This window comes from Pleurodeles waltl, chromosome 2_2 (genome assembly GCF_031143425.1).
Source record: "Pleurodeles waltl isolate 20211129_DDA chromosome 2_2, aPleWal1.hap1.20221129, whole genome shotgun sequence".
NCBI classification, from domain to species: Eukaryota; Metazoa; Chordata; class Amphibia; order Caudata; family Salamandridae; genus Pleurodeles; species Pleurodeles waltl.
The window spans coordinates 503,865,207-503,937,295 of record NC_090439.1 but is presented as its reverse complement, the minus strand read 5'-3'; the positions used below and the strand labels follow the sequence as shown (position 1 = coordinate 503,937,295).

The window sequence follows — 72,089 nt, the reverse complement described above, 5'->3', positions numbered from 1 at the left end:
GGCACACCAGCCGTTGAACAAACAATGACAGATGCTTTGGTAAAGAATAACTTTCAAGAGGGCAATGAACTTTCATGTTGTGAGGTTTGAACCCAGCCAGTGTTTTTTCCTTCATGCAGGGCACAGTGAAATCAAGCTCGTCTGCTCATGCCAGTAAGGGCATCATTCGGGCAATCTCTCCCTAAAACAAGCACAGCCCTAATGGACATTCCAGTTAACCAGTAAGAAAGGGTTCATAGTGGCATGAACTGCAGCAGACGGGTTTTTGGTCATAACTAAACTGCATTGACGTGAATTCCAGATGATTCTAGTACCACCTTGGAGCCTGATACTGGTGTCTCATGGAGTCTTTTGGCATGAGTATGTGTATTCTAGGCCAGAAGAAATGCCCTTGCTTTTTTAAACGTGCAACAATTCTATGGTCCAAAAACACACCTCACATCAGGGCTACGCAGAAATCTTTTGGGTGGATTATCTGGAATCTACTCAGTAGTCGAAGTGTATTAAAAAAGTATGGGAACTGTGATCCAAAATCCAATGGGGCGGGTCAGTGAGCAGGGGGGTGGGATTAAAGGCGTGGTTAAAAGAAAAAAGAAAATATTCTGTAAATATTTTGCAGGTCTTTGTGTGTAAACAGAAAGAAATGAATGCTGGTTGGTACAGTGGGAAATAGTGACTTGTGAGTTTTTAGTAATACAGGTCCTCAGCCTGTGACAGAAAGCACTGTGAATATGTCCGGAATTGCGCACAGTATTTATACAATAGGCTGCCACTGAGTGCTCCAAAAAATATAGGTTTAAAATAAAAAAGTGTTTCCAAAATGTAGGTTTGAGTAATATGCAGACTGTACCTGGTGCAAAATATTTTCTAACTATTCCTTAAAAGCACGAACTCCACAGCTCATCAGGCCACCTTACAATACCTCCCAGAAAGAATGCTCTTCAAGTGACTGTATCAATTAAAACCAATACCAGCTCCCAGGCAGACTTTACATTTGCGGATTAACTTGAGGCGCACATTTAAATGTCCTTCAGGCAGCAGACATCCTGGGAAGAAGATCTGATTCTTGTTCGGCTATCTGTCCCTCCCTCATCTTCACAGCACAGGAGACTCCCTCCCCTTCCACGTCAGCGGAGGCATCTCATATGTCAGAATTAACTGTCCCGAGTGGTACAGCTGCTTTTTAACATAGAGCAGTGGAACTGTTTTGGTCATATTTAAACAGTGCGGCACGTCCTGCCTCTCAAGTCTCAACCTCTTTGTCCTCTGAATCTACCACAACAGAAAGTGCCCTTCATTGATTCATGGGCTATAATTTTGGTTTAAACGTAAGCAGCGGGCCTTAGAGTGGGCTCGGGACGCTCAAAAGCATTTGCGAGTATAGTTATTTTGTGTGCTTTGGTGCAGCGTGATATCTTGACATATTGTAAAAAGCCTCCCTTATCTTTATGTACCAGCTGCTTACAGGCATAACCTCGCACATTTGTGCATTTTTCCACGTGTTCTTCTTCAGTACAATGGCATGCAGCTGCATCGTTAATGCAAGATTCATAACTTGAAAACAACAAGGGGTGATGCATGGTATTATAGCAAGGATGTCATGAGCCCTGGTGCAAGTAATGAAAATGGCCCCTGTGGCTGCCTTTGGGGTAATAAATAAAGCTAATATCAAGGTCGAATGGGCGCCTTGGGGCTCCGCCCCCCGGTGCCACTGCACCTGCTGCACCAACGGTATCTCCACCCACGGTGACGGAACGTTTGCTCAAAGTCTCAGCCACTGGCAATCGCCGCCGTGGGCCACATTCCTTTCCCCACTGCGTCACTCAGTACAGACACCAAAGACAGACAAATCAGTCTTGGTTCCGCTCCATTAGGAACAATCCGGGTCAAACTGCTGGGCCACGAACCCGCCATAAGCGGGAACAGAAACTACCCTTATGCAACATACAGTACTTGTGTTTATTTTGCGACCTAGTCCAGTGTAAATTACTCTTTTTTTCTGCTACCTGGTCCAGTGTACATCAGGTCAAAGGAAACTGCAACCTGACCTGACACAAAATGGCAACCTTCCTAGTTCTCGTGCAAAAGGTTAGCCCTTCTATCCCGCGCTCAAGGATCTGTCTGGTGCGTAGTCCAATTGATGTCTTATCCGGAGCATCTTACGTAAACACCAGCGTCTGCCACCGCCATGCTCCTCTGAATGCCAAGGGTTGTTTTTAGTGTCTCGTGGCCTCTTCGTGTCAGAGTTCTGGAGAAGCCAGAGACCTGGATCGGGGCTGGGGGAAGTGGGAAGCCCAGGTGATGCCACGAGAGATAGTGGGCCGTTCAAAGGAAGCCTGCGAGAGGTCAGAAATGAGGGGTCTGCAGGAAAACAAACACGGCCGTAAGAAAGGGTCAGGGCAAAGTCAAGCGGTGTCCAGAGATAGCTACACGTCACATACAGAAATAACGGTGTGTGCAGGGAAAGTACAAACAAGGGCAAACTCTACATAAGTAGTCAAAGGAGAGGAGCGGCCTACACCGACTCCACCTGAGTGCCACGGGGATCAAGGCAAGAGGCACAGCTGTAATAAAGATACATATGTAATGAACCACCGTGTCGCTGTCCGAAAATGATACTGGCTTCTGACTATGGCTTTTTGTTTATTTTTGCAGTGGCTGGACCTCGCTCCACTCACTGCCAACATATTGTCCATCCATCATAAAACGTGCCCCGAAGTGCTGCAGGGTAACGTGCAGTGCTGCACAGGATAACAAACCAAGTTCATACTTGGAGAAGGCCGTGTGAACTTCAACCAATTACGAGGCTACAGCCGTATATGTAGTAGAGTCAACAGCAGCAGTGACGCAGCAAGGGTGCCATGGGCCCTAATGCGAAAAAGAGGAATGTTCCCCCAGATATAATTGGGGGGCAGTGGGCTCTCTCACACCTGAGCCCAGGTGTCACTGCATCTGCTGCACTGTTGATAGAGGTGAGCAAAGATAGCCCCACTGGCAGACCGACCACAGACTTTCACATGTTAACTGGCTTTCCGTCTTGTCTTTAAATTAAAGAAGCAGCCAGAACCCCATAAGGGTAAACATTACTGTAGAAGGAAGCTAGTAAGGGGGGGGAGCCGTTTTAAGTTTCACCAGCGGATATAGATCTTTCAAGGGGTTAAGAGGGGCACATTGTTGACCCTCATAAATGAGGCAAGGCTGACCTTAGATAAGGCTACTTTTGAGAGGCGAAGAAGAACGCCTTTTTTTTAAGTGAAGTGCAGATATTAGACGGCATATGAGGCGCTGTAGGAGTTTGATTGTGAGCAGTGTTTAATTTGTTGTTGTTTCCGGTGCTGAGCATCGGGACTTATTTTTGAGGTCCGGGGCTTATTCTTCTGCCTCAAGCATTTGCTGAGATATGGGAAAGACAGAAGAAGGGGAAAACGTCAAAGCGTCACACAGGGAGAAAGTAGAAAGCTGCAAGAGTGAGCTGAAGGGGCAGGGAGTGGCTGTAAATGGACTGAAGAGGCCCAAGATGGTTTCAGGATTAGCTGCCTCAGTACTCCGTGCTCGCACGTTTAATTGCAGCAGCCGCATGTTTGAGAGGAGGGCTTTGGGCACCGCCACATTTTTATTTACAAACTAAGCACTGATTGTGAGTGAACTGGTGATGACTATTCCATCAAAGGAATTGATATATTGCAGAGGTGCAGTCACACTTCTGAAGTTACGAATGCCACATCCCTCCATAGGAAATCATATTTTGCCTCCTTTAATAACTTTGACAATCCTTGACCAATTCGCACCAGGGCGCAGATTTATGGTGGCCTTGCGCCATTCCACTACATTAGCTTCATTTGTTTGATGCTAATGTGGCGTTGGAAGGGCAAAAGCGCAGTGCCATATTTACAACCCCTTGTGCCTTGTGTATTTTAAATATGGTGCACACATGGTGGCGTTAGGTGGGTGCTGAGGGGCACAAGAAAGGTGGCGCTGCACTAGGTGCAGAGCCACTTTTCATAAATCTGGGCCCAAATTTGGTAGAAACAACATTAATAATTCATGCCTTGAAAAAAACAAATTTGGTACAGATTGGTTAAATTGTTTGAAAGTTGTAAGGGAAGTCTAAAAACTTGCCATTGTAAGGTCTGGCCTTAGCCAACACCTTCTGGTTTTACAAAAAATATATATAGTATACTTACTTATAGGGGCGTTCAGCCAGCCCTATGAATCCATTGGTCTGCTATTAGATCTTTCTCATTTTAATTAGGCTCACTACAGCATAGAGCAATGAGTCGGCTCCCTTCACCAATTGGCTAACTTCACTGTGAGTGCGAGCATTCTCTTCTTTCACAAGGCACACATTCACACACAACATAGTTCCCTTCACTTCCAGGACTTACTATGCCAATGTGGGCTTTCTGAAACCAAATAGATGATTTTGCTCTTAGTCAATTTTGTTTTTTTAGATTGACGAGGGTGAAGCAGTTTCTCCAACAATAAAGTTTTGCAAAACAAATGACAAGATAAAACGAGCATTGGCAAAGCCAACATGCTGGCAGCCTACACCAGACTTATTGGCTTTGCTTATGCTTGTTCCATTTAAGATAGGTCTTCCCAAGGCAAACCATGAAGAAGTCTGAGACTGCTAGAACAAAGTGCATTTTTTAGGTTTGTAGTATTTTTGTCCCACAAAAGAAGTATAATGCAAAAGAGTGTCTTCTGTGCATGCAGTAGTGCTGTATGTGGCAATCTCAGGATCAAAAAATGGAGAACGCATTGCAAATATCAAAACAAAAATGTGTCTGCTTCTCTTAGGCACATGCACAGTATACCCTGCCCCCCTTCCTTATGTCCACAAACATAAGGAGAAAGAAAGACAGCACAGTTTGAAGTCAATGCGATATTATGCATAAATGGGCAGGCCATAGCATACTCCCCTAAAGCAGGTCTCTTCTTGGCCTGCAATATAGGGCTGAAAAAGTGATTCCCAGCTCCCTTGCCTGGCCAGGACCAGTAGGGGTTCACATACAACTTTGGCTATCATGCTTCTGGAGTACAAAGGAGAAATCCCTATAACTTACCACTACCTTTACAAAAGACTGGGTAGTACAGTTTTTCCATCTCCAACCCTGCATAAGGCATAGGGAAGTGTGAACTGAGGCCCCACTGTCCTTCCTGGGCCGAAGGTAGACACTCAATTGTTTAGCTGCACAATGGCATCTAACCATTCCCCCTGTACAATTGCACCTTCCGTGTCTTCCTGCAAGTTAAAGAGGGTGTTGGTATTGTTAGCTCACCTGGTCCTTAATAAGTAAACTTACAAGGGGACACGCATAGGTCGATGAACCTTTTGATTCGCATGGAGTATCCTAGCTATGATGTGACCAATGTTTCTTAATAATCACTACACAATATTCAATAATCATTAGACTAGTCATCAATCAACAATTAATAATCATCACACCATGACTTTTCAGTCATGAGTAACCACAACTCAGTAAACCTTTAGTAATTTTATTCCCTATTAGTTACAATACTAAACCAAGAGATTAGTTCAAGCTTTATTCAAATTCAACAATTCTGTATTAAATCATTAGAAGGCGCCAAACCCATAACCTAATCAGAACTTGCATCAGAGTACATTCTAAAGCATTAGCACAGATTAACAAATGAATCCAAGGCAATAAGCCAACATGTGTCATTAAGTTCAGCAAATCAGTCCGTCGACCATTTGTCTCTGTCACCTGTCAATCGTCATAGAAGGGAAACCCTTATCTGATCCAAATTAGCATCAGCACGTGGAGCTTCATGCAAAAACAGTTTAGAACATGAATTTGGAAAAACATCTCAGAGAAAACTATTAGAGAGAGCAGTTGGTACCTAGAAAGGAAAGGCTCAAAAATATAATTCAGTCGCATTGTCATATCTTCCTATCCTCGGTATGAATCACAACAAAGTCAATCTTTGTCTTCAGGTCATCAGTCGTTCAGCATCACATCAGGCTCTCAAGAGCATGAGCCCAATGACAGCATCTTGAATCTCTTCTTCTCAATATCGCATCAATTTCGGAATAAGGTTTCTTCCCCTAATATCTGCACCTAACATCTCCACTCTCTTCCCTCTGTCACATTGTTATATTAATGTCACCCAGACTGTCCCCCAATTCCTAATTGGTCAATTAATCACACAATTTTCATCTAACCAATACATTTCTTAATTCAAATCTCTGAATTCTAATATTACAAAGTTCTCAGATTGTTGATTGGTTCACTGTATGATGTTCTCATCATCCGGCTCGTCAGGTATTGAAAATGTTGCATCTTCTTTCCAGTCAGTGTCTCTATTGTTCGAGTCCTGGGAAAGTACACTCAGAACGCTTTACACACTTTTTACTACATTTCCAATTTCATCATCTCCTGTCAGTCTGTTCATGCAAAGGTTTCAGCGAAGCAAATTTTACTAAACAATGAGTGGTTCACGGTCATTCAGCTCGTCAGCATCTTCAATTAATGATAGAAATACAGCTTCTGCATAAGACTGGTAAGACTAGGCCACGACTTTGGCTAAGTTAAGCTCTACAATATAATGCAAAACATGAGTTATATCTCTCAATACGACATACTATTACATTATTTTAGTACATTTTTCAATATTTCCCATATGTTAATTACTCTTTTAATATTATACATGAAATGTGGTGGATACTCCTCGAGGTCACAATTCCAAATGTGTGCATTATTTTTCTACGTTAATCATTTTGTACACTTTTCATTATTCAGAATACATAAATTAGCAGTATTATCCCAATTATTTCCTTCATTAATCAGTTTTCAGGGTGTTTCCTACACCACCTTGTGTAAGGGTATTTACTAGCCCCTCCCTCATTGTCCAAGTATGGGAGAATATTTGCGCTCCCCCTGCCTTGCCTAAGGACAAAAGAAAAGTAAACAAATAAATAAAAAACAAGTACTCACAAAGCCATCCCTTTTGTAGACTTCTTGCAGGATTGGCAAACTGAAATACTTTTTGTGATGAAATGCATAATTAGCAAAAGAAAGTAACAGAAAAACAGCCTGGTGATATGTGTCATGGTTCTATGGCAGCCCAGCATGATGATGTATGTTCATGAGGGCGTCACCACACATGAGCACATATGGCATGTCACCACCCCCATTTTGTTTAATTTTTTTTATATGTTAACTGTATCAAGATGCCAGAAGCCACCTGAAGTGGTAAATAACAAAATGCATTCAAAGGTACACAAAAGAACTTTGGGAAAATGGAACGGCCCAGCAACAAATGGCAAGCGCTGGGCCAATCAAAAAAATGGAACAAAGTGTTGAAGGGCCTGCAACAAGAAAGGCAGAGAAAGTAATGTAGTAGAGGGGGATGGGAGTGGGTGGGGGAGAATAACACAGCTGGAGGAAACATGCAGGGTGATCAGAATTCCTCCCAGTTGGGTAATGGAATAGAAGAAGGGTAAAAATACACCCCCCTCACCTCTTGGGTAAGCTTATAGGAGGAGGGCTCAAATAAAAATAATAAACAGGAAAGGAGACATGATGCCTTTGGGCATGGTGAGAGAGGACTTTTGGCCTTTAATCCAACGTGTTTGGAAAGGGGCACTAAAATACACTCATCCTACCTTTTGAAAGATGAGAAGGATATCTGCTACTCACACACACACCAAACACACACTAATGTGCGCACACACACACTCACACCAACACATGTACACCAACACATGCACACCACACGCAAACCACACACACCATATATATATTTAATTTAGATGCTACTTCAATTGGTGTTTTGAACAAGTGCTCTATGTGGAGGATTAGTGGATCCTTGGTCTCATTAAAAAACAAGCATATGCAAGCGGTCTTGCATTTGTGAAAGTTAGAGCTCTTGGCATTGAAAATAACAATGTTTTTTACTATTGTTTTCTGTATGCAGTGGAGTAATGATATTCGCATAGCACTATTGGGATACGTATGACCTTGCGGCACTGGAGACCAGAAAATTGGAAATAGGTTATTAGGGAGGGGAGACAAGAGTAATATGCTGGCTGAAAAAAAAAGTAACAACATCCTGGAATATGCAAACACTCACAAGGAATGCAAGTTTAAGTAAAGCATGTGAAATGTAAGCAGGAACATATGGTTACTTTAATACTTTTACACTTATTATTAAAAAATCAATGAGTGTTTTGCCTGAGAAGTTAAGCCCATGACTATAGGGCCCAGAAGGGACCTGTTTCAATGTCCATTGCTTATATCCTTACAAAACATAAGTTTCATGGTTTAAAAATACCACATCCCTGAACACAGAGCAGCGGTACACATTTTATGAACTGTAATATGGGAAAACAGCTGATAAGGATCATGTTAATCATTTCCCACTCTACGCATCAACCAGGTATTGCAGTACCTCCAGGAATGGTGCACTTCCCCACCTGTGAAAAACAATGGGGGTTATTCACAGGCCCCTTGCGCCACAAGTGCGTCACTTTTATTATGGGGTAAAGTGTTATGCCAGCAGTGCAAGGGGCTTGCAAATAAGCCACAATGCTGCTGAAAGAGAGAGGAGAAAACTAAAGTAGAGCTTCACTGGCAAACTCTGTAAAGTGGCGCTAATGTGTGTGGTTGTGAATAAAACCAATCTGCCCGCTTTTCGACCACTTTGCCTTTGTTTTTGTTTTTTTCGTATTTTGAATATAAAAACGTCAGAAAAAGATGGCATTTGCATCCAGGGTGTTTTTTTCATTTTTGGATCCATTTCTCAGGGGAACAAATAAAGGAAAGGGGAGGAAAGAGAGGGTAAGAGACATCTGTTGAAGTCAGGGTTTTCAGCAAGTGAGGAGGAGTGAGACAGAGACAGAAAGAGAGAGAGAGAGAGAAAAAGAAGAAGAGTAAAAATGGGGGGCAGCTACCAGTGGCAGAGGAGAAGTGAACACTGTAGGGAGGTGGGAAGTGGGAGCTGAGTGTGATGAAGGGAAGGACGAGTTGTGGTGTTCATCATATTCAGAAGGGGGCCCTACACCGTGGTGAGACAGATAAATCCATGTGATTGGTTGTTTTTATTGCAGGTGGACCAAAGACGAGCTGAGGAGCAAACGTAAATGACGTAACCATTTTTTACTGTACGCATCAACCAGATATTGCAGTACCTCCAGGAACGTTCCACTTCCCCAACCAGGGAAAACAATGTTGTTCAAAGAAAGACAAGAAAACAAAAGTAGCGCTTCACTGGCAAACAGTGTAAAGTGTCGCTAAAGTGTGTGGTTGTGTCTTTGCGACCACTCTGTCTTGCTTTATATTCTTTTTTTTCATATTTTGAACATTTTCTTTGCTCTCTGTCCCGAGGCTGCACTTTGGAATAGAAAAATGTAGAAAAAGATAATATTTGCAATCAAAGTGTTTCTTACTTTTTAGGATCCATTTTACAGGGGAAAAAATAAAGGAAAGGAGAGGAAAGAGAGGATAAGAGCCGTGCATTGAAGTCATAATTTTCAGCAAGCGAGGAGGATTGATGCCATCAGCTAAGCACAGAATCGCATGCCGTGTTGATACACGAGACGAGGAGCAAACCTAAAAGGGTGCGCAGGAAGGAACATAAATAAAACAAGCAGTGTTGTGGGAGGGGTGAGAGAGTGTGGGGGAGGCAGCAGAGGGAGATTAGGTGATGGCACTGCAAATTAAGCGTTAATTTATATTAAATTAAAAAGAAAAAAAATCAGAGACCTTGGAGGGGTGCTGGGGGTGGGCAAGCAGTGTTGTAGGAGGAGTAAGGAGGTGGGGGGAGATGGCACAGGGAGATTAAGTGACAGCAGTGTAAATGAAGTGGTAATTTCTATGAAATTAAAAGAAAACACAAGCAGAGACCTCTGGAGGGTGCTGGGGGTGGGCAAGTATTGTTGTGGGAGTGGTGAGGGTGTTGGGGGGCGGGGCACAGGGAGATTAAGTGACGGCAAGTGACTGTACTAGTGATCAGGGAGAAGATGGCCAACAAAACACAAACACAGCTCCTAAACTAAACAAGCTGCTGGGTATTGCACTGAGCACCAAAGAGGGGAGTGTGAAGCCCGGCCCCTGCACGGCCCCCACACACAAGGCACTGCCTCCTTCTGTGGGATGACCAAAAGGAACCATTAGTGAAATCGCCATGGGAGGGTACGAGACACACAAAGGAGAGACAATTACGTGTAATACACAAATAAAATGAGAGAGGGCACAGGGAGAGCAGGCTGCCATGAGCAGGAAACAACCTGCAATGGTGAAAATGAAAGTGGGCACGTCATTAAATGGCCCAAAACCTGCAATGCAAATGCCGACCGAAACATCAGTCACAGCACATGGAGAGCAGGCTGCCACGAGCAGGAATCAACCTGCAATGGTAAAAATGAAAGCGAGTGCATCGTCAAAAGGAGCACGTCCCCCCAAAGTAAACAATAATCAACCCCGCCATGTAAACAAACGATTAAGACAGCATGGAGGAGGGAAGAAAGTCTTGGAATGCAAAACAAATGTGACCAGATAAGATTTACACCCCTGTTTACAGCACAGCTCGGAAAGACGAGCACTCATCTCCAGTGCTCCAGATGAAAGATCAAAGCAGTCCATGGACACATATTAAAATGGTGAACAGAGTATTTAGATAGTAGTTGGTCCGATCTCCTGGGAGGAGACAAAAAAGAAAAAAGTTGGGACAAAGAGTAAGATTACCCAGTAGCAAGCAAGGATTTTTAAAGGACACTGGCATACACAAATCACAATGACTGGGTGGAGCTGAACCTCACAGTCCATCTACAACTTGTTTCCGGTCCAGGGAGAACCTGGCCTGGCAGTTCGGGCAGGACTGTTCCCATGAGGAACAGGGTCAAGACTGATTTGCATATGGCTGGGTTCAAACTGGGGTGGCATGGTGAGCAAAATAATGGATGGATTAAACCCAGATCTGTGACTGGGGGAGAATGTTTGATTGGTTCCGCATTCCGTCCATCCAGTTACGCTATGCCACAGCGTTTGTGTTTTGCTTTGCTTTTGCTACACTAAGTGCGCCGGGTATACCCAGACGTGGGTCCCGGGCTCACTGTGCCACTGGATTCAAGCTAGCCTGGCTGATGAGGGGTGAAACCCCGAAACCAGTACCTGGATGCTTGTTTCCGGTGCAGGGAGAACCTGGCCTGGCAGTTCGGGCTGGACTGTTCCCATGAGGAACAGTGTCAAGACTGATTTGCATATGGCTGGGTTGAAACTGGGGTGGCATGGTGAGCAAAATAATGGATGGATTAAACCCAGATCTGTGACTGGGGGAGAATGTTTGATTGGTTCCGCATTCCGTCCATCCAGTTACGCTATCCCACAGCGTTTGTGTTTTGCTTTACTTAAGCTATAGTGTAAGCACAGTGTAGGTTCGACCTAAAAGGGGTAGGATTCCAGCCTTTTCTAATACAACCTCCCCTCGGGTGGGCCAGGGTCCGGGGGCTGGCATAATTGTGATTTTTGGAGAGAGGGTATACGGCCCCCTCCCCGAGCCAGTATAAGACCCCAGGGACCCATCCCCAGGGCCTCTTTCATTATTATTTTTGGGAGAGGAGCCCATCTCCTAGGCCTGAGGTAATGATTTTAGGGAGGGGGTTGTGCGCTACCCCTTCCTGAGCATCTGTATGGTCCCTGGGAGTCCAGACCCATGGGTTGAAGCAATACATTTTGGGAAGCGGCATGTGGTTCTGAACCCCGCTCCCCTGTAAAGCAATGGAGACGTCATACCCCAGGGCCCAAAGACAGACAATGTCCTGGGGACTGTCTTGTCCTCTATCCGAAAGACAATGGGTAGGAAATATAAAACGAATTCCCTGCCTGTACTCTCCCAGGCTGGGATCACAGCTTTGCTCCTGCCCACAGGAGCAGAAGTAGAAGTTGCTCCCCCCACACAGGAGCAAAATAAAAGAGCCAGCTCCTGCCAACACCCAGGGTAGGTGTTGATTGGGGAACTGGCGAGGGGAGTGGGAGCTTTTGGCATCCACCCACAGCCACCAACATTAAAATGTTGTGGGATGTCCCAGGTGGGACCTGGGCACCCGGGTGTTTTTTCTAGAAAGAAATGTGAAAATTGTGGCCAGTTCCCGCGCAGCCCTACTGACTGGGGCTCCTCCTGCAGCCCCCAACAAAAAAAGCAGTGAGTGACCCTGGTGGGACCAGGACACCCCAAAAAAATAAAAGAAAAAAAACTAATTGGGGAAAGAAAAATAAATAAGTGGCTGGATCCTCTCATTTATTATTCACTGCTCTTGGGAAGGAGCGCTCCATAATGGCCTTTATGGGCTTTCTTACATATATTTCGCAGCATGGTGGTGCCCCAACCTGGGCAGAGGCCCCACCAGCATAGCCCCAGCAGAAACCCCCCAGAAATACTTACAAAAATTAACCCTATGTTTCATGGGACCTATAGAACATGACCCCAGGAAAATGTGATCATATTTTTAAGCATTCCTAGAGCTCATGCTTTTTCCTCTTTAGCTTGGGAATTCAAGGACGCCCTCTGATCTTCTGGCTTTATTATGTGGCTTCAGCAGTGTAAAGAAAGACTCTTACACCCGGTTGATGTAGTTTTAATTACAAATGTGTTGAGTACTTTCAGCCGAAAAGACGATAATGGTAGGAAACTCCTTTATTCTTTAAATGATTTGAAGATTACAAGTACACTCCGAAAATATGAAGCCCCGACCGCATACAATGCCGCCGTCCTTCGTCCGTCTCCTCCCATTCAACCGTCACCGAATCCCACACTCATACACAAACATTCCCCCTCAACATCCTGCCCTTCCCCGGCTTGCGCTACCAGCGCGAGCCATAACATTCACAATACAACACATCTTCCCCCTTACACAATATTTCTTTTCTATAACAATAGTATAAGGAACATACACTACTATATCTCTATCGCTACGTGAAAAGATACGAATACAATATCCTAACATTCTATGAAGCTTAAATCTACAACGTAATATCTACTAAATAAATCCTACGAATATTTTATAAATACCTAAATGTTATACGTTTCCTATAAATTCATAATTTAGTTCCTGAATCCTTACAGTGACTCAGTTGCATACATAGTCATTGAGTTTTCCCGGTTTTATAATCCTCCTGCCACATCTGCTAATATTGTTCCTCACACTTGTCATGTCACCATTCCGTGCATTGTCACCTTTAGCCATCGTTTCGGTTCTGTGATCCACAATTGCAGGACTAACACTGCTTCTTCCGCCCAGCGCAGTCTGTGCAACATGGGCACTTTGCAAACTTTTTTTATTCCCTGTATCGTCATGCATAAGCCAGTCAGTTCCAATCGATTTTTCTCCACCTGAACCTTTGTATGGGGAAACTCTGCTTAAGTGCCATATTTTCCCGTTTTCAAGTTGTACAGCATTACACAAAATTTTTGTGACCTTCAAAGGAGGATAGAACCTTCCCTTCTCACATTTTTTAAAATCTGGAACCTTCACCCTAACTAAATCACCCACCTGTATACTTACACTTTTGCAATTCTGTTTTGCATCATAAAATTCCTTCGAATGGATTTGCGCCTTCTCAATATTTTTCCTAACACTCTCACTTGTCCAGCAGCTTTCCCTACCATCAATCATCCAACCAACATTATCTTTCCTCAGTGGAACCCTTCCTCTCATAATCTCAAATGGACTGTGACCTGTAGAGCTACACGGTGTAGTTCTGTATGACCAAACTGTTTTCCAAACTTCCTTTTCCCAATCTAACTTTGCGCATACAGCCAATTGTATACTATTTTTTAACACTCTGTTGAACCATTCCACAGCACCATTGCCAGCTGGATGATAGTTGGATGTCGTATTGTGTTTAATGCCACACCTCATTAAGAAAGCTTTAAATTTGTCAGATGTGAATTGTACCCCATTGTCAGTGATAATGGTCTTGGGTAGACCCTCTCTCAAAAAAACATTATCCAAAAATTCTACAATGGCCCCAGAATCCACCTTGGACACTATTCCGATTTCAGGCCATTTAGAAAAATGATCAAACATTACCACAATATATCTATAACCGTCTTCCACTTGTATTGGTCCAGTAATGTCCAGACCAATCTTCTCCCAGGGCATGTCTGGACATCCTATAGGAACTAACGGTGGTCTGAACATGGATAACGTTTTTTCTGACTCATTACATAGGACACAATCCCTTACTGTCCTTTCCACAGCTAAATCAATTCCTGGCCACCATTATAGTTGTTTAACTTTACTTTTCATTTTAGATATGCCCAAATGTCCATTATGGCATAAATTAAGAATTTTTCATCTGAGTGTCTCAGGGGGAATTACTCTACCATTGCGCAATAATCTATTATGCTCCACAGACAACTCCTCCTTAACCTCCCAAAACCTCTTCACATCTTCATCTAAAAAATTTTTAAGAGCCCAACCTTCCCTTAACAAAATTTGAACCTTATTTAATGTTGCGTCTTCACCCATGGCTTTATCCTAATCACCTTCTGAGATACCCTGAAAGGCTGTGGGTATAACTTCAGCTACACAACAATCCTCCAACTCCTTCTTACCTTCCACAGTATTTACCAACGGCATTCTACTTAAGAAATCAGCAATCTTATTCTTAATCCCAGGTACATATCGTACTTCATACTTGTAGTCCAACAATCTTATGGATAATCGAGCAATACGTGGGGAGGCTTTAAATAATCCTTTGGTTGTAAGCACTTTGGTAAGCGGTTTGTGATCGCTACGCAAGATGACATTAATACCCCAAACAAATGATCTGAAATGTTCCAAACCCCACACGCATGCAAGGGCCTCCCTTTCAATTACTGAGTATTTTGCTTCAGCGTTGGTGATAGAACGAGAAGCAAATGCAATTACACATTCCTTACCATTCATATCCCATTGTGTAAGAACAGCCCCTAAACCCTTATTGCTTGCATCAGTTGTAATTATACATTGTAAATTTGGGTCAAAACCTTGTAAGGCTGGTGCATTAATAATATCATTCTTAATCAATTTGAATGCTGCTTCACATTCTTCACACCACTTAAATATGCACTTCCCTTTTAACAATTGTCTAATAGGGAACGTTTTGTGAGAAAAGTTATGCACAAACTTAGCATAATATTCTGCTAGACCCAAAAAAGCTCTAACTTCGTCCTTGTTAGTAGGAGCTGGTGAATTCTTAATGGCTTCAACAAGACTAGCCTTTGGTTCAACACCCTTGCCACTTATTTCGTGTCCCAAATAAGTGACGCTTCTCATGGCTATTTTACACTTGCTATGCTCAGCCGTAAGTCCATTATCTTCTAATACCTGAAGAACATTCTTAACTCTAATGTCATGGTCATATTTCGTATCCCCCATAATTAAAATATCATCTTGGAAAAACAACACATCCCGCATTTTACTAAAAAGCTTATACATTAGCCTTTGAAACATGGCCGCTGCAGAAGCCAAACCAAATGGAACTCTAACAAATTGGTAACAACCAAAGGGCGTAATAAATGCGGTTAATCTACGACTATCAGGATGTAACTGAACTTGATGATAAGCAGAAGTAAGGTCTATCGTGATAAACCATTCCTTGCCTTTAGTTAGTGCTACAACCTCATTGATCTTTGGCAAAGGAAATTGATCCACCAAAATATTCTTATTAAGGTCCCTTAGGTCTACACATAGCCTCAATCTGCCATTAGAACGTCTGGCTACCACCAGTGGAGAAATCCAATCAGATGACTCAACCTGTTCAATGATACCAGTTTGTAGTAATTTGTCCAACTCATTGGAAACTTCATTCCTGATGCTAAAAGGAATATTTCTTGCCTTATGAACAACAGGAATGGCGTCCTTTTTAAGTATTATCTTATGCTGGAAACTTTTTAACTTTCCCACAGTTCCTGAAAATACTAAAGGATACATGTCCTTCACGGTAACATCGTACACACTATCTTCCTGAACCACCGATACAGGTTCTGAACCATTGGGATTTAAAACCATCCCTAGTGCACCTTGGTCCCACCAACCTAAAACTGATGGTCCTGATTTTGACACAGACAGCTTACATTCAGCTTTACGATCCTTAAATGCAAATGACAATTTTTTGTAGCCAAGAAGCTGGATTGTTTCCCCGTAAAACTTTTAGGTGAGATATCAGGTGTGTCCAAACCACCACCAACAGTACGTTTCAATTTCTTTAACCAAACTTGTTCATTAACAATCGTATGAGGTGACCCTGAATCAGCGGTAATCGTAATGGTAACACCTTCTATAGATATGTCACACTTTGGTCTTTTCCGCAGACCATCTGGCGTTCCTGTTCCGGCATTCCTTATGTTAAGCACCCACATATTCTTGTCTTCACTGTCTGAGGATGAAGCTGATTCAGAAGCATCCTCTAACAACTTTATTGCTGTGCCTTTCTTTTTCTTGCAAACCTTGATAAAATGGCCAACAGTACCACAACCAGAACATTTCTGATTGCGTGCTGGACAGCTTTTATCATTTGCATAATGGCCCAGTAAACCACATCTGAAACAAGTAACCACCGCCTTAGAAGTATCTTTTTTTGACTTCTTGTTCATGTAAGAACTGGTCTTCCTCGAAAACTCATTTGGTGGACATTTTTTTTACTCTATTCACCAACTTATGTGCTTCTCCAATCGAATCATCCATTTTAGAATTTCCCAGTAGAACAGCTTTTGCACATCTTCCTGTAAGTTCCGCTTTCTTGACCACTTCTATTACCTCTTGTAAGGGCGATTCTCCTTTAGTCCATAAGCAGTCCTGTATATTCTGGTTGGCAGTGTGCATAACTATCTGGTCCCTAATGAACTCGTCATGTAAGGTACCAAATCTACACGTTAATGGCAATTTTTTTAAGGCTGAAACGTATTCCTCAATTGTTTCCTCTTTGTTTTGTTTCCTGTGAAAAAACTTATAGCGATCAATTCCCACACACACCGTTGGAGAATAGTATCTGTCTAAATCCTCTAATGCATGAACAAAAACATCTCCCTGCTCTCTTTGTTTCTTTTCAATTCTATTGTAAATTTTAAGACCGTGCGGCCCTAAACAATGCAATAAAATGTTCTTCTTTTTTTCTCCTGAAAAGTCATTATCTTCATCGCATGCAGAGATGTAGTTCATAAAATACTCTCGCCATTCTTGCCATTTAATGGAAACATCACTACTACCAGGAATAAAAGGTTGAGGAGGTGGAAGATTCAAGTTACTAGAAGCCATAAATGCGTGCCACAACTTCAAAAATATATGACATCAATGTCTAAATATCCGTAGTGAAGTGAAAATCCACTTAAACCTCCTGTAAACCACAAGAAATTCAATTGCCGGTATATTTCCTTGGTTCCAAAAGGTTATTTAGGCCGTAAGGAGGTCAGCGGTCTAGTTGTCGAAAAACCAACTGAATGTTGCTAAGAGACGCCCGAAGAAACGAGCACAATGCAAGTTGTAAAGTCAATGTTTCAGCACTTTAGGCTAAAAAAAAAAAAACTCACAGGCATTCGCAGTCGAGTTGCGTGGGCCGAGGATTACAATCGGATGCAGACGGGGCTAACTCGTCAACTCGTCGCCAATTTTGTTGAGTACTTTCAGCCGAAAAGACGATAATGGTAGGAAACTCCTTTATTCTTTAAATGATTTGAAGATTACAAGTACACTCCGAAAATATGAAGCCCCGACCGCATACAATGCCGCCGTCCGTCTCCTCCCATTCAACCGTCACCGAATCCCGCACTCATACACAAACATTCCCCCTCAACATTCTGCCCTTCCCCGGCTCGCGCTACCAGCGCGAGCCATAACATTCACAATACAACAAAATGCTTGGTTTAAACTTTTATTGGCAGACACTGCAATGACACTTCTACAAAATCAGTAGACTTGCCTTTTATATATTGACAAATTAACATTAAAAGAAACCATAAACATTTACTAAAAAAACAAGGGTTAAAGTGACAATCATAGTTAGCTATTCAAAGAAATCTTTAGAGATTCACTGAAAAAGTCAAAGGCTAAAGTAACCTTATAGTTAGGTGACAATGTCAGTTGCAACATAACATATTAAACTAAAAAAACATTGAAATTCACCTGCTTTAATTAACGGAAGTAACTATAACTTGAGGCGTTGCCACGCACTGCTTATGACCTCACATATTACCTCACTTGTGACATGTTCTCTGACATCATTGATAACAGCACTACAACATCTGAAATGACATATTTGATGACAATAATGTGCATGGTGATGGAGCAAGTTATAGTTACAGAAATACAGCTTCAATATGCAGTTCTCTCCAGAACATAAGAGGAGCAACACAAACAGATCCAACCTTCAAAGACGTAAAGAAGACAACTAAACAAAATGTGTGGTGCCACCTGGACAACATGCTGATGAAGGTACATAAACATGAAGTGGATGTTTTCTGCACATCAAAAAAGAAATATCAGCGACTGAGAGACAAAATGAGTGTTTTCTGCACATTAAAGAAGAACTATCATTGACTGAGAGACAAACAGTTCATTTTCATGTAGCACCGAGGAAACAGGATGTTGATCTGTGTGTGAAGATCAGGTGGCTCTAGAACTGAACAAGCGAGCCCTGCTGGAGCATGTCTTGTTCACTAGCCAAGACCAACTAGCGGAAGAGATCTTAAGAACCTGCCATTAGTGCCAAGCAATTGGCAAGAACAATTTCCCCCACCTACTACAGATGACACCCTTCCAAGAGGGTGAATGGAAGAGTGTTGTCTTTGATTTCTTTGGCCCACTGGAATCCAGCAAGGATATAGAGCCATAATGGTTGAATACTCAATTTCTGCTTGACAATTGCCTAAAATTAGTGCAAAAGTGGTCATCTCAGTTCTGTGTTTGCTAGATGTGGAATTCCATAGTAGTATAGACAGACAATGTTCCACCAATCCACAGCCAAGATTTTGCTGAGTTTGCAACATATCAAGCCTTCAAGCACAGACAAACCACAGAGTATAAATTACAAGCAAATGGGATGGTTGAATGCTTCACGTCATACATATAGAAGGTGCTTCAACAAGCTGAACTGAATCATGTTCCAAATTAACAGACAATCAATACCACACTCACAGTCTGCTGGAGCAATGCACACAGCACCATGGGTCAATGTCCAGCAACACTTACGCTCAGGAGAGATTTACACAAGGATACTGACATGGAATCCTCATCCAATTTAGAAGACAACCAAAGATGGACTGTGTGAGAAAAGGCTAATAAGCCAAGGATAAGATGAAGCAATATGCTGATTCACATAAAGAAACACCCCACTACAGCAACAAGATAGGTAAATGGATAGTAGTGAATAACAAGACACCAAAAGACCAAAGCAAGTACCCTGAAAAAAGAAAAACAAACTGCTGAGGAGATCCAAGAGAATGCTCAGAAAACTTGAGAGACTCATGGAGGAATTGTGAAAGTTTCAACACAAACTTCAAATAGAGCATAAAATGTCAGTTGATTCTTTTTTTGTTCTTATTCTCTTTGGCTATCTCTCTTTTTCTTTCTTCTTCTCATGTATTTGTATCACAGCCAGGAGAGATGTAGTGGTTGTACACAAAGCTAGACCAGCAAGTAACCATAGGAATGATCAGTGGACCAGCCAGAAACAGGGTCCCAAAGGAGTTGCCGGGTGTAAGAAAGAAGCAGAAAACAGAAGGGGGATCTAATGGGTGTGGAGACCGAAAAGGAATTAGTACCACCACAGCTAGACAGCCTGATGTAGTACAGCAGAGATTGCGTATTATAAAGGAACATGTCACTTACTCGTCTAAGTGTAGCTGATACCCAAAAACAAGCAGTCAAACTGCATGTTAGTGCGAATTTTGTTGCCATTTCAAAGGAAAATGTGTTGTCTGTGAATGACAGTGTACTGCCCCACCATGCTTTAGTAATATACTTGTACTGCAAAATGTGCCACATCCAAATATACCACACCCTTATTGCTCGCCTGCTAAATTGGCATGGCTCATTTGCTATTCTTATTTGTGTGACGCTTGAATCCCTTTGACTTCAGTGATGTAACATTGATGGCAGCCCTCTCACTCTCAAAATTGTTCCAGCACCACTGATTCCAGTGTCATGTGTGTGCCCCCGAAAGTTCAAGCTCAGGCAGCTTGGTGAATAAACAAAATGTTAATGATCACAGCTGCATGGGGGGCAAGCATTTTTTGTGGAAGCATACAACTTCTGCACAATCAAAACGTACACATGGCTCCCAAAATGAGGGTGTCACTAAAGCCCCTCTCTAATAATGCTCACATAATTGTCTGGCGACAGCTGCGCTATCAAACCAGAGCATGACATAGACAAGCAAATGTTATGTTTCTGTGTGGCAGGTGTTTTAACACTGATAACTTTGTGACAAGCATGTTATTTCTCAGTGTGAGGGCGGAAGCAATTCAAATATGATATTGCAGTGCAGACAGTCATACACAAAGCCATACACAAGATACACCCAGCTACCAGCTCCATTACAGTTCAGAATGTTACACCCACTCCCGTACTCTGCGGCTACACGTTGACGTGCCAGCTCACGGTGACTCGTGACTTGCACAGGTTGTTATCTAAGGCTCACAAAGAGACACAGTCTAAAACACATGAGATTCAGATACACCTGGAGTCCAGACAAAGGCGGGCCTAGCATAAATAAAGCCGTAAAAGGCAATCACAATGTTTTGTATTAGATTCAAGTAGCTTTAAATTGGAATTCTAACTTGGTGCACGAAGGCCACTTTCACTTAGAGAGTTTTAGAGGCTGGTTATCATGAAATGCAAAAGAGCTGATTTACAGGGCAAACAAGTCATGTTATATAACACACCCAGGCTAAGAGGAACACATTCATATTGGCATCTTAACATATCCAGGACCTGATGTAGTTGCTCTGTCGCCATAATGATATAAATTAATATCGAATGCTATATGTAAAATACAATCTCTTACAAAACGTGACTATTTAAAGAAACGTCCGCCCTAAACACAATACACTAATAACCTAGGTCAAACATTGTGGAGCCTAGTGACACAGGCTTGCTCTCCTAACCCCTTTATTTCTTCCAGTTTAAAAACGAATACAGTACCTTTATCTATGTCGGAGTTCTCCTTTGGAAGTGAATGTTTTCTGTTAAATTGTAATATTCATTCAAATAACTTTAGAAAATTGAGAGAGTAACATTTTTATATGTCCACAATACCAATCTCTATGTGAAATGCCGCAACCTGAGCAGTGCATGTCAATTATATGGTAAGAGACACACAAACCTGAAGAAGCAAGGGGTGTATTCACATGCTATGGTATATACTCCTGCCTACCAGAGAGACATAGCCGAATTCCCCTCAAACAGATCTGCATTGATAGGCATTGAGGAGGACTGGCCTCTCTCACAGGCTTCGAGGTAGTCCACTTTCTATGTCTATAGTGAATACCAAAGCTATATTCTTTTTTTAATTTTTACAAAAGACTGTAATGCTATGTGAGAGCTTACTGCCCCTCGACAGGATTTAAAACATACACCAGTAGCCTGAAGCACACTCCATTGCCACAAAGATTAAAAATTATAATATATACCTTTGCCTTCCTCCAAAAAACAGTACCTCAAACTTCTAAAAAGTGAGATGGGTTTGACAAAATCTGAATACTCTGGACATTTGTGTAATTCATAGTTCGTCAAATCAAATTCACCTAGACCTTCCAAGGATCCTTTATGTTTCCTTAAAACGGATGTATAATGAATGTGGATCATAGAAAGGCAATTCCAACTGTATGTGATACAATAATTGTGCCAAGATTTAAAAAATGTCTGTGGAAATTTGCAAGTAGTTGTCCTATACGGTGTGGCATAATAATGTCCTTGTTTTATTGTTGATCTGCAATAATATTTACTCCACATTATCGACATTATCCACATTATCAACTTACACTGTATAATGAAATTAAGTATATGTGATGTTCGAATAGTACCTTTACACATTACTCAATATACTAACCTTGACACATTGGTCAATATTGTGGAGTCGATATTTGTGCAGATTAATATTTTTCTAGTCGAAATAAGAAAAAAAGTACTATATTAGAAAAATATTGTTTCATGACTCCCCAATATTATATCAAATACATTTTTTTAGTCCTGACACTGGATAAGGATTGGACTTCTCTGAACTATTTTCTTTAGTCCGGATCCTGGATCAGGATTTGACTTCTCTGAACTGGTTTCTTTATTCCTGACAATGGATCAGGAGTCGACTTCTTAGAACTGATATGGTTAAGGTACATATAACACCCAACCCTTGCTGGCATGATTCATACGTACATAGTAGAACATTTATAATTGTACAGCAATATGAAAACATCATGTACATTTGTCCCAATATATACTCTCTATGGCCAGTTGACAACTTAACTAGTAGGTCAACATCTTTCCATAACTAATTGGATTGAAACTAGCACATACTCAAACAGAAGCCTGTATAGAGCAAAGACTCTTATCATGTATTGGGCAGCAATGGAAGCAGGAGGGAAACAATATGCTTTTGAGCCTTTATCTGTTGGCCATCTCAACAGGGCAGTCATGCTGTTTTCCTTTCTGCACGCCATGTGAGCCGCAATGGCGTACAGTACCAGGCCGTGCAAAAGACCGCACTCATATCCTTCTGTTTGTACGGTCTATTGACACAAGGCGGAGTTCCAGCTTATTGTGGTGCCAGCATTTTGTTGCCGAGTTTCTGAAGCCATAAATCATAACTTTGGCACACCTCTCTTTGTAGCTCCAAAGCCAGACCCTTGCATTGCTGCCCTTCATTTTGCAAGTATTACATTTTTACTCATATTCCTGAAATTATTCATTGAGGTAATTTGAAAGGCCCGCACTGGAACATGGTTTAGAGAATAGCATTGACAAAAAATAGGTGATTACTAAGTTTACGGTCTGCATTCATTAACAGTATCTAGAACATAGCCCTGAGTACATTTTGAATCATAATTCCGTCAGAAAAGAGACCAGTGGAAAAATGTGTTTCACATATTTGTAGATTTTCATGTTCAGCTCAATATTTCTCCCTGTTGAGAAAAATCCGTATTGCCATGGAAAGCAGGCTGTTTCATAAACAGAATGCAGCATTGTAAAACAGGAATTTGCAAGTGGCAATATATTCTAGTTTAACCAGTGCTAAGTACTACCTACAGAACATCTGCATGATGTTCGTGTATTATTACTCAAAAGGTGCAATTCGTCGAACTAAAATGTACAGAGTGCCACGCCTTCCGGTTCTCTTGATTTGCTGGCCATAGCACGAACTTCTGTTGCCTCGCATCTCGAGATGTGGTCAGGTGACAGGAAGTGAGGAGTTGCACGCTATACCCATCACTTCTGCCCACCGCGATGGTCAGGAGTATACATGATAACCTTCCGCTGGCCTCCGCCTTTTCAAGCAGAGCATTGCAGCGGCGGAGGTGCGGAAGGCACATGAGATAGCAGATGACCTGACTCACCCTTCTTTTGGCACCAGCGGACTCAACTCTGTCTCTGGCACCACCTGTGTGGTCTGTTCACCAGCTCGACGTGCCCGGAGCAAGCCTGGTGCAAGAGCAAACCTTGTAGAGCGGGCTCCGACCGTTACCATCCGGGCCGTCCTAGCATTTGGGCCCTCCCCCCAGTACCATCCCTGCTCTCGCGGGCGCTGCTCTCCCTCCCCTTCATTCATTACAGCCATCGCTGCCATCCTTTTTAAATAAAAAATGACAATTTGTTTCAATGCCGCCTCAAAACCGGGTGATTGAGCGCCAACGCTGCTCGCTGCAGCCGTGTGCGCCGACAGGGGTTATTTACTTTTTCCTGCAGTTTAGTTTCTCGCCTTGGTGCTGGTACTAATATCTAGCATTTATTCACCTGCTCCAACCTTTTAACATAGGACCTCAAGCCCTCATTAATTCCCCTTCAATGCGGGCTGTATATCCTTGCCCTACCCTGCCCGGCAGATGTAGTGTCCTGCTGGACACGTTCTAGTGTTTCTGCCAGGCCCCCAACGCTGCAGCAGACAGTCACAGACAGAGGTTTACCTGTGCCCCTTACTGTAGTGGATACCAGCCTCTTGGGGCCAGGCACATGTACCAGGCGCATTTGGGGCAAGTGTTGGGAAAACTGCTAATTGTTTTTTTCATGTCTGTTGCGGGATATCTCTTGTGTTTTAGAGTATTACCTGTTGTTACAAGTTCATCGTGTAATTGGACTGCATTATTCTGTGGAGCCAATTTCATTTTGCGGGAAATTAACGTTTTTCATCAGGCACTTGGCTTAACGGCTGCTAAGGGATGCTCGATTGGGAAGAGGAAGGGGAGGGATCCCGAGTTAACCCAGTTGTTGAAACTGGTCCTCACCAAGTTGGGAGATGATGGGGATTCAGATGTTTCTCGGTCAGAGTTGGAGCGGGATGAAGAAAAAGCCATGGCTGACCGCCCATGGCGTCCAATATTCCTCCCATGCACGTTTCCCACCAGTGAAGCACAGAGCCAGGAAACAGGCGCATGCCTCCTCTAAAGTGGTAGTTGCAGAGGTACCTGCCCCAGCAGTAGTTGTATGAGATGTTCAGGCGGCACCTTCAGGTGTAGATGAGGGCCAATACAGCACTCAAATTCAGCAGCCTGTTAGCCCTCCATCCTCGCAGGCAGCTGCGACCCCCCACCTGCCAAATTCATCAGAGTCCCAGGGATCTATGCCACCTTGGCAGATATTGTGCAGGCTGTCTTTGCTCTTTCTTCTGGCTCTATAGGGTCGCTGGTGAGCAGCCCCCGAATTCCGTAGCAAATTCCTCTTCAGTTGCCCAGCCTCAGTCAGCCACTCTGCCCCAACCATTCCGATACCTTGGGAGTGTCCAGCCCCCCATAAGCAAGGGCAGATGCCAGATTCACAGGATGCTACAGCACAGGTTTAAGGTTCCGTTGCCAAATTGCTTTCCCAGTTAGCTGTCCCTGCGAACACGGTATTTGCGGCCCCTCCACCAACTTCCTGTGGGCCCCATCCAATTACTTTATGTCCACGATTGCAGATCTTAAAAAACAGGTATCAGTAATCCATAGAAATGAGGGCTATCAGCAGGGGAGGACCGGTGGAGCTTAGTTATCTGGGGCCAGGGACCTGTCATTCATTGAATCAGGTAAAAAGACTGATGCAGTTGGGTACAAAAGGAGATCTGTATCTACAACAGAAATTAGGGGACAGGACATCTTGCTGTCCAGGTCTGGTAAATTAACTTACCACGTCCTGCTGACATGAAAGAATACATTTGGAAGAGTGATTTCGTGGACGTTTTTCCCTTGAGAAGAGCAAAGAGAAGGGATTGTGAACAGAAGGATAAAGCGGAGGTCATGAACTCTATGACATTCTATTCAAACAAGATACTAAAGGGACACCATGATATGGGGGTACAGTGTGTCTGTACTATGACTGTGATTTTAGATGACTAAGGTGGAAGATGCTGACATAGGATGGGATCAGACGAAGGTCAAAGTATGGTTAGAGATCGTTAACAGCAAGACTCTGCAGAAACATCATTTTCGTCAGTAGTTCTCCGGGTAAAAGAAGGGGTAATGCTGGACCTTCAATAGAAAGTTATACACATGCCCGACAGGGTCTTGTAAATACAAGCATGTTTGTTCCTTTTGTGGCCACCCCTCCCACCCAGAGTTCAAGTGTAACAAAAAGTCTAAAGATAAGGGAAAGGATGGAGTTAAGCCCTCCAGCTAGTTTTTTGGTTGCCAACAACGGTCCGTCTCACCAACCTATTCCCATGGCTGGATTTGTGTCCCAACAAAGAGGCTGCAAAGTTGTTGTATTTTGGTTTTTCCACTGGTTCTAGGATTCCTGCACTCAAAGTAGCTCTCATACCTCACTGTAGCAATTGGGATTCTGCCTGCCTGCACTAGGCTGTGGTCTCTAAGAAGATATGGAAGAAGGGTGCTTTGGGTAGGATCATTGGGCTCCCTCCCCCTTCAAGGACTTTGTCTGTTCGCCTTTAGGTGTGCCACCAAAGAAGAAACTGGGGTAATTTAGGTTGATTCATAACCTCTCAGCACCCAAGGGCTCTTCCATTAACAATGCTGTTGACCCACAGTCCTGCTCAGTCAGGTACTTATCTGCAGGTCAGGCATTGTTCATGCTGCATGGGCTCAGAACCAGGGACTTTCCTAGCAACAACGGACATCGGATCTGCTTTTAGGCTTCTCCAAGTTCATCCCGAGGACTACCACCTCTTAGGATTCCAATTTGAGGGCTCGTACAATTTTGACAAGTCCATGCCAATGGGATTCTCCCAGCTTATCCTGAGAACTACTACTTCTTAGGATCCCAATTTAATGGCTCCTGCTATTTTGACAAGTGCATGCCCATGGAATGTGCGGTGTCATGCACATACTTTGAGCAATTCAGCTCGCTGCTACAGTGGGTATTCAAGGCAAGCACCAGTCATTAGGAGGTGATTCATTACTTGGATGATTTCCTAGTTTTGGAGCTGCCTGAAACTGGGATGGGCTTCTGGGCGCTGAATGTACTAACTGCACTATTCAAGGACCTGGGAGTGCCCATAGCACCTGAAAAGACAGTCAGTCCCTCCACGTGCCTCACGTTCTGTGGTATTGAAATATATACCGTAGCTGATGAGTTCCCCCTTCCTTCTGAAAAGGTACAGACTTTTCGGAAGTCAATTGACTCCGTGCTCACCTTGAATAGGGTGACCCTACACCAGCTCCAGGTGCTAGCTGTTCAGTCGAATTTTGCCTTGTGGATTATTTCCTTGGCAGCCCCCTTTCAAAATCCGTTGCATGGGCAATGACCGGCCTCACACAGAGACACCACCATACACGACTCCCATGCGAGGTGGGGGAAGACTTCGGAATAGGGCAGTTTCTTCCAACAATTTAATGGCTCTGTCATCTGGCCTATGTGTCCCATTTCTAATCATGCTCCTGGACTTTTCACTGATGCGTAGGGCAGTGTAGGGTTTGGTGCAATCTTGGGCACAGAATGGTGTAGGGGCAACTGGCCTACGGTCTGCAACCTGGCTTGACAGTGGAGTTACAAGGAATGTGGCCTTTTTGGAACTGTTCCCCATTGTTGTGGCTGTGTCTTTTATGGTGGAGAGGGCAAAGCACCTCATTGCCTTGGCTGCCCTTGTGGATGGAACTCTAACCCTAAGTTCACCCATAGTCAGCAAAGGAGTCCTTCCATACAGACTCTCCAGAACAGCACTGAAGGTAGGGTGAGCCAACTGGAGGAGGGACGCACAGTTCACCTGGAGTGGGGATGGGGCTGAAGATCCTGGTTACGTAATCACAGCGACTCATGCAGCTTACGGTTTAGGGGGAAATGCCCTGGGATGCGGACAAAGGAACTCTGAGGCGGGGAATGCCCCTCACCAATGCAGGTGATTCCACCTGTCTGGTCCAATGGTGTATGGGATTGCGAAGACCCTGGTGTATGAATGTTCATTGCTGTTAGATCCTAGGCCCTTTATCCATTATGATTTTGAAACAGTTGTGACTTTATTAAAATGTATTGCACAGCTTATTGTGTGATATTTTCACGGGTGCTTGACTCTTCACGATTGTTAGAAATGTGGTTTCTGGTTGGCTAGGGTATGCACCTAAGCCAGGCAGAACCCACCACTCTAGTCAGGGCAAGTAAGTTACACACGAAGATAACCTGTGCTCACCCCTGGTAACTTGGCACAGAGCAGTCAAGCTTATCCCCAGAGGCAATGTGTAAAGCGTTTGCACAACAAACACCTGTGACACAACAAGTACACCACAAAAGAGACTCCACACAGTATGTGTAAAGATATTTTAGTATATTATAACCACATTGAGACCAAAACAATATACATACATTATAGGTTTTTCCAATTATGCATCTGCAAAGATGGTTCTCGTTATCCTAATCAAAATAAGTCCAAAACAACATAAACCATATAATTACTTTTGTAGATATACCAATTTACATGTATATTACTTGAACTGCATATAGTACACATAAGTATACTTCAAGTTATGTCTTTTAAACAAGTATCACTATAAATGCATGAAAACAGTGGGTACAGAAGCACCTGCACGTCTATTAGAACCTTTATGGTAATTTTAGTACACAATGTAGGGCACAGAAACACAGGTGTGCATACTATAGGGAATACAGTAATTACTGTTTCCTAAATGGAGCAAGTTCCTAGCAGCAATTCCTGTTGCGCTCCGGGGCCTCCATTGAGGTCTCAATCAGTAATGCAGGAAATTAACCGAGTGGCCCCATGTCACGCACACCAGTAAATGAGGCGGTGGGAGCACAACTCCAGAGTCATGGGGGTGACCTCGTTGGGTCCCCTGCTATCAGCGCACAAAATGCATCTGCAAAACTGGTTCCTCCTTTGTTGGTGCTTTCTACTATGGCGTCACCAGAGTTCTTCTGTGCTGCTCTTGCTGGGAAAACACCCCAGGCACGCTCCCCTTTGGCAGAGCAGTGCCGGAGTGAGAATTAAGCACTGCACTCGCTTTTGCATGTTAGTAAAGGAAAGATGAAGTGCTCACTATGCGTTATTAGATAGAAGACGAAGCGTTCACCACGTGCTAGTTTTGAGCAAGATGCAAACAAAGAGGGGGGAATCTCTCTGGATCCTCATAAACCCCAGGCTTCCAAAGGAACAGTGGTGGGGGCAGCCAACCAGCCTCTGGAGAACAGTGGGCACAGGGCAGGGAGCTGCAGACAGGTAGGCCAACACGCAACGAAGCTAATGGTTCAAGTGGCGGTTCTTCCTGGCAGCACCCCAGTGCCTTGGTTGGACAGGATGAGGGAGCAGCTAGCAGCAGGCCAGCAAACAGAGAAGCAATCCAGTTAATCCTTTAGGCCACTCAGCTAGTAGCAGGCAGCATGGCAACATAGGAAGAGCAGTCCAGATGAGTCCTCTGCACAGCACAGCAGTCCTTTTGACAGAGGTTCAGTTCCAGTTCCAAAAGTGCTCTCAAAACATGGGGTCAGAGCCCCTGTACCTATACTCAAAAATGTCTTTGATGTAAGGAGTGACTTCAAAGGAACCTTTCTAATTGTAATACAACTGCTTTCAACCCAGCCCTGGCTCCAGACATGAGTAAGGAGTAAATCAGCACTTTGTGTGAGGGCAGGACACAGCCTATTGACATGTAAGGTGTGAACAACCTCTCCCTCACCCATCATAGGAAGACTATTGGTATGCAGATGGATGCAGATGCCTCTCCTATCATACCCAGCTTCTCCTGTCTTGTGGCTGTCTAGAAAGTATGCACAAAGTGTAGTTGACATGTGGATTGGAGTTAGGCTGCAAAGCACATAGAGTTATAATCAGAGAGAAATGTCTACTTTCTAAAAGAGGCATTCCTATAATAGCAATGTAAAATCCTACTACACCAGTAAGCAGGATTTCTCACTACCATTCCAAACATACCAAACGTGGCAATGCTACTCCCTTCAGATCTCAAATTACCACCTAAAACTATATATGGGAATTCCCAATGCTAACCCTTTGAGAGGATCAGCCCACACAGTAGTGAAAACAAACACGCTGATTGTCACTACTAGGACATGCAGAACATAAAATTTCATGCCCTACCTTTTACATACATATCACCCTGCCCATAGAGATATCTAGGGCCTACCTTAGGGGTAATTTAGGTGTAGTTAAAAGGAGAGTTTAGTCCTTGGCAAGTAATTTGAAATGCCAAGTCAATGTAGCAGTAAACTGTGCAGGCCTAAGACAGAGATGAAAGGCTACTTCTGTGGGTAGTGCAATCTATGCTGCGTGTCCACGAGTAGCATTTAATTTACAGCTCCTGAGTATATGGTTTACCACTTTACAAGGGACTTACTTGTAAATTAAATAAGCCAAACATACCATGTTTTGGGGGAGAGAACACATGCACTTTAGCACTGATTAGCAATGATAAAGTACCCAGAGCCTTAAAGCCAGCAAAAAGAAGGTTAGAAAAATAGGAGGAGGAAGGCAGAAAGTTTGGGGGTAATGCTGCAGAATGGGCCATTTCCAACAACGTTTTGCTGTTATGCTGATTGTGCTTCACGTACCTGTAATAAAAATGACTCTCACCCCAATCACTGTGTGTTCTGTCAGTACCTCACTTGGGTTTAGGAGGAGCACAGACCAGACTGGGGGTATCCTGGCCCTAATCAGTTGGAACCCACACATATAGTGGGACACAACCATTGATAGTGCTGACTTTCTGATAGAGTAAAATTTCCCAAAAATATTTTCCTATTTCAAGTAATAATTTAGCAATGGTATGTACATATGCCTAACAGTATGAAATATCAATTTACTGATATTCACCTTTGTAAATAGATATTTGTTAAATTCTCTTGTCTCAAAGTCGCAAGTTGTAGTCGATACATTGGCAGCTAATAATGACATCAGCAAAGTTAGAGCACTGCCACACCTGAAGAAACTCTGCTTGAGAGCATTTCTATGATGAATCAGGGGGAGCCACGCCTGTGCGAAATGTCCATCGAGGCACTCATGTGATATTTGTTTGGACTAAAATACAAATTTCTAAGTTTATGTTGTTTTGTATTTGAAAGGGGATGTCTGTGAAGTTATGTCAAAAGAAGACTACATTTTGGTAAAGTTGTAAGGTAAGCCAATTGCTTTTTTTCTAGAGTAGCTATTTTGTTTCAGGATTGTTTCGCTCCGGTTGTTTTATTAATTTGGTATTAAAATATTTTTGTCAAACTGAGAATTATTATAACAATAGCCCAAGAAAACAAATTATTTCATGTACAACTCTAGAAACCTTTATGTGCATGTCTTATTTATACTACTACAATGGAACAGAAACATTTGAAACATATCATTTTACATACTACATTAATACACAAAGTGCTGCAAAAGAAACAGGGGAATTAATTTTACCAAGAATTCAAAGGTCAATATTTTGTAAACCTTTTGTGTAAGAAGCAGGATAGATTCGATGGTCCATTTGGCCTTTATCTGCTACTTAATTTGATGGGGTCCGATTCATAAAACATTTTGCCATGTTCATATTTAACTTTGGTGTGCAAAAACGCCCTTTTCACATTTCAAATATAAATCCTGAAACATGGAATCAGGATTGACACAATATAGGGTCTGATTTCTCATTTGTTTTATGCTGAGGCGGCACTAAAGTGGCTTTTTACACCCGCCATATTTACAAAGTGGTGCAATGCACACATTGCGCCACTTTGTAAACCCTTGCGCCACATTATGCCTACGCCGTATAATGTAAGGGGGGGCAAGAAATATTTCCTTGCACCATTTTTTCAGCATGTTTAACGCCTGCATAAAGCAGGCGTTAAAAGGGGGCATGCTATTGAATACAATGGGCCCCTCTGTAATCTGCACGAGAAGCGCCAACATTTTGGTGCTACTCCTGCAGAGTATCAATAGCATCCGAAATTCTGACCCTATTGCCCCTACCCTGCACTATGGTGTGCCGTATTTTAAATACAGCACACACGTGGTGGCGGTGGGGGGGTCTAACTCATCCCCATACAGTTCCTAAGGTGCACTTACCAATGCAGATTTTCCCTAGCCTGGCAGAATCACTTTCTCTCAAGTTCCAGATTAGTTATGGAAACGTGGGCCATTCCGGGTAGGACTAACTGCTAAAGTAGGTGAACAGCCACAAACCTATGTTTGTGGATACTGACACACTGTAGATTTTTTTTTATTCTACATATGCATGTAAATGGAGAAGTAAGGTCCACTTTTACCCAGGTTGCAGGCGCTGACTCCACTTATCTAAACAGCACCATCTCCTCCCCACCAACTCCCTCCATGGCCCTCAGAGGTAATTCTCCTTCTCCAGGGTGGCATGGTCTTGGCTGGAGATTAGTGGAGAGGTTGTAGACATCCTTCTGGCAGCCTTCAAGGAAATGGTCCCTTGCAGATGCCCGTAGCTCTAAGGAATTCCTGGTAATTGCCTTTGCTGTATTTGGCACATTTGCATGTACCAGTAAGGGAAACCTTGGATATTGTCCAAGGGTCCAAGGTCCAAGGCTTACTATCTCTCTGCATCCAAATGGCACATTCCAAGGGATTTAAGACTGTGGATTTATCACCCAGGAAAACACAGTGGATGGCCCTTTTTATAGTATAGAGTTGGGTAAAGATGACAACAAGTGTTGTTGGTGGACAACCTTTTATGGGGTGCTATTTGGGACATACTGCCTCAGTGAAAGCTTTGGGTCGCTATGCAAGACAGGCAGCCTTAATCCTCTGAATATGCTGCAATCCCCACTTTTCCTTTCCAGAAATGGAGGCCAGAAAATGACCTTCTAGTAATATAGGCATGTGCAGTATAATGTAATCTTACAGCTTTTTCTTGCCGGATCTGCACAAGCAGGTAGTATCAGCATGGGGATCCCTTGTGACTCCTTTGACCTCCTGGTCAGCCTCTGCTGGCTCTCCTCTGCGCAGTTCCACCTGTTGCTGCTGCTGCTGCCCATGCCGCATTCAAACTGAGAGCCTGCCTGACTCTCAGTTCAAGGCCCACCTCCACCTGCAGGCTCCCACCTGCGCCTCATCCTTGGTGGCCTAGTGGCCATCTGTATGTAACTATCTAGCTGTCACCCTTTACTTTTGCTTATTTTCTTTTCTTTCTTTCTTGTCTCTTTCTCTCTCCTTCAGCCTTTCACTTTCCCTGCATTTCCTGCGTTCCATTCCCCACTGTCGCTGCCCCTGCGTCCCGCCCCCCTCTCTCCCTGCAAAGCAATTTTCCACCTCGTGGCTTACCGGAACCCCACCTCCCTCCCCTTCTTAATGGCAACCGTACCGAAGGTGCACCAAAGGCAAGCATGTCAGCGCCCGTCCACACCTCAACCATGCCCAGTGCCACAAACCCTGGTCCTCCGACCTTCCATCGCTACAACACAGAGACCCTCAATGCGCTGAACACAGGGTGCTCCATAGCCTGCCATCTCGCATCACCCAGAGATACCCATGGACCGTTATCCTGCCTCTACTGCCACTCACCCTCACCCTACACCAAGAACAGAACCCTGCAGCCACTGAGTCATCGAACACCAACCCAGGGCACCTCATCTGCATCCTCCTCAACATCCACTCCCTCCACAAACATGCCATAGAACTCTGGAACCTGCTAGACTTCACCCGGCTGGACATCGCCTTTCTCACCAAAGCATGGACAAACCCAGTGTCTGTGCCGGACATCGCCATGGCAATCTCCAGCTAATACAAACTGCACAGCAAAGGCCGGCCTTCTCGCCCAGGCAGCAAGCTGGCCATCATACACAAATCCACCCTCCGTCTGACAACCAATGCAGAAGAGCACTCCCCCTTCATGGAGCACCTCCTTTTCCAGATACACGCCACCCCCAAGTCAACCTTCTATGGCACCCTACAGGCCTCTGGCCCCCGACCAGCCTTCAGCGACTCCATCATCGACATAATTTCTCCTCATGCTCTTGTCTTCTCAAACAATATCCTGCTTGGCGACCTCAATTATCACATTGACAGCGGCAACAACACCATCACCGCTTCCCTGCTCGATAATCTTGCCACAATAGAACTAAAGCAACTGGTCACCTCGCCAACACACATCGCTGGAAACACAGCACAATCTTTTCCACCAGCAACAACATCATCGTCAACAACACCTCCACCATTCACTGGACCCACCACCACCGCATCCATTTCACTATCACCTTACCGAACCATCAACCTCCGCACACTCTGAGCCCCAAGCAGAAAATGGGACTAGATCACCAAGGACAGCTCACCAACACCCTCAGCAAATCTACTCCTCCCCTCACAGCAGACGCTAACATCTCAGCATGGAACTTCCACCAATGGATCTCTGAATGCACCAACGCCCTAGCAACTCTCCACAAGACCTCAGCTAAACACCACCTCAAGAAGGCCAGCTGGTTCTCCCCCACACTCCAGGTCTCCAGGTGCACCTACAGACAGCTAGAAAAAAGAGAGAGAAACAACAAATCCCCGGAAGACTTTGAGGCCTTCAAAGCTGCCACCAAATCTCACCACCACCTCATCTGAGTCACCAGGAAAGCCGGCCTGCAGGACCGTATCAGCACCACCTCTCACAACACCAAAGAGCTCTTACCCAATCGGGAAAAGCAAGCATCCCTCCATCTCAAGATCTCTGCGACAGACTAGCCAACTTCTTCCCCAGGAAAATCACAGACATATATGACAGCTTCAGATCTCATGACCCTCCGAGCCCTCCAACAACCTCCCAGCTCTGACCCACCAAAACGTCACAGATTTCACAAAGGGAATTACAACTCTAATTTCCGTACAATCGCTGCATATCTAAGTAGAACTTGCGCTCACTTATATATATCATTTCCAAGTACCATCGGCCTGGTGATACTTGCTCATGCAAATAATTAGACTAGTGGCATGAAGTTATGCAAAATCGGCCCTGATCAGTAAATCAGACAAAAGACACTGGGAGCACCCTAAGCAAATGATATTGCCCCGGATTTACACCTTACATTACCGTGATAGCATTAATGGACCAAAACAAAGGCCCTGATTTAAGAGGGCCTAGCACAATTTTAGCACCACCTTACCGTCATTTTGTTTAAGCTAAAGCAGCGCTTAGGTGGCCTTTTCCCAGCGCCATATTTACAAAGTGGTGCAATGAATGCATTGCACCACTTTGTACACTTTGCACTACATTATGCTTGCGCCAGGCATTATGTATGCAAAAGGGGCGCTCCCCGTTAGGGTGGCCAAAAACAATGGCGCAGAGAAATCGAAGAGATTTCTTTGATTCATTTTTTTGAACATTTTCAACGCCTGCTCAGAGGAGGCATTAAAAGGGGACACACCATTGTTTACAATGGGGCCCTATGTACTGTTCAGGGTTAGCCCCAAAATGATGGTGCTAACCCTGAACAGTACATCAATAGCTTCTGATATTCTGACGCTATTGCCCCCTACCCTGCATCATGATGCTCCGTCTTTTAAATATGGCGCACACATGGTGGCGGTAGGGGGGCGCAAGGTGCCGCAAGAAATGTGGCGCTACATGTAATGTAGTCCCCCTTTTCATGAATCTGGCCTAAACTGTCTTCAAAGACAATTCTAAATGAATGGAAGAATATTCTCTAGATAACTATTTGAACTGTAGAACACAGAAAATAAAAATAGTGGTCTTTAGAAACTGTCATGAGTTTATTTATTCTCTACTGAATGAACTGAAGCTGGAGAAAGGAAACCAACATACTTATGTGGGGATGTTTTTGTGGTCCAACCCATTTGGCTGTATCACCGATAATGCCAGTACTGTTCCATTGGCCTTTGTAGATTTAACTATAACTATGGGCAGCATCCTTCACCTCAATGGAAACATATGTGACAATAAATAAATACTAAGGCCGACCCATGGTGCTCGAGTATTGTGGAGAATTTCGACCTCCTCGATTGAGAAAAGTCAAGAAAATGTGACACAAATGTGCATTTGCATACAATATTTATTTTTTCTCCGAGGGCTAAACAATTTTCACTACCACAAGTCCTCTTCATCTACATCCTGATTAAATATGAGGCTGCTCGTCTGTCCACCCTTCGCACAACCTAAATGCACCTATTCCTTCCCTTTAAAGGGTTTCTCGAGAGGGAAACTAACTGCAAATGTTTGTGTTTGTGACTGTTCAACTATATTTCAGGCTCGAGAATGCCCTCTAACACATCCTTAAACTAAATCTGTGATTGTGAAAAGTGAACCATATCTGATGCAATTTTCACATTCACAAATGTATTTTTGTGAGGGAAAAATTCCACTAATAATTATTCTGAGCCATTGTTGGGAATTACCCCCCAAAATGGTTCTTTTGAGAGCCTGAATTGAACGTCCTGTGGTACAGCTGGTAAAATAAAACTGACAAGAAAAAAGGTATGATGAAAAATTAATATTTTTAATAACAATGTAACGATTTACATACGATTCTTGAGATTTTTATCCTAATATTAATTTTCCTGTTATCTAATTTTGAACTGTGCTTTGACAATTTGCATTAAAGCATGATCAATTCGAAGTTGTGACCGGTAAGCAGCTAGTTTGAATGGCAGCGAGGTCACCTCAGTCTTTAATCCTTCTAAGATTGTAACTTTGGCACCATTAAATCGTGCACTGGCAAAACATTTTGTTTACACTGCTTATAAATAACACCATCTGTTTTATTAGTAGTACATTATTAGAAGTAGTGATAGAAGCATTACTCATTACTATTATTATACATTTAGTCATTTAAATCAGAATTAGGGGTGATTCTGAAGATGATGACGTAATTAAAAATGACATCGCAATTAAGCAACACTCTCGAAGGGAAAAGAAGTGGAAGGCCCGCATTGTTATACGGTTCCTACGAATCAAGTAGGACTCTGCATTTGGGCTTCAAAATATAGGGACTCAGTCCACATATACATACCACCAGTAAGTGCTGACACAACTCCTATCTAGCTCACAATGCCCCATCTAAACCCCCAACCTTACCAGGATACCAGGCAGTAACAGCAACCTCAAAGATGACCACTCAGACTACCAAGAAAGTCTTGAAAAGAGATCTACCCTTTCACCATCGCTCTAGCATGCCCAAGGTAACACAGGAAAGATACAAAATGGCTTTTCAAACATTTATTGAAACAATCAAATTCTTGTATAGAAAGCATGAGCTTCGACTATTAGGCAGATGAAACAAAGCATTGTAACCAGCATTCCAAAATTTCTGAAAAAGATAAACAATTCAACCATGATATTGCTACTGTGGTATAACACTCCTATCTGTTACTACCTACACTATTGAGAGCATAGTGGGAGTACCCTTTTCCAAACCATTGGGATAGCCTAACCCCCTTATAACTGCTGTGATATGCCAGGAAGCCAGTCTGATGTAATGCAGGTGACAACCTTTGCAGGATGGAATGTCAGAGTCAGCAGGGCTGCATCTCAGTCACAGTGCACCACATTCCAGGATAATCACATCAGAAGTGCTCCTCTGCCGAATACTATTTATATAATCACTGTTGGTGTCACACTGTGTCAAAAGTGCAGAGCTGATGCAGTGATTTGCCTTGAACTTCTGAGATTTCTCCAATGGACATTCATGATACCAGGGCATCACGTTATGTTCCTAGCTTTGGACAGAGTGAATAGATCACATGGTGGCAGCGTTTACTTTAAATAAGCTGCACATACAGCGCCATCTCAGCAAATTGTCATGTAAAAAAAATCACCAATAGAAAAAGATATCAAGCTAAAATGTGCATTCTAAAATGGAGACTCAGTAGGCCCAATGTGCGTCACTTCAGTGTGTAATGCAGGAAGGTGTTGGGTCTACCATCAAGAAGGGCTGGTGGCAAAGGGCATTTTTCATCAAAGGAAGACACAAGAAGAAGCTGCAAAAAGGCGATGCAGTGTGTAGAAAGAACACTGCAAGTCATGGACCACAAACTGTGCAAGAGAAAGTTCTAAGACGTGATAAACTACAGTGTCAGCCAAAGCACATAATTAATGTAAAAATACCACATCTCAGTACTTTGTAAATGGTGTGTCTTGAGAAAGACGTATGCAAAATGTGTGATTGAAAAACAACCAAACATGAAAAGGGGTGGTTCTTCTGCTGAAGAAGGAGGGGTGCTGGTGGTCTGTGAGTCCTGTGGCAGGTCCTCCTGTTCACTAGTTGCAGCAGATGTGGAGGGCTGGCCAGTACACCCGCTAGTGGAAAGGCCCCACTGGTGTGTTGTGTACTCATGCATGATGGTAGCCATATCACTAAGCACCCCTGCAATTGAGGCCATGGTGGCATTGTAGACCTGCAACTGCTGCATGGCCTCCTGGTGGTGTCCCCCCTGCAGCCTCTGGTTCTGCTGCAAGATGGTAAGTACCTGGCACATCCTGTCCTGGGATTTCTGGTATGCTCCCAGGACATGTGACAGTGCCTCCTGGGCAGTCAGTTCTCTGCGTTGGCCCACCCTTTGGCACACAGATATCCTCTCACTGGCCCTGTCCCCCTGTGCCTGTGTCCCCTTAAGTGTCTAGGTCATGTATTCCAGTTAAGCCCTCGGGATGCAGGACAGCTAAGACCTTCTCCTCCCATGTTGTCAACTGTGGGGGAGGTGGTGGGGGTTCACCACCAGTCTTCATGATGGCAATGTGTGCCTGGATGTCATTGCAAGCACTTTCCCCCGTAGGTCGCTCCGCCTCTTCCTTATGTCGTCTCTTGTGCATGGATAGGGTCCTACTGAGTTCACCTTGTCCACGATTCTCTGCCATAGCTCCATCTTCCTGGCAATTGAGATCTACTGGACCTGTGCACCGAACAGCTGTGGCTCTACCCTAATGATTTTGTCTGCCATGACCCACAACTCCTCATCAGTGAAATGGGGGTTCTTTTGTGGAGACATGCCAATTGTGTGGTCAGTGTAATGTGTGTGTTTTCCAGAGTGTGGCATGTTTGGTGGTGGTGCAGGGTATGTGAGTATGTGGGATGCTGTGATATACTGATTGAGTGCAGTGGTATTGAATGTGATTGGTGTAGTGGTATAATGTGTGGTGTGTGATGCAAATATTCACTTTGAGGGAATGTAATATGCCTGCTCATGTGTTTCAGCAAGGCTGTCAAAACTCTACTCAGCACATTAGAAAACATTGGCTGTGACATACCTGCAGCCAAGCCCACTGTCACTTGAAATGATCCTCTGGCCAAGAAGTGGAGCACTGACAGCACCTGTACTGGAGGGGGCAATAGAAGTAGGACTACGAAGAGCAGGAGTGAGATCTGACTCCGATTGTTGACATAATTCAGTGATTGTGGCCCTGTCCAGACGGTAGGTGAGAAGTATATGGCATTCCTCCAGTGTATCAAAGTCAACTAGGGGTCTGTACACGGGTGCATGCCTCCTCCTCCGCAGTGGATGATATCTGTACACAAACAACATCCCAGGTGTGTGATATTAGGAAGGATGGGAACATACAACATCACAGTAAATAGAGCTGTTTCATACATTTCAGACAACCAATGATTGGGATCTGTTCTGGTGAACTCTACATGCAAACAGAATGCTAATACCATACATTCTGATCAATCTGTCATACTGCTACACAGTTGTCGTCCCAGTTGTGAGACGTGATAAGTACCATCACATTTTACATGTTTTGTCAACTATCTTCTGCAAGCAGTGCACTGGTATGAGCTCTCTTTGAAGGGCCAGATTCTCTCATCAAATGTAATATGATGGCATGTAGGAATTGCCTTGGTGTGTACCATCAGTACCTATGACGCACTTTTTCTTGCCTAACATGATTACAATCCTCAGGAAATAGTAGCAGCCTGCCCTGCATGGAGAGTTGAAAGTGACCTCACTCTGCCGGCGTTTGACGTCATGGCGGAGGGCGGTCTGAACCGCTGTGCAACTCCTCATTGGTTTACATTGAAGCCTATGGAGCACAGGAGCCAATGATGATCATCGCCGTGGTGATTACCGCTTCGGGCATGACCGCCATTTTCAGGAGCCAATGTCACTTGACTCCTGATTTCACTCTATCAAGAACTCCACTGCTTGAGCTGCTGTGCCCTGTGTCTGGAACCCACAATTGCCCATGCTACAGGGGATAGGGCCCCAGCCTTCACATCTGAAGAACTGAAGAAGCTTGTGGATGGGGGTCCATAGCCGGTGGAGCACCCACTGCAGAAAATGGTGGGAGGACCTGAAACGCTGGTCCTGGAAGACCGCAGAGGCCCAGCTGGGGAAGTCCTCGCAACGAGGGAAGGAGGCCTGTCGGACCCTGACCCCCCCCCAAAGGCCCGCATACTGGCGGTGGCCATCCCATGAGTTGGATGGGCGCTTGAGGGCAGCCCAGTAGCCACAATAGGGTGAGTACTCACTGTACGCATTTGTTTCTTAATGCCTGCCATGGTCTCTGTATGCCAGGGTAATAGTCAGTGTATGCCTCAGTATTCCCTTGTAGGTATTGTTCTATAGTTCTGCATTGCAATAGTGAGTGTCATGTACAATTAGTTTCAGTCATTTGCTGGGATTCCTGCTTCATTAAGGGCCTATATGCTGACTCACCACTGTTGGAGTGATGCTCTGATGTATACTGCCTATGTGGTGTGACCTGGCAATTGCAAGTGTAGGAGGCTGAGCTGGTTTGTAGTGGGTACCTTGGGTACTTACACCTTACACCAGGTCCAGTTGTCCCTTGTTAGTGAATGTAGTAGTGTTCTAGCAGCTTAGGCTGATAGAGGTAGCTATAGAAGAGCAGCTTAGGCTGAACTAGGAGACATGCAAACTCATGCAATACCACTTTACTTTACACAATACTTATGCACAAGTAAAGACAATACTCAGTGTTACCAAAAATAAAGGTATTTATTTGGGTGACACAGTACCAAAAATATCTTAGAGACAATACTCCTTCAGGAGGTAAGTATTATACACAATATATACACTAGGCACCAAAATTAGACAAGTAAATAGTCATATAACAATGTAAACAGTACGAAATCCTATAGAATGCAATGGGAGAAAATAGGTCTAGGGGCAACACAAACCATATACTAAAAAAGTGGAATGTGAATCACAAATTCCCCCCTACACAAGTGTAGTGTGTGCAGAATGACTGGGAGAGTAAGAATACAGTAAAGGTAAGTAAATTACCCCACCCCAGAGCACAGAAAAGCAGGAGTAAAGTACTGCAAGTTTCCTTAGGACACATTACACCTCGTTTTGGGGATTTTGCAGGAGCCAACCAAGTCTGCAAAGAACAACTGCTGGATTATTGGACCTGAAGACCTGCAAAGGAAGGGGACCAAGTCCAGAAGTCAAAAGAAGTTCCAGGAAGGACAGGAGCCCCTGCCAACCCAGAAGAGGGTGCAAAAGAAGAGTCCATGGTTAGTTGAAGACTGCAGAAATGCACCCTAAGAAGATGCCAGCGGGTTCCTGCATGATGCAAAAGATGTCCTTTGGTGTGAAGATTGTTGCAGATGAGATTTCGTGTTGGAAGGCACCAACAAGCCTTGGCTACGGCAAAAGTGAATTTTTCATCAAAATGGCACTGAATGGACCCAGGAGGGACCTGGGGGCCTCAACTCTGTGTGAGGACGAAGAGGGGCCTCTTAGCACTTTAGAGAGCCCTCAGGGTGTCAGCCAGCATCCCCAGAAGCCACAGGATCTGGGTTCAAAGGAGGTGCAAAACACAGTTGATGAAGCACAACAAAAGAAGGTCCCATGCCGCCGGAGAATAACTCAGTGAGATGAGTATCGCAGGGTGGTGTGCTGGGGACCAGGGCCAGGTTGTGCACAAAGGAATTTTGCAAAGAGTGCACAGAGGATCCAGGAGGTCAAGAAGACACAAAACACAGGGGTACCATCGTTCTTGGGGAAGGCAAGGTCTTACCTCCTCCAAATTGCGTTAGCAGGACCTCAGGACAGTCGTCATGAGAGGAGTCCCAAGGTACCGGTTGTCATCTTGGAAGGTGCCTGCTTGGAGCAGAGGAGTGACTCTGTCACTTCACCGGAGATTTCTTCAGTGCTTCTGGTGCAGGATGAAGACAGGGAGTCCCCAGAGCATGCACACCATGGAAACTGTTGCAGTTGCTGACTTGGAGCTGAGGTTGCTGAAGAAAAGTGTCTCTTGTAGACACTTTGTTGCAGTTACAGCGTTTCTTGGAGCAGGCTGTGGTTGATCCGAGGTCAGAGGAGGCTGAAGTTGTTGCAGAGGATTCCTGAAGGAAACTTGCAAGCAGAATTGGAAGAGAACCCACAGGAGAGCCCTGAGAGAGGGATTGGCTACCTTATCAGGTATGGACCTATCAGGAGTAGTCTCTGACGTCACCTGCTGGCACTGGCCACTCAGAGCCCTCCAGAGGGCCCCCACACCTTGCAAAGCAAGATGGCTGAAGTCTGGGACACACTGAAGGAGCTCTGATGATGGACAGGGGAGTGGTCACTCCCCTTTCCCTTGTCCAGTTTCCTGCCAGAGCAGGGGAGAAGGGGTCCCTGAACCGGTGTAGACTGGTTTATGCAAGGAGTGCACCATCTGTGCCCTTCAAAGCAGTTCCAGAGGCTGGGGGAAGCCACCCCTCCCAGCCTGTAACACCTATTTCCAAAGCGGGAGGGTGTAACACCCTGCTCGCAGAGGAAATGCTGTGTCCTGCCTTCCTGGGACTGGGCTGCCCAGACCCCAGAATGGCAGAACCCTGTCTGTGAGGTGGCAGCAGCTGTAGCTGCAGTGCAAGCCTCAGAGAGCTGGTTTGGCAGTACTCGGGGTCCATGGTGGAGCCCCCAGGATGCATTGAATTGGCTCCCCAATTCCAGATTTGGAATGGGGGGACAATTCCATGGTCTTAGACATGTTACATGGCCATATTCGGAGTTACCATTGTGAAGCTACATATAGGTATTGACATATATGTAGTGCACATGTGTAAGTGTGTCCCCGCACCCACAAAGTCTAGGAAAATGGCCCTGAACTATGTGGGGGCACCTTTGCTAGTGCAAGGGTGCCCTCACACTTAGTAAATTTGCACCTAACCTTCAGCAAATGAAGGTTAGACATATAGGTGACTTATAAGTTACTTAAATGTAGTGAAAATGGCTGTGAAATAGGGTGTGCACTATTTCACGCAGGCTGCAATGGCAGTCCTGTGTAAGGGTTTGTCTGAGCTCCCTATGGCTGGCAAAAGAAATGCTGCAGCCCATATGGATCTCCTGGGACCCCAAATGCCCAGGGTACCTAGGTACCTTATACTAGGGACTTATGAGGGGGGTCCAGTATGCCAATAGAAATTGGTAAATGAAGTCACTGACCTACAGTGACAAATTTAAAAGCAGAGAGACCATAAGCACTGAGGTTCTGGTTAGCAGAGCCTCAGTGTCACAGTTAGGCACTTCACAGGCATACATATTAGGCCACAAACTATGAGCACTGGGGTCCTGGCTAGCAGGATCTCAGTGAGACAGGCAAAACCCACTGACATATAGGTTTTATCTATGAGCACTGGGGTCCTGGTTAGCAGGATCCCAGTGACACAATAAAAACACACAGACACACACTCACAAACAGGCCAAAAGTGGGGGTAACCATGCTAGAAAGAGGCTACTTTCCTACAGCAAGCTGTGCAGGCACTATCACGGATTAAGTTTAGCTGTGCCTTTGTCATCAGGCATACATAGATAAGTGAGGCACAGTAGGTGTGCAGATGATAGTTTATTCTGAGTTCTTTGCAGCTGTTGATCCCAGGCAATGGTGTGGTATTGTGGTTGTCACTGCATAGTGTTATTCACCAGTGAGTCATTATGATGTGTATGCCATATGTGCTGTTATTGCTGTAATTGACCCTGTGCTCTCTTTCTTTCTCCCCCACCCTCCCTCCTTTTCTTCTTCTGTCCTTGTGTGCATTAGCATAATCTGGCGAAGGAACAGGGGCATCGGCAAGTGGGGGAGCTGCAGCCCATGGGACCAAGGAGGCAGTGTCCACCGACTCAGAGGGGACCAGTGGGTTGGAGGGTGAGAGGAGCATCATGGGGGAGACATGAGCTGATACTACTGACTCTGATTCCTCATCCAATGGGAGCTTCCTGGTGGTGGCAGACCCTTCTGGGACACCCTGGCTACATCATCTTCTGCCACCCCCTGTTCCAGCACTGCCCTCCCAGTAGCTGTCTCACTTCCTAGAGGAAAACAACCCATTCAACACCTCCCAGTCTGGATTCTGCAAGAACCACAGCACTGAGACCACCCTCATCGCCTGCACAGACGACATCAGAACCCGAGTGGACAAGGGCGAGACCGTCGCTCTCATCCTTCTGGACCTCTCCGCAGCTTTCGACACTGTATGCCACCAAATCCTCCACGCACGCCTTTTTGACGCAGGAATCCGACACAAGGCCCTAGACTGGCTCACCTCCTTCCTCGCCGAAAGAACCCAAAGAGTTCGCCTCCCTCCCTTCCAGTCCCCAGCCACCAAGATCATCTGCGGGGTCCCCCGAGGATCCTCTCTCAGCCCTACCCTCTTCAACATATACATGGCCCCCCTCGCCAACATCCTCAGCCCCCACGGAATCACCATCATCTCGTACACAGACAACACCCAGCTCATCATCTTCCTCAACAGGAACCCTTCCACCGCCAAGACAAACCTACACGCCGGACTCCCGACATCGCCAAATGGATGACAGCAAGCCACCTCAAACTCAACTCCAACAAAACAGAAATCATCATCTTTGGCCCCAGCAAGACAGTATGGGACGAATCCTGGTGGCCCGATGCCCTCGGACCACTCCCAACACCCTCCACCCACGCACGCAACCTCAGCATCATCTTAGACTCATCTCCCTCCATGTCCCAACAAATCAACACCATATCGTCCTCCTGTTTCAACACCCTTCGCATGCTATGGAAGACCTTCAAATGGACTCCCTTAGAAGCAAGAAAAACAGTCACCCATGCCCTCATCAGCAGCAGACTGGACTACGGCAACGCCCTCTACACTAGTACCACAGCCAAGCTTCAGCAAATCTCCAGAGAATCCAGAACGCAGCCGCACATCTCATCCTCAGCCTCCCATACCACAAACACATCTCCACTCACCTCAGATCCCTTCACTGGCTGCCCATCAGCAAAAGGATCATCTTCAAAGTCCTTATCCACGCTCACAAATCCCTCCACAACACTGGACCAGCCTACCTTAATGAACAAGTGCACTTCCACACACCTACTCGACTTCTCCGCTCCGCTGACCTCGCCCTCGCCACAGTCCCCCGCATCCAACGCACCACCTCCGGTGGCAGATCCTTCTCCCAACTCACCTCCAAGACCTGAAACTCCCTCCCCAGCAACCTACGCAAGACCCAGGACCTCCTAACTTTCAGAAAGCACCTCAAGACATGGCTTTTTGAGCAGTAAATGGCAACCCTCTCCCCCCTCAGCGCCTTGAGACCCTAACGGGTGAGTAGTGCGCTTAATACATTTTTTGATTGATTGAGTAGCCCCCCACCCAGTTGCCCGTGCCCGCTCACCCAGGAGGGTGGGTGTCTCCTTCACCCCAGGCACCTCAGCTCCTGCCCCAGTCAGCCCTCACTGAGGAGGCTATTGACCTCCTGAGATCCATCTCTGTGGGGCAGTCAACCATAGTGAATACCATCCAGGGGCTGGCATCCCAGATGCAGCAATGCAATGCCTACCTGGAGGGCTTTCACATTGGCTTGGCTGGCCTACAGAGATCGTTTCAGACTCTCGCCTCCTCTTTGACAGCAGACAGTGTCCCTAGTTCTTCCATCCCCCTCCAACTACCGGTACCCAGTCCCACAGCCATCTCCCCTCACCCATCCCAAGAACAATCAGACGAGCATGCACCCAAGTCAATAGACAGGACTCGCAAACACAAGCACAAGCACCACAGATCAAACCACAATCATACACACAGCCAACACACAGAAGCACACAAAATAGCCACTGCCTCAACTGTCTCCCCCTCCACCTCCTCCATAACAGTCACATCAACACTCACACCTGCAAGCACTGCACCGTCATTCCTAGATCCTGCCACCTGTTCAGCCTTGCCCACAGTCACCACAACAGCAGACACGCAGACTAGCACCCCATTCACCACATGCGCAGTCACCACCACCACAACTACATGCAGCACACCCACCTCACTTGCAGACACCACCCCAACATACATGCACACGACCTGTTTGTCATCTCCCTCCCTCCCTTCCCCCCAAACACATAAACGCTCCCAATGAGACACTCAACAGTCACCCACCTCACACAAGCACACTTTGCATGCACCTACAACCCAGTCCACCACACCTACACCTCCTACAACCACCCCCTCTACCTCCACTCCCAAACCTGCTCCCACACTGTACCCAAAAAACATTTCCTTGACCTCTTCTCTCCTCCTGACCCACTGTGTTGTCCCTACAAAAGGTCCCACTTCCCCAGTCCAGTCCCTCTAGCTCCCAGTCATCCCATGGCCCCCCTAGTGTTTCCAGTGTCCCACGCCCCACTAAGAAGGTTTCACCCAGGCACACAAGGCAGCCAGTCCCACCCCCGCTCCAGACCCATCCACCACCCCCTAAACACAGGAGCAAGAGCACACACTCTCCAAAACCCAAGTCCAAGGACCCCCTTCCACATCAAACCCCCCCACCCTGCCCCCTGAGGTGCGAGCCTCCAACATTGATGTCTTTGCCCAGTGGAGTAACTTTGGCTGTCAAGAGTCGTTTGGCCTCTCACATAGCCCTGTGTAGTGGCATGGACACTTTTGGACTGGCTAATGGCCCTTTGTTTACCTGTTGTGTGTTGTTGTAGGTGATATTCCTGGCCGAATACAGTGGTTGGCTCACAGGTATTTGTCCTAACTTTCTTTTCTTATGGCTTATTATGATGTTGTATTTTTCAGCAGATTGTTCTCCATGTGTGGTATGTGTGTATGGTGTGTGTTGTGTGTGTGGGTGTGTCACTCTCCCGTCCCTCCCTTGTTTACTCACCGTTGTCGCATTCGTCGATGTCGCTGCTCCTGGACTTCCATCGTGTGGTACAGAATCGGGCGGACTTCCAGTTCGGGTCCCATGGCGGCCGCAGACTCCTCTGTGTCCCTGAATGTGAGTGTCTCCTTTTATATGGGACGTTTGCACCTGGCTTTTCACGGCGGTGGTCCCGCCCCGGAAATCCTGGCAGTTTGTTATGTCGTAATATGGTGGACGTGAATGGTGTTCCTCTGGCCTGAAGATGGCAACCGATGTGGTTGGTGGCCGGACCGCACTGGCGGTTCAAGAGGTCCATTGGCTGCATATGGAGGGATCACTGCTGTGGTCATAATATGGCGGTCTTCACAGCCAGCCAGGCAGTGGGATTACCGCTGGCGTGGCGGTCAGCTGACCGCCAAAGTCATAATGAGGGCCATTGTTTTTGCAAATGCATTTTGGCAATGGTGTACAGCATTGGTAAAAGCAAAATGCTTTTTCTCATTCTGTTCAGCACTGGCAAATAAAAAATAATGTCAAATAAATAATGTGTCATGATGCAACACACACATAGCACAATCACTGTTTTATTCAGTAGGTGTGCACATATGTGATGGCATGCATGTGACTCTATGCTTTTGTGTGCCTACTAGATAGTGCAGGTGCTGTTTTATTCACTTTTATATTTACCGATCCTAGATGATGGATGCTACTTTGCGAGGTAAATTAAAAAAGTAATCTTCATGCAGAGCAAGTGAGAATATCTGGACCAAAATAATAAAATGAATGCGAAGGGTGGGAGAGCAACGAAGGAGCAAGTGGGGGAAGCAACACAGAGTGGAAAGGGATTTAATTAAAAAATAAATTATATCGATGGGGACATTGGATGAAGAAGGGGAAATCAGCACTTGAGGAAGAAAGCAGCACGGATCACAGAGGGAAAGGAAGAAGTACCAGAGATAGAAAGCAGAAAACGAGGGAGAAGTTACACAGGGCACAATGGCAGTTATTGGGTGAAGGGGAGAAGCACACAAGGCAGAGAGTGGAAAACGCATGCACTCTCATGCTGAAAGGTGTCTGATACTCGAGACCTAATCATAGAAGTGAATCGTGAGAGTGAGTTGCAATCTAGGAAGCAATCATAAAACGAAATTGCATCTGAGTAGCCATTCATATTGAATAATATTAGTTTTGTCTTAGAAGTTTGAACGTTAGGGATGGGATCATGTGATCAGTGTGTTAAATGGCCATTCAGGACTTCTAGTCTAGTACTGGTATTTCTTTTGCACGTTTGCTTTTCTTCCAGTGAATAACATGATAAAAATAAAAAAAATCTTCTGACAGTCGTTTCCATTTCCTTTTTTTAAATGATCGTTTTATATTTTTTCTTACATACATTAAGCTAACATAACTAATATTGGAAATACATTTGATCATTGTCCTAAAATGGGCTATGATTATTGTCCGAAAATGGACTATGTGAGGATATGTTGGGAAAGAAATGATGCAAACACTTTTGTCAATCACATTATACTTGTGGTGCGGCGTGACCCCCTTTCTAAAAACAAGCATTTACAATGCATCGGGTCTCGCGTTTGCTCGTGTTAGAGCCGATCGCGTTGTAAACTCCTAACCCGACTTCACCTATCGGGCAAAAGTGCATTTATGCACGTAACCCGAAAAAGTAAAATCAAGTAGGTAAATCGCTCGACTTCTGCCAAGCGAGATCGGGCTCGTAAATTAGTTAAAAAAAAGTCCACGAGCCCGATGGAAAACAGCGAGCCTCGCATGTTTTCTGTACTTAGTCGCTGCGCTCGAGGAGGGCTTGCCACCGGAAAAGGCATGACGTATGCGTGCCTTCGACTAATGAAAGCAAGCCAATTTAATTAGGGAAGCCCACAAACCAATAAAAAGCACTGACGTGAAGTTGACAGGGCTCGGAGCCCTTTTCTAAATACAAAAGTCTCCCTGCTATACGCATGCGCAAGCGCATGCAAAGCAGGCTCGACCCTAACGAACACCACACCAGCTTCTATTCTCCGTCGACTGCCGGGTTTAGCAGCAACGCCTTTATTTTTATAACCTCGGGCTAAAGCCCGCCTTCCTGCTCACACCGGGCAACATTTTATTGGAGAGGCCGAGTAACTCTCTACATCCATCCCATGCTCCAATAAGAAGTAAAAGAAGAAAACCTCTACCCCCAAAAGAGTGAGTATTAAACGGAAAACAAGAAAACCCTGAAAGATTAATAGAACAAGGAAAAATAACAATGCAACAATACAGTCAAAATAGGACCTGCTGAGTTTCATACCAAAACCAGTATACTAGCAAGCAAAGTCTCCGAGTCTCTGGTTGGGCACAGGGTTGGGCCGAAGATGATACCTCTCACTCTGACCACAGGGCACCCCACAGCCAGCTTGGTCTGTTGTCAACACAGGAGCAGGACTCTGAGCGCTTTGGCTACTTGATCTCTCATTCGCCCAACACCCACCACCTCCAATAGCATCCTCTTCCTCTCTGACCTCTTCTACAGCCTCCACAGATGCTTCCACACGTTTGAAACATGATACGTTCCTCGTAACTTGCCATTCTCCTCTACGAGCAGTCACCATGGTACCTTTTACCACCACTACCTTCCAAACCTCGGGCTCGTACGTGGTCTGAAATTTCACTCCTGGATGCGAGTTTCTCACCACTACTTGGTCGCCTACCAGCAGATTCGGGCATCTTGTTCTCCACCGGGCAGTCGCCTTCTGGTTGGTCTGCCGCCACATTTAACTCTGGGGGCTTCCACTGAGAGTCAGCGGGGTGCACTCCCGGAGGGACACCCTAAACATCAGAGCAGCAGGCACACAACCAGTGGTTCTGTAGGGTGTCTGTCGATAGGCCCTCAAAAACTGGGGTAGACACCATTCAGCATCCTCTCCTTGTTCCACCCCAATCCTCATGGCTCTGTCGAGGGTTCTTATGAACCTTTTGAGGTCACCATTGGCCTGAGGCCAGGTTGGCATGATCTTGCGGTGACGTATGGCAAACCTTCCAAGATATTCCTCAAATTCCTTCCCCTGAAACGGTGGGCCATTGTCTGCCATGATTTCATCCGGGAGACCAAATAGGGCAAATGTTCTCTCTAATACTGGTCTCACTTTCTCAAAAGCTGTCAAAGTCACTACTTCCACCACCGGAAACTGCGTGCAAGAGTCAATCATGACTGCAGTCAGCCTTCCGTCAGGAAAACTCCCAAAGTCCATGCTGACTTTCGACCATGGTATCTGACTGGGAAGATCGGTGATCACTGGAGCGGTGGCCTTTTCAATGGAGGTAATTGTGCAGGAGTGACAGCGCCCTACTAGAATATCCACCTTGGAGTCCATACCAGGAAACCATACTTTGGCCTGAAGGCACGCCTTAGTCTTAGCAGCTGTCTTGTGCCCCTGATGGGCCAGCTCAACCACCTGGCCCCCCATGCATCGTGGAAGCACTATCTTCTGGCCTCGTAGGAGGAGACCATCACTTCATACCGACCACTCGTCCTAGACTCTCCACATCCCTTGCATGGCAGCGCGCTCCTCCAGGTCAAAGGCTCTTACTCCATCCAGGAAGCACTTCCACTGTCGTTGGGTCACTGCCTCCTTAACCCTGTTTATGACAGAGTCTCTCTCAGCGGCGGCTGCAATATCTGTCACCATTAAGGCCACTGGGCACGCCTCCTGCATCACCATGTTAATGAAACTCTCCATCCGCTCTTCCTCGCCTTCCTGCGACACATCCAGCGATGTTGTCTGGGGACACCTTGACAGGTAATCCACCAGATTGTTCACTCCTGGGCGGTAGACGACCTTAAATTTGTACGTTTGGAGTAGAACAGCCCAATGCTCAATTCTCGGAGGAGCCAATCACGTGGACCCTGCAAACAAGGACACCAGAGGCTTGTGGTCCTTAACCTGCTGGAGCTCCTGGCCATAGTGGTAGAGGTGGAAGTGCTGGCATGCCCAGCAAATGGCTAGCGCTTCTCCCTCCACCTTCGCGTAACGAGCCTCCACTGCCGACAATGACCTGCTCCCATTGGACACAGGGGCCAATTCCTGGCAATGCTGTTCTTAAAGTAACACAGCCCCTTGCCCCACGGGGCTGGCATCACCACCACCACTTCTCTTCTCTTCCCAGGGTGAAAATATGCTATGGTCACTTTGTCCAGCAGTGCCTCCTTCACAGCTTGAAAAGCCTTACATGCTTCTGAGTTGCAGTCCCACTTCGCATCCTTTCTTGTGAGATGTCTGAATGGTTTCGCCATCATAGCTGGTTAGGGAATGAATCAGCCACAATACATCACCATACCCAGGAAGCTCCGAACTTCCATCGCATTTTGTGGGAAAGGAGCCTGTTGGATGGCCTCGACTTTCTTGGGATCTGCTCACAGTCCTTCCCTCGAGAAAATGTACCCAAATAAGTCAAATGAGCTCTGATAGAACGCACACTTTTAATTGTGAAGCATGAGACCTGCATCCGAAAGCCGCAGTAGAGTGTCTCGCAATTGTTGATGGTGCTCCTCAAGTGTTTTTGAAAAAATCAGAATGTTGCCACTCAGGCTGATCACACCTGCAAAGCTGGATAGTGTCTCCCTCATTGCATTTTGAAACACTTCAGCTGCTGAGGATACCCTGAAACTCAGTCTCTTATAACGTCTCAGCCCTAAGTGTGTGTGGAGAACGTGGTGATATTCTGGCTGTCGGGGTCGAAATCCAACTGGTGGTAGCCAGAATTTAGATCCAGCTTTGAGAACCATTGGGCTTCGTTCAGATCCGCAATTATATCGTCCATCGTGGGTGTAATGTGCCATTCTCTCCCATTGGCACGGTTTGGTAGTCGCATCTCCACACAGAGGCGGATGGCCCCCGGCTGTTTAGGTGTGGGCGTGATCACCAGCGGCGACACCCACGTAGTAGGTCCCGAGACTTTCTCAATCACCCCTCAGTCCTCTAGAATCTGCAGTTCTTTTTCAACCGCTGGTCGAAGATGAAATGGAATCCTTAGGTGTCGCAGCACCATGGGTGTCACATATGGGTGAACGTGCAGCTTTACTTGCTTGCCCTTCTGCTTTTCAAGTCCCGAAAACAGCTGTTGGAAGTCGTTGAGGAGGGACTCTGCATGCGGGTCATAGACCTTGCGCACAAAGAAAACCAGTTCCAGCTCTTCCACCGTGTGACACGCCAAAAGAGTACCAGGGTTTCCTTTTACCACATAGAACCTAGCTTTTGTCACATGTTCTTGGTCGGCTATGGATACTTCAACTGTGCCTTGTAGAGGAAGCGGATCGCGCCCCCATAGGTATACATTTTCGTGGTACACAGCATCAGTTCAGGCTTCGGTGAGAGCTGTTAATACAGAACATTGTCCCTATTATTGACTGATGCGCCTGTATCGATCAACAGTGTCACAGGGGTGCCATTGATCTCTATTGTGCTCATAGGGGGGCCACCTCTTCTGCTGTCGCCCTCCAGTGAATAAGATGACGAAGATGTCTTCCTCATCCTCCTCCTCATACACTTGGTCTTCTCGTTCATCTGCCCTCCCAGCATATTTTCATCAGGTCTTATATTTTTCACAGTGGCCGTCTTCCCTTTGAATTCTCTCTGCCGGACTCTCGGCATTCAGCACATTTTGGCAAAATGGTTCCCTTTTCCACACCTATTGCAAGTCTTCCTTTTAGACGCCAGGCGTCTTGTGTTCATATCCACAGCTATCACAGGCATTCTCCCCTAGTTTCTGAGTGCTTGTAAACCGCAGGGGAGTTTGACGAGCTTGTAATGCGTCTACCTGTTCCTCCTTCATGATTGGTTGCCGAGGGGTATTAGCTGCCGTCATCAGTTGTCCCCTCACATCGGCCATAGCGTTAGCACGGACAGCCGAGAGTTCATGAGATCGGGCCAAAATCAAGATGTAATTCAGGGCGATGCCTGGTTGCAGCAAGATGAGCTTTCAGAGCATGTTTGAGGGACACCCCTAGATCATTTCCCCATGCTGGTTTAGGGCCTATGCATGTGCTTGCCAGCTTCCTCAGCCTGGCATAAAACATGCCCACGGATTCCACATCTATCTGTTGGGCTTGACGCAGTTTGAATCTCTCGTAATCAGGGTTAAGCTGGGGATCAAAATACCTATTAAGCAGCGCCACTTCAGCGTCAAAATCCTCAGCCTCCCCTGTGTTGGGAAGGGTCGCAAAGAGTTTGTAAAGCTCATCGCCTCCCATGTATAGCATGAGCAACCTGCTTACTGCCCCATCCGTTTCTCTGGTCTCACAGAAATAGTTATCAAGGCGGCCAAGCCAGTGGTGCCAGCGCGGTGCCGCCAGCTGACTGAGCGGGGGCAGCACAGCCACACATGAATGGCCCCCTGAATGGGTGTTGGAGGGCTGCTGCCTGCGATCCTGGTGCAGTGCGCTCATCTGTTTTTCAGTGTCCACTGCACGTTGCCTCTTTCTGTACCAGCATTGAGAAAGTCTATATTAATTTATATTTTCTCTTTTTTTTTGTATGCCTTTCTTAATTCGTTTATCTGATTGTCTTTATTGCCCTGTGAAATCACAAACAGACGCACAATATTGTTCTCCCCTCTTGTGTCTTTTCCTTTATTTGTGTAGGATTTATGTTTCTGATTTGTTTTTTATTTATTTTTTACTTGCCTCGTGTGGAAACAGGTGAGGCCAAACACGATGTTTGTGCTCCCAGTCTTCAGGGTGCTGCCTCTGCCAGTCAGGAGCACTGTTCTAGCTCCGTCCTCTTCCAGACAGGGAGAGGGGCAGACACCTTCTTGGGTCCTCCCCACGACATGGACGAACAATGCTGACTCCTCGAGGTAGGGCCCTCGCTGCTGCCACACCACGCGGCTCGCCTCAGCTGCCTGACAAACCATCACCGCCTGCACAGGACTCCGCCCATAGTTTGCCAAACCAGGCGAGCGCAGCAGCACAGCAACGGAGACGAAAAGAGGCTTGCAGCTGATCACCTCCCTGCGCACCGAGGCACCGGTGCGTGAACACCCGGGTGGGCCAGACACAGATAAGCCCACTGGGAAACAGCTTGACCGGGTTGAGGGGCTGTGGCCGACGACTGTGCACAGTGCACCGTCAGAACTCCCCCAAGCACAACGGGGTTCTCAGTCCTCGTCACCAATATGGTGCGGCGTGACCTTCTCCCCCAATACCGAACACCACACCAGTCTGCTACGCGTCGTCGACTGCCGGGTCAGCAGCACGCCTTTATTTTTTATAACCTCAGGCCAAAGCCCACCTTCTTGCCCTCACCAGGCAACATTGTATTGGAGAGCCTGAGAGGCTCTCTACAATACTGACAATTCCGTGCAAACTACACACATCTCTAATTTAAAGGTTTCACTTGAAAATATCAAATATTAGTCCACACACAATCAATAAATGCAGTTGCTGATCCCATTAACTTATGTTACTTGTCTTCCTTGTGGCATTTGTGACCATTGGGGTTTGTCTTCTTCATCACCTAAATCCACGCTGTGAGGAACTTAGGGCCTGATTTATATTTTTTTAGCACCACATTTGCTTTATTTTTTGACACAAAAGTGGCGCAAACGTACAAAATATAATTGAATTTTGTAAGTTTGCACCGTTTTTGCATCAAAAAAAGATGCAAATGCGGCGCTAAAAATGTATAAATCAGGCCCTGAGTGCTGTAAATAACATTTAGTTGCTATGTTAAGGAGCCTAGAGCACGTAACAATGAGTTGGCATACCTTTGTGATAAAGGACACAAGGTCACCCTTGTAAATGTAAAATGTAAATTAGCACTTGTATAGCGCACTACTCACCCGTTAGGGTCTCAAGGCGCTGTACTCATACCGCTATGGAACCCCTCCTGGCTTTTCCCTGTGAGGTGCCCACTCCTGAGCACCCCCAGGGTGAAGCCAGGCATCCAAGCGCTGTTGGGGCCGTTGTGGAGATTAAGCAAGCTATTGCCCAGAGTTGCAGAGTGGGACCCATGAATTAGATTAGGCACTGAGGCAAGAATTATCTGGTCAAGGGGACTTGAACCCTGGTCTTGAGCCAGATCTCTGCTTCAGGGTCTGCTGCTCTAACCATTGAGCCACACTTCTCCACCCTTGGACATTAGTTTGTGAACTGACTTACTAATATATAGGTTAGTTTGCAAAATCCGATTCCATTCGCAAAAAATGAGTGCACAATTTGGGATCACTTTTTGAGAATCTTTGAAACCTACTCTTTAGAAGTTCAAAAGCTCTTTCAATACATTGCGCAAATACATATTCAAGTATTGACTACAATATAGCGACCAAATGCATTAATTTGAAGTGTAACACTGTGTCAGCAGCCACGACTTTTTTGGTCAGTGAGGCATAGCAAAGGAACAAACATACATTTAGAAATTAATTAATTCCAGCGCAAAAGCATTTCTTAGGTATTGACAAGTATAAATCAAGCTACTTACTTAAAAGCCAAGATAGTCCCCATTGTAGGTTGACACTGTTGTAGATAAACTGATATTGCACAGGGAAGGCGTCATTGATCAAAATTGATAAGAGTCTGCTATATAAAAAATCAAGTTAATACCACTATCAAAAACTAAAATCCAAACCTGATAAAACCGTTAGAACACTTTTTCATAATTACTAACTGACCTCCGCTAGGCTCTAGGCAGCACAGGTCTTCTAACCTACCTCTTGGACCCAACCGAAGTGAATTTTCATAACCTTACAGCATAGCAGTTTAAACAAGTATTTGAAACACAATAGGTCTTGCATTTTCTTGATTTAGAGTAAATTCATAACTGGACTTCTCTTGCCGCGTAAATTGGTCAACCCTGCCTCATAATTTCGTCTTTTCCTGACATTATGATTCCAGTGGCCCAGCATTTAACTAAAGCACTTCCATTTACCTCTTTCCTCTATCTTAAAACATATACAATCATCATATAAACCTTTATCAGAAATAAACTTTTGGCATTAGAGCGTAATGCGCAAAACACCATAACAAAAATATAATTTGCAACGGATTGGAGGGTGAAAGGATAGAGGAAGTCGGGGATACAGATGGAGAGACCAAGTGGCATAGTAATGAGGTCATGGGCCCTGGAGTAAGAAAGGAAAAGGGTAGACTGGAATTTCGGTAGGAAAATACAGCAGTAATTAGAGTTGAGTGAGGTCTAAAGGACTCTGGGCCCCGGTGCCACTGCACCTGTTGCTCTATTGATAAATAGGCCTCAGGAGAGAAAGCGGATGGGGCAGAAAAAGAGAAGCAAAAGGAATACAACAGACAAAAGGAAGAAAGAGACGGAGTCGCAAATAAATTAAGAAAGAAGGGAAAGAAAGAACAAGAAAATGAAAGCACAACTAAGAGAATAAATAGAGCAAACTTGTGAGACAAAAGAAAAAAGGGAAGGAAGGTTGCGAGCGAAAGATAAAGAGGAAAAAATAATGAAACAAGAGTGAAAAGAAAAGGAAAAATGAACATTTGAGAAAAAAAGAGAGATGGTGAGAGAAATAAGCAGCGAAAGAACAGGGGCAAGTATGTACTAACACTTTCTCACAGAGAAAGAATGCGAAAACCACTTTGACACTTCGGGTCCCGACAAGTAACTTGTGGCTTTCACACACAGACGGGAAAAAGAGGGAATTATAGTAAAATGTGAATTGACAAATAAAGATCCACCAGAGAAAGGATGAATGAAAGATCTAAACAATGTGAAAGGATGCATACCAAGTCAAAGGAAAGACCAAATAAAAAGACAAAGAAAGATTGCAGGGGAGAGAAAAAATAGTGAAACAATGAATGCCTGATGAAGAAAAAAGAGAGGAACGAAACAAGGAAAGAAATAACCAAGTTTTTGCGAGTTTGAAAGAGGAGGTAGCTAGAGGAAGAGGGAAATAAAACAAAAAGGGAGAGGAGTAGAAATAAACAATTGAAAGAAAGAGCAAAACTGTTTATGTGTGAAGGTTAAGAGTTGGAAAGGGAAAAGTGGGGAAGAAAAGGAAAGAAAGGAGTGAGATAGGTGAAACAGACCCTCCCAAGTAAAGATGGCAGCTAAGAATAGATTTAATTGGCTCTGCCACATCCTCAAACAGACGTCAGTGGAACAACAGGGGGCACCACAGAACAGCAGGAAGTTCATTAGCAGAGTTGTATGTGAACCCCAAAACAGCAATATTGGGGCACTTCAGATCAGGATTGGGGGTATAGACAGAGCTGTGTCCCGGCCCAGTGCTGGATTAACAGAAAGGCAGTGGGTGAGGAATAAGAAACGGAGTGCCATGTAATTCTTGGTATTGGAATAATGGGGCGCTGCATGTTAGGGTTGAGGTGCACTGACAGAGTTGTATGTGGGCTGCAGTAGTGGAATAGTAAAGGCGAACACAAGGTCAGAAGTGAGGTATGTTAATGGAGCTTTGTGAGGAACCTAGTATTGGTGTTTTGCCGAGTGTTAGCCTGAAGGTGCCCTGGTGAAGCTGCGAGTTAGGCCCAGCATGGGAGTGGCATTGCCTCTGAACCACAGAAGTGAGGAGTCCTGAAGGCCATGTGTGTGAGCCTTGGTACTGAGAAGAAATGCACACTGAGTATTAGAATTGATGGATTCGGGCACAGTTGTGGTGGTTCCCATCAACAGTGGCGTTGGATGTTAGACTTGAGGTGCACTGGCTGGGCTGTGTTTTGCTCTTTTGGGTCCAGTATTGGCTTGGCAGTGGGACTGAATATTAGAATTAAGCTGCTGTAATGAAACTGTGTGTGAGTGGGGTCCCAGTATAGGAAAGGAAGTGACCTAGCCGGGGTAGAACTGAGCCAAGGTCCTAGTACTGGAACAGCAGTGTGTACTGACTTTAAGAACTAAGGTGCTCTTGCAGACAGCGTGTGTGGGGTTCCTGGCACTGGCACGGCTGAGGGCTTGGAGAGTATGAACTGAGGTGCCCTGATGGAGCTGCACCCGAGGTCCCAATACTGGAGCAGCAAAGAGTACTGACTGGAAGAACTAAGGTGCTCTGGCATACAGCGTGTGTGGGGTTCCTGGCACTGGCACAGCTGAGGGCTTGGAGTGTGTGAACTGAGGTGCACTGAGGGAGGTGCGCCTCAGGTTCCAGTACAGGAGCAGCAGAGTGTACTGACTGGAAGAACTGAGGTGCTCTGGCAGACAGCGTGTGTGGGGTTCCTGGCGCAGGCATGGCTAAGGGCTTGGAGTGTGTGAACTGAGGTGCACTAATGGAGCGGTGCCCCAGGACCCATTACTGGACCAGAAGAGTGTGCTGACTGTAGGAACTGAGGTGCTCTGGCAGACAGGATGTGTGGTGTTCCTGCCACTGGCATGGCTGAGGGCTTGGAGTGTGTGAATTGAGGTGCACCGATGGAGCTGCACCCCAGATACCAGTACTGGAGCAGCAGAGTATACTGACTGGAAGAACTGAGGTTCTCTGGCAGACAGCATGTGTGGGATGAGGTGCACTGATGGAGCTGTGTGTGGGATCCCAGTATGGGGCTGAAGTGGGCACTGTCTCTAAGGATTGTGGTGCCTTGGTAGAGCTGTGTGCCTAGGTCATAAGCAATTACAAGCCATCCTCTGTCCTTGCTCTCAGCACTGAAAAAATCCAAGCCAAGGAAGGGCAGGAGCCAGGCAGCTGAGGGAGGGTGCAGATAACCTACAAGGACCAAATGTGACTAAGATAACAGACACATTTATAACCTTGTTTACAGCTGAGCTCAGAGCAAGAATGATCTGCAAATGAAAAGGGAAGCTTTCCTAGACAGGAGCAGGAAACAAAGTAAAGAAAACATCCCCTACAGACCAGATAAACAGAACAAAGGGTAATTATACAGTAGTTGGTCCCTGCTCCCACACAGAGGGATGGGCAAAGTGGCATGACTGACCACTAGCAAGCAAGGAGTTTTAAATGACACTACTAACAACTGAAATAGCTGGAAGCCCACAGAAGTAGTATACTTAAAAGTAGACAAGAGGTTGTATGCGTACCTCGAACTAGAAAATGGAATCATCCATCCCCATCTGCTGGCCGATTACCAACTGCATTTCCAGTCAAAATCAACTGAAAGTTACTGTCTCCTCAAAGAGGTGGTCAATGATTCACAAAGGGAAAGGCATTCCATTGGGACCCCTTCTCCTTTGGGAATTGGGATGCTACTCTCAGTGGCAGTGGTCTGGGGCCACTGTCTTTTCCCCCTGAAGTTTATCAAAACGGGAAACTTTTTTTTTTCAAACTGTACCTTTCCTTAAGGGAACACGTGATGCTTTAAAAAAAAGATTTATTTTTTCAAATCACAGGGATGGTGGTGTTCTTTAATTCAGGTGACCAATCTTGTGATTGCAGCCAATCACAGAGGGTCACAAATCGAAACCTACTTAATTAATATTAATTAGACAGGGTTTTCCCCTCCGATTCTTTATTTTCTGATCTGCCTTACTATACATAGGTTGGTTTGGAATATCCTATTACAGTCGCAAAACGTTAGTGTACAATTTGTGACCACTTTTTGTGAATTGAGTAATAATACATCAAGGCCTATGTTTTTTTAAATGTATTGTCAACTTGGTTCAGTAATCACTTACTGTCAGGAATGGAATAATGGAAAAGATTCATCTCTTCCCCAGCACACCTTTTAGTTTATGTAGCTTTCAACATTTCTTAGCAGACAAATACACCTTCTGCAAGAAATTACATTGCTCCACCATTACTGAAATTTTACCTGCATTTTCAGCTGCTAAGAAAAAGAACGTTTTTGATTGCCTTTAGTAAAAGCTTGCCTTTTGTAAATATAGTACTGCATTATGTGCCATGAGGTAAATGAGTTGTTGTCTTTGCTAACCCTTCTTGTTCCCACAGTAAATGAGGATGTGCTCAAGCACTAACTACACGAGTCACAAGATATTGTGAAAGATTTTGGAACAACCATGCTTGTTTGTTGCATGTTATCCTGGTCTGTAGAAGCGGTGAGGACCAGAGATGAGAGAAGACCAATCCGCAGACCCATGGGATTTGGTAAGAGAAGATTGTTCCGTTATTGTTTTCAAAACCCAGAGGCTACCATAACATTGCTATTGATTGGACTGTCACTGTTTATGACATACAAGAGTGTCAAGCCAAGACACCTTGGGTTTTGTTGACCTAAATAGTGGAAGACTATGTAGGGTTATGTGAGACTAAGGGCCTGATTTAGAGTTTGGTGGAGGGGTTTCTCCCTTACAAACATGACAGATATTCCGTCTGCTGTACGGTGGACGGATATCCGTCACATTTGCAACAGAGTAACCCGTCTGTCAAACTCTAAATCAGGCCCTAGGTAAAAGGTACATATTATGCAGAAATAATATATGAGAACCTTGAATTTTATTCCCATGAAGGATTAAACTGGAGTCATTGTCAGAAATCTGTAGAGAAGGAAAAGCCTAAAGTAGGACTTCAAAACCACTGGCTATTTCCTTGCTTTTCCAAGTGAATAACTTCCAAGGTGACTATTGGGCAGTTACCCAGATCTTGCATTAAGAAGTTAAACACAGTGAGCAGTTCTTGGCCAAGCCCATTGCTTTCTTCTTTCATCTAAGGTGCATTTCAGATTCTTGGGATGGGGACAGTACTTGGAATGGAAAACACTCCATATCACTTTGACAACAATTTGTGTATTGTCCCTTCCCTGCAGTAGCCTTCCTGTCACCCATCTCCTTGTCTAGTCACTCTGAAACTGTGGAAAACTAAACTGCAGAGTCGAAGCTGCTGGAAGATGGGCTTTTTGAGGATACTACTCCCTGTGAACCACCAAACCTGACTCTTATAGTTTGGGGACATGATATTTCAAGGCATTTTTGAAGTGAGGGAAATGCACGAATATTTGGTGGCAGATTTGGCTCACTGTAGTAGAAGGCAGCCTGAGAATCACAAGCAAGGAATGCAACAGTTCCCTGAAAGAATTCTGTTAACACAATTTATAAGAAACTCAGCAACTTTACCAATATGAAAATGACTGTGTACACTCTTTATAGAAGTTGGACAAGTTTTCAAGGTCTTAAGTACAATTATATCACCTTAAAAACGTAATAATGTACCCTGAAGACATGCCAAAATATTTGTGTTCTTGGACAAAAATTATTTTTTTGCAACAATATGTATGACATACAAAAACAGATGAAGTTCATGCAGATGTCACCTTTACTACATCTTGACTTTTCTCTTCAAGAACCTGCTGCATCATGTATTGGTAATGTCACATGTGCAGGTTCCTATCCAGATGAGATGGGACCCAACAGCAGCCTTGCAGCATGTTCACCACTGGGCTGTCTTGCCTGCTCTGTCTGGGTGGTGGAGCATGGACATGTGTGCTAGGACCCAAGAGATGGTGAACTATGCCTGGGCAAGGTGAAACAACTGGAAACTGGTCTGACCTGAAAATCAGCTGTCTTACCCAGATACAGGATTGAAAGACTAATCGAACCATCTAGTAGGTAATTCCCTTTGAGGTTTCTCTCCGTGGATACCTAGGGGCATATTTATACTCTGTTTGCGCCGGATTTGCGCCATTTTTCTTATTATGCAAATCTGGAGCAAACCGAACTCCATATTGTTCTTTGGCGCTAGACCCGTCTAGCGCCACATTTATGGAGTTAGAGTCATTTTTTTACCGTGGAAACCTACCTTGCGTTAATGAGATGCAAAGTAGGCGTTCTAGGGCAAAAAATGACTCTTAGGCTTTTGGGCCTTATTTATACTCCCGTGCAAAAATGACACACGGGAGGGCCTTAAAAAATGACTCTAAAACGGTTTAGAGTCATTTTTTAATGCCTGGGTCAGGGCAGGCTTTAAAGGACCTGTGTGCTCATTTCCATGGTCTCCGACCATGGAAGCAGTCCACGGGTGCCCTTCCCTGCCCCCAGGGACACCCCCTGCCACCCTCGCCGACTCCTGGAGGACACCCATGGATGGGGGGACCCATCTACGGTAAGTAGAGGTAAGATTTTTTTATTATTTTTTAAAGTGGCATAGTGGGGGCTAACTTGAGCCCCCCTACATGCAATTGTGCCCAATGGCCATGCCCAGGGGACAGAAGTCCCCTGGGCATGGACAGTGGGCATGGGGGCATGACTCCTGTCTTTGCTAAGACAGGAATCATTTCCATGGGGGTTGTGCGTCAAAATAGAGTCAATATTTTTGACTCTAACCTGACTTGCACCATTCTTTGACGCACAACCCTCAGTCTTCCCTACGCCTCTGCTTCCCAGTTAGTGTCATTTATTTTGATGCTAACCAGGCTGCAGCGCCGGCTACCGTAATTCCATAAATAAGGCGCCCGGCTGGCGTAGGTTTGCGTCAAAAAGTATAAATATGGGCCCTAGTGCTCAGAAATGCAAGGTATATCTGGTAAAGCAAAAAAACAGAGGCCTTGGTGCCAAAACAACATCAGCCTATTCTCAAACTTCAAATGGGTAAGAAGTCTGGATCACTGGGGTTGAGTATGGCATCAAACACAAATCCCTAGTGGGCCACTTTTGGTCAACAGAACTGGCCCTGTTGGCTGAAATGAACACCAGGGTCAGGCATCCAATGTCAATGCTCATCATACCCCAGAAAAGATGTTGGTTCATGTAGACCATATGACAGTGGCCATGGAAGTCAGAATCCACTAGGGAGTGTGTAACATCTCACCTGCAAAATCACCTCCCCCTGAAAATGGACGGCTCTGGAGTGCCGGGCCCATTCGCAGCCATGTCCAGCACTGAGAGCTACGAGGAATACGCTACAAGAATAGGAGGGCATGTGAATTGCACACAGAAGCCCAGCATAATAGTATGGGTGGAGCCACCAAACGTGCAAATCTTAGTGGCAGTAGCTAATATTCAAATGAGAACTTTGAAGGCAAAAGTGGTGAAGGAGTCAATGTGAAGAGAAATTGAGCAAGAAACAGTAGAGCACCATTCAGAAGTGATGATCTCTGTTTCTCTCAGCTGAGTGAAAGCAAGTTGGGTTCAGAGGAGGAGATAGGCCCCCTTGCGACATCCAGTGCAGTAACACAAACAATCCTGAAGAAGAAGGTGGGAGCCCAGTGGAGAGTTATCTCTGGTTTGTGCAGGGCAAGGTGCCTTAGAATGGGTTTGCTCCAAAAGAGGTGCCTGAGCCTTAGAAAGTGTCATGATTATGGCAGTATCCACTGAGCTATCACTGGTCTTTGTACATCTGGGGGAGATGGCTGAATCTCACTGTGGAGTGAATGGCAGAAATAAAGTTTCAGATATATTGATATGGTGGTTTTACATATGGTAACTTTAATGTTGATAGAAAAGAAGTATAAATATAGGATGGTCTTCCTTTAAGGAAAATGCCAAGCTCTTTGGTACAGTTGAGTACGATAATGGTGTCTTCCCCTTCTTCCCCCTAGCTCTTTATGGACCTGCCAGGGCACCCCTTTGATGAAGGAAAAACATGGCCAAGTAAGTATTCTTTTTGCTGAGTTTTCTTCCTCCTCACCCTTCACCACTTCTCCTATGGTCATTGGTTATCCCATCCTTTTAGTGGTGTAGTCAAATCCCTCAGGGTGGAAACAGGGAAGGAAAGGTGTTACAGTGTGCACAAGATGATACCACTCTGCAGTGTGATGTAGGTCTATCCTAAAACATGGGAAAATGTTTTTAAGGGAAGGAAAAGACAACTTCTACGTCTGACTAGTTTAATTTCTCTAAGTTCACCCACTGACAATTCTGTGCCAGAAAAAAAGAGAGCCTTCTCGTGAGAAAGTGAAATCACACCGTGCTTCATAATCAAAAACCCTCCCTTCACACTAACACGGTCACTCAGCATTTGAACTCACCCAGGCTGGCCACAGTTCTCCTGGACAGTGGTGGGATGAAAGGCGTCCATCGGTGGAGTCCACCACTCATCGAACCAAGTGCAGTCCTCTGGGTCATCTCTGTCTGCTTCTCCAAGTTCTTTGCCCTTGGAATTTGATAGGCCAGGGCAAGGAACACACTCCACTCGGACTCCGTCCTCTCACCTCTCCTCTCAGTCTGTGCTCCTGTCATCCTTCTTCATGTGGTTCTTCCTGTCTCCTGCACGTTTCAACTCCATCCCACCTTTCTCATTGTTCTCTTCCTCTTTTCTTCACCAGGCCCCACCCTCCCTCTCCCACTGGGATGACTTCTTTGTTCATGTTTGTTGCTCTTGATGTCCTTGACTCCTCCCTCTCTCTGCCTGCCTCTGTTTATTTCCCTTTCTCATTATTTAGATGTCCCTTCTTTCTTTCTCTGACCCTTCTGCTGTTAGGGAAATCGCCGCAAGACTGCCATCATTTCCAGTAGGTACGTTTTCAACTTCCACTCGTTGACGTTCGCACTTACGCCGATCCATACCCATATCAGTAGCAGATCTCTAAGACGAACAGCCTCTGGCATGTTGCAACAATGTAGGTTAAGGAAGTCAGCAAGTCAGGTCTTTACCCCCTGAATTGGCTCTAAGGGCTGGCTGGTTGGGCTGGTTCATATAGCAGGGCTCAGTGCATATCAGGGTTGAATGGGTTGTCGCCCTTAGGGCTGGCCACAACTGGGGATGTGAGCCTGGCCCTTCCTGTGGATCATTCTGTCTGCGGTAGTGGCCTCTCCCTGCACCCCTCTTGGGGTGGGTGTCTGGCATTCTGCCTCTGCATGTGCCTAGTAGCTGACATAGAACTGGTGCAGACTGGTGGAATTCAACAATTTAGTTAAAAGAAGTGTTATGAAGGCCGGAGATGGGTAGTGATGCAATTTGATTTCTGCTGAGTGTTCTTAATGTCAAAGTGAAGAAATTTCGTGAAGTTCAGGTAAATGGTGGGACTGACTATGACTCTCTTAACCTCCTCTCAGTTATAGTGGCCTTTACTTTCTAGTAATCCGGGTGGTAACTATTTTTATACAACTAATCTTTTGGAGAGAATTCTCTAGAGATTTGCCAAACAAGGTTCTACAATGGTGGTGACTATAATAGCAAGAAATGGTGAATTTAGTTATTTTGAGGTAGTTCCTGGGTAATAAAAATCCTGCTAAGATGACAAAAGGAGGTGCTGTCTTTTGCACAAATCAGTAATCTCCTTGCCCTTTTTGTGAACTTTACACCCAGTTCTAACAGCACAATTCGCAATGATGAAATAATTCACAACATATTACTGTGTTCACTCTTCATACTTATGAAAATAAAAAAATCATAGATCTCAGAGAAAGTCTCAGATTTGTAGCTTCATCAATTAAAAATGTTAAAAGATTCTGCGTAAGAAGCTGCTATTTGAAGTATGAAAAGAAAGGCATATTCCACAACATTGCACACCATAATGTCAAATGCAAAGGTGCAAAAACTAAAAGAGTTCTACAGTTCATATGTAACTTCTGTGACTTGAGATTTTAAAAAAACAAATAGAGTATTGTAGCATACAAGACACGTTCACCCAATAGCATAAAACAACACTAGACTCTCATCCTGGCACTCAACAAACCATTACAATTATGGTCACAATGATCACAAGAAGAAATGTGTCTGCTAATGAAAAGTTGCATGGGAATGAAAGAGATGTGGTATTAATGGTCCCACATTTTGATAAAGAAAAGCAGCAAACAGATTGCAGAAAAAAGAATAGATCTGAGAGCAATGATCAAGAAACAAGAGGTGTGAATATATCAAGTATCTACCATCAATGAAAGCTTTTTGAACAATGAACCTCAATATCAGATGAAACTATAAAAGCAAGGTGCAGAGACTTGATAAAGTGAAAAGAGCACATGAAATCACAAACTTTCATGATCCGGATGAGAAAATAAATGAAGTGCAAACATATTCTAAATATCCAAAGCATTGTGAAGGTCGTATGAACTTGATGAAAGTAACTTTTGAAATATAGCACAGGAAATACCAGTGACATTCATGTAAAGCCCTTTATCCAAAATCAAAATGAAACACCTAATGAAAGAAGTAATGAGCGCAGGAACACAGCTCATAATGAAAATCAAAATGTTCCAGCCCAAAACAATGTACCTTTTAAGGCTGAATAAGAATCATAGAAAAAGATGTGCAAAATCAAATGGCAGTTTCAAAGACTACTAGACAATGTTCAAGCAAGACAATAAGAAAATTGCCAGAATAATTACTGATGGGGGAGAGGACGCAGCATGTCAGATCACTGCAGATGACATATATCTGTATCATGAAGAAATAATTGAAAAAGAAAAGAAAAATCCAAAATGTGCCTATGTTACCTGAATACCCGAAAAACTGTATTATGAACACTTGTACAAAGAAATCACTTTTCATAAAATAACACAAGCATTTGAAGAAGCAATCCTAAACAAAATTGTTGATCCTGACAATGTTTTTTTAAATGATCTGTGCAACGTACATAAAAAAGAACCAAGATTGTTTCCTAGAATCCTATCAACTTAGTTGGAAATGAGAAAAAGCCCAGAGTACTCTAAAAGGGCAGATCAATTTTGATTCAGAAGAAGAGGATCTTAACACAATAAGCTTCTGGAAACCAATCACAATGGATATGACATCCATGAAGCTACGAACGAAAATGCTGACAAAAAGAATCAAATGCTTCATAACGTTGAATAAAAGACAATAAAGCTTCATGAAGGCAAGACAGTGTCTCGAAAACCTACCACTTCTACAAAATTTCATAAAAGGGGCAAGAAAGAACAAACACTCCTGCAGTGGGATTCATAGGCATATCAAAAGCATTTGATGCTGTCAATTACAATTAGATCACGCAGAGTCTTGAAAGACAAAGAGTTTCATCATATATTAAAGATTTAATTAAAGACATAAACATAGACTCATCTACATACTTCAATGGAAAAACAATGAATTAACACCCAAAAATAATGATGAAGTCTGGGGTTAAACAAGGTAACTTATTATCCCCATTATTGTTTAATATTGCCATGGATCTTCTACTGTATATCGTTAAAAAATTGGCAAGGAAATAGTGGACTCAGATGGAGTTATGTAACAAATCACTGCTCCAACCTTTGCAAATGACATTGTAGTACTCAGCAACACATGAAGGCATGAGTATTAACTTGAAGGTCATTGAAAAATTCAGCCAGGCAGCAGGCTTTAAACCTGGGGCCCAATTACATTTTGATGGAAGCAGTTTACTCTGTCAGGATGGTGGAGGACAATGTCTCTGCCATCCAGAGCGACTTCCACCCGCCAAATTTAGAGGAATATTTACAAGAAAATGGCACATTGGTCCCGATGCGCCACTTTTCTTGCGTTGCCCCTGCCCCACCTAACAACACCATGGTTGCACCATATTTACATTATGGCGCACCATAGCAGTCATTAGGACAATAGCATCAAAGATTTTGACACTATTGTTGTGCTTTGCTGCACTAGTGTTGAACATTTTGACGCTACTGCAGCAAAGCACAGGGAGGCCCATTGTTTAAAATGGGTGTGTCATTTTAACGCCTGCTCTAAGTAGGCGTTAAAAATGATGGAAATAATGGCCCAGTGAAATATTATACATTTCACTGTATCATTCGCTCAGGACTCCCTGTGTCGGTGTGCCCCCCCACCTTGCATACATTATGCCTGGCACAGGCATAATGTGGTGCAAGGGTTTACAAAGTGGTGCAGTTAAAGTATTGCACCCCTTTGTAAATAGGGCATAGAACAAAGGGGCTCCTTAACGCCACCTTAGTGTAAAACAAAAGTACGCTGGGGGACACAAGGTGGCGCTAGGGGCTTGTAAATATGCCACTTAGGCCCTCATTCTGACCTTGGCGGGCGGCGGAGGCCGCCCGCCAAAGTCCCGCCGTCAGGTTACCGTTCCGCGGTCGAAAGACCGCGGCGGTAATTCTGACTTTCCCGCTGGGCTGGCGGGCGGTCGCCTTCAGACCGCCCGCCAGCCCAGCGGGAAAGAGGCTTCCACGATGAAGCCGGCTCGGAATCGAGCCGGCGGAGTGGAAGCTGTGCGACGGGTGCAGTTGCACCCGTCGCGTATTTCACTGTCTGCGCAGCAGACAGTGAAATACATTTAGGGGCCCTCTTACGGGGGCCCCTGCAATGCCCATGCCAGTGGCATGGGCACTGCAGGGGCCCCCAGGGGCCCCGCGACCCCCCCTACCGCCATCCGGATCCCAGCGGTCGGACCGCCGGGATCTGGATGGCGGTAGGGGGGGGTCGGAATCCCCTCGGCGGCGCAGCAAGCTGCGCCGCCTTGGAGGATTCAATGGGGCGGCGGTACACTGGCGGGAGCCCGCCAGTGGTGCCGGTCCGACCGCGGCTTTACCGCCGCGGTCGGAATCCCCATTGGAGCACCGCCGGCCTGTCGGCGGTGCTCCCGCGGTCCTCCGCCCTGGCGGTCTTTGACCGCCAGGGTCAGAATGACCGCCTTAGTGTTGTCAGCCGGCCCTCCGGCCAATTCTACAGATATACAAGCACAACCATCATAGTACTTTTTGTCAATATAGGAAAAGTCCGTCAAGCCTTTCATATATTTTTTGTTTTTTTTAAAAAGCTGGGAAAAAGCGAATGGCCTCCTCCCCCTTTGAGTTTTATTACAGTGTGAGAGGGCCATTATTGTGTTTTGGCCAGTCCCTTACAACCAGATTTTTCCAGCTGATGAAGGACAGGAGAAAGAAAACTTTACACCATTCACCCTAAATGATGCAAAGTCATTCCTCTGACGTCCCCTACTCTGTTGGGCCCCTGGAGGAAGTATTCCATATTTCGTTGACTGAGCTAGCTTCGGCCCAAAATATTAAAAAGACACATAGGTTATTTTTCAGCAACACAAACATAACATTCTGGTCACCAGTGGCAATGTATGGCAATTTGAAAAGCAAAACATTTAAAATATAAACCCAGGAGACAGCGAACGTTAGCTTGGATTGAACTTTGATCCCCACCTGTGTCATGAAAAGGACAGCAAAATAAATGGGAATGGGTGTTGAAACATAGTGGTGAAATTAGGTAAATCTTATCTTACATTATTACGATTTGTTGGAAATATAAGGTGAGTATGACACAGAAAAATACTGACAGAAAATGAATTAAAATGTTATTGATATAGCTATGATTTACTTGTTCAAATATGGTGTGTGAAAATTAGGTTAGAAAAGACAATCACCGAAACACTTAGGGGCAGATTTGAGATCCCCTTGTGCCATATTATCTTCACATTAGCATCATTTTTTATGTTAATGTGGCGATATTATAACAAAAACGCCGCACTGGATTTACAAAGTGATGGATGTAGATTATATCATATCAGGTAGGATGTGGAGATGTCAGAAGAGAACAGTTATGGGGATCCATTTGTAAAGCATAACACTTTCCATTACCTTAAAACAGTAAGGGCCTGATTTAAGAGGCCTTAGCTCCACATTAGCATCGCCATAGCATCATTTTTTTGACGATATGGTGGCGCTAAAGTGGCTTTTCACATGCGCCATATTTACAAAGTGGCACCAAGCCTGCATGGTGCCACTTTGTAACCCCTTGGGCCACATTATGCCTGCTCCATGCATTATGTATTCAAGGGGTGTTCCCCCATTAGGGCAGGCCGAAAAAATGGTGCAAAGAAAACTGGAAGATTTCTTTGCGTCATTTTTTTCGCACCTTTAACGCCTGCTAAGAGCAGCACACCACTGGTTAGAAAGGGTTCCGATGTACTGTTCAGGGTTAGTGCCACAATTTTTGCGCTAACCCTGAACAGTACATCATAGCATCAAAAATTCTGATCTATTTACCCCTACCCTGCGCCACAGTGCGCCGTATTTTAAATACCGCACACACATGGTAGCGGTGGTGGGGCGCTAAGGGGCGCACTGGGTGCAGTGTCACTTTTCTTAAATCTGTCCCTTACTACATGATAGATTAAGCATTAGAATTTTACTTCAAGCTTTAATTTCCAAGTATCAGCATATTTGTAAGTCTTTAGAATCGATTAAAAAAAAACAATGTTAGTACAGTTCACATTATTGTAAACTCATCAAATCTTACTTTGCATGGCATTTATATTAGTAGATTTAAAAGTGCAGTGATAATCCAGTAATGTTCAATTGCTGGGGAAGTTTTGGAGGGTGTACATTTTCTATCCAATATCTGATGTATCTCATATGAGATCAACTTGAGCTGTAGCTGCAGGACAATCATTGTGTTGTTGGAAGCAAAACCGATTTGATGCCTTTGTGCATAATAACCCAGAATTGCTCCCCTATGTGGTAGAAGAATAACCAAATGCCTCTCATCCAATTAGCGATGCAAGATTACCACTGCCCCTTACTTCTATCTAACAAAACCATAAGGAAACAGGATTGGTAGAATCAGTAGGGAAATTAGTCAGTGTTAAGCTTGATTCTTGTCTGGTACTATAAAGTGGCATGAGTGGTGTAGTATAAGTAGGAGGACCTATAGCTGTAGATGAAATACCACTACTTCTCTTATTTCTTCACTTGGCCAGTAAAGGGGGGCCAAGTCTTGTTGGGCTCTTTGTGACTTTCTCCAGGGAGGGTGGTAGATGGGGAGCTTGACTGGTACAGTACACCCGTCAAACGGTAATGGCCCAAAGGTGAGCTCAGGGATGGCAGAAATCTCCAATGGATCAAAAGAGCAAAAGCTTGAATTTCAATACAAATACAGATCATGAAAGCAGGTACTCACAATCCGTCTAACTTTTTCAATCTCAAGCAGGACGTGTCAGAAAAGATACCTGAAGAATTGCTCGTCTGTGACATCCAAGTGCTAATAATGATGCAGTGTTTTGATCCTTCAATGTCATTGGTTCTTATCATTCTCAAGCAGAATTCACCAAACCTTGGATTGTTCACCCACTAAAAGAAAGCATGTTGTGGGTTTAGCACATCATGACAGTTTAGCAATATGCCATTGATAATGTGTTGCTGCAATTGTAATCCTGCTCAGCATGAGAGGATCCACAGGTCAGTAATTCAATGGAGCAAAACAACTATCTTTAGGATTATGACATGGAATGCCTCAAGTCAGATTCTCCCTTAGGCTATAACAATAAGCAATGCAGGGAACTTCAGAAGACCTGGGAGAGATTACCTCTGGGAATTGGAGAATTGATGGGAAGCGACTGCCTCCAAATCCGCTGTTGCACTGCATGTTTGTGGGGCACTCCACACTAAATCGTTTGTAGATAGCCTGATTCTGGGTCAGGATGTTGTAAGCAGCAGAGCAGCTACTTCATTGCGATCTATTGAAAGTCATTCACTGAGTCAAGCTTTTTTCTCTATTTGTAGGTGTCCATGCTGGTGTCCCTCTTCCATGTGTCGGAGGGAAAAGACACAGGCACAAGGGAGGACACATCTATGTGCTGCGTGGTGTGGGGGCCTCCCCTTGCTGCCCTGCACTGCCGGGCTCAAGAGTGAGGCATGTTTCCTTGCCTGTCAGCACAACAACCTAATGACCCAAGAGCGTGAAAACACAGGTACCATTAAATAAGCTGGCCGGGTGGCTCTAGGCTAGGTCTTGTGGGACTTCTGAGTGCTGGCTTTAGCATGCACGGCCACTCAGGTTAGTGGCTGTTGTGAGCATGGACACTGTGGATGGTGGCTTGCACAGGCAAGCTGGATAGTGCTTGGCCCAAGCCAACTGGTCAGTAGCTCCCCCGGGCCATCTATTTGGTGGCTGGAGACCAGATAACCAGATGGCTATTCTGCACAGCTGTTTGCAACATGTTGCTCCTCCTGGGTTGACTACCACCCACCCCCAAATTTTAGGGTGCTTAATAGTTGTGGAAAATGTCTTCTGTGATAGTCCCAGAGGGAGCAGAGGGCTTAAACCATTTTATCTAAACCAGGCTAGGCTACAGTAATGCAGTTCGCACATCTGGGCATCCAGGGCCAAACAACTTGGCTGGCAGTCGCAGAAAGGGATAGGGTGCAACTCATAAAAAAAGGTTCAGTGAGTGGTGGGCGAAACTGTATTTTTGCCTGGGGCCAGGTCCCTCGTGGTCAGGACTTCAGGCCCCAGCCCCAGGCATCTTCTCTACCCAGGGAAGAATGGCATCAGACCAGGGAGGATTAGGGCTTTCTCTGGCTGACCAGCTCCCAGAATCCCCAGTCAGAGGTTGGCGAAGCAGGGCTTTCACCTGGGGGAACTGTACCCTGGGCCAGGCCTCCAGGCACCTGTCAAAGCCACTTGACATGCTCAGGGCGGGATACCAGAGTCTGGGGCTACAATGGACTGACCAGCTCCAAGAATTCCCAGTGGAAGACAGGTGAAGCTAGGTCTTTCGCTTGAAGGTCTGGACCTCCAGAGCCAGGGCTCTAGGCATTTCTCATAGCCACATCCTCTACCCAGTGCATGGTAGAGCCAGACTAAGGAGGACTTTGCACCTTCTCTGAACTGAGCAGCTCAAAGACTCTCCAAACAGAGATTAGTGCAGCCAGGCCTTTCAGCTGGGGGCCGATGCCACAGTTCAGGACTCTAGGCACAAGGCCCAGCTATCCAGGCAAGGGTTGCACTAGA

The 72,089-nt window shown here is 45.1% G+C and overlaps 1 long non-coding RNA gene across 1 annotated transcript; it reads left to right on the top strand.

Moving 5' to 3' along the window:
- The first annotated feature begins 30,662 nt into the window (after window positions 1-30,662).
- On the top strand, window positions 30,663-63,057 carry LOC138273493 (uncharacterized). The gene is made up of 3 exons (XR_011200285.1): window positions 30,663-30,718; window positions 59,463-59,618; window positions 63,004-63,057. It is a non-coding gene; the product is annotated as an uncharacterized lncRNA (long non-coding RNA).
- Window positions 63,058-72,089: the final 9,032 nt, after the last annotated feature.